Source organism: Nelumbo lutea, chromosome 5, assembly GCF_056320005.1.
Source record: "Nelumbo lutea isolate HS-2025 chromosome 5, American lotus-T2T, whole genome shotgun sequence".
Taxonomy (NCBI): Eukaryota; Viridiplantae; Streptophyta; class Magnoliopsida; order Proteales; family Nelumbonaceae; genus Nelumbo; species Nelumbo lutea.
Genome location: NC_142688.1, coordinates 59136717 through 59208805, shown reverse-complemented (window position 1 = coordinate 59208805; position 72089 = coordinate 59136717). Strand labels below are relative to the sequence as shown.

Here is a 72089-nt window from a genome sequence, read left to right as displayed (position 1 = left end):
CTAATCGATACAAAGCATCGGCCTCAGAGTTCTCGGACCTCAGAATCTGTCTGATGAAGTAAGAAAAAAAGCCGCGTAGAATCTCTCTAACTTTGGCCAAGTAAGCAGCCATAGTGGGGTCACGGGCTTCATATTCACCGGTGACTTGGTTGACTACAAGCTGTGAGTCGCTGCATACAATGATGTGCTTTGCCTTTATTTCCCTTGTTAGATTTAACGCGGTGACCAATGCTTCGTACTCTGCTTCATTGTTTGATGTCGTGAATCCGAACCAGAGTGTGTATTCTAGCTTCACCTCGCTTGGGCCATACAGAATCAGTGCTGCACCGCTTCCTTGCTGGTTGGATGAGCCGTCAACGTGGAGAATCTAGGGCTCCTCATCCCAGGTCGAACCTACTCTGACAGGGACCGGTGCCGCACTGGTTGAAACTTTTGTCATGTGTTCGAGCTCGGCAAACTCGGGTGTTGCGGTACTGAATGTGCATTCTGCCACAAAATCGACCAAGGCTTTTTGATTGTCGTTCGAGGTTCATACCAGATATCGTACTCGCTTAATTCGATAAACCACTTCGTCAGTTTGCTAGATACCTAGGGTTTGAGCATAATCTGTCTCAAAGGCTTGTTGGTGAGGACGATGGTAGTGTGGGCTAGGAAGTATGGGCGGAGCTTGCGAGATGCTTTGATTAGCGCATACGCTAATTTCTCAATCTCCGGGTACCTAGTTTCTGCGTCCTACAAAACTTTACTAACATAGTAGATGGGTCGTTGGACACGATGTACTTCTTTGATTAGTACCTAGCTGACCACCTCGTCACTCGCGGAGAGGTACAACTTTAATACATCCCCTTCCTCGGGTCGAATCAGAACTGGGGTGGTACGTAGGTATCTTTTCAGGTCGTCTAACATTCTACAGTCCATTCAAAGTCCTTACTCTTTTTCATGGCTTTGAAAAAGGGTAGGCAGCGATCTGCCGACTTGGACATAAAGTAGCTATTCGACCAGTCATCCTCTAAACCTCTTTTATTTTGTGGGGTGGTCTCATATCTACGTTGGCCTTTATTTTTTCTAGATTGGCTTCTATGCCACACCGGTTGACTATATATCCTAGGAATTTACCCGAGATAACTCCAAAGAAACACTTGTTTGGATTTAATCTCATATTGTATTTTTATAACATTTCAAAAACACTTTGTAATTATTCAACAAAAATGTGGAAAATTGGGTCTTCATGACCATGTCATCAACACAACATTCAATTTTACTGCCAATTAATGGCTCAATTTATGAGTTAGAATTTTGGAGTCTATTCCGGGCATTTCTGCCATAGACCAAGCAAAAAATCTATGTTTTTGAGTAAGAAACTTAGTAGCTGGGAGCGGAGCGGCTCGTTGATCGAAGCACCGATCTGGAGAGTCTTTGTTGGGTTATCGGTTGAGACCGAGATGTTGACTGTCTCCTCTGTTGGGGTAGCTCTTTCATCGGCATATTCCGCGGGTCACTCGAGCTCGACATCAGCCACTAGCTTTGCTTTCCCCTTGAGAGCAGCTACGTAGCACTTTCGTGATTCGAACTGGTCACCCTGCACAAATCCTACTCCATAGTCCATTGGGAACTTCATCGCTAGATAGTAGGTGGATACTATTGCATGTAAGACGTGCGTAATGGGTCGACCTACTATGGCCTTATAGGGAGAGGGAATCACCACCATCAGAAATGTGTGATCAAACCTCGCGATATTTGGCCACATGTCGGCCTCTATGAGTACCATGACTCGTCCGAGAGGTCTGACCTCCTCGCCGCTAAATCCTACCAGGGGAGTGTCTATGGTAGGGTCCCATGAAGCAGGTAATTTACGAGTGGGTTGATCCAGCTTGGTTCTGCTTGTGCTACGGGAGCGATCTCTTCTGCCCCCCGAGAATGCTAAGCTGAGGTAAGTTATCTATATACATGGTCTGCATGGTGTTACTGCTTGTGTTGGCTAATCGATACAAGGCATCCGCCTCAGAGTTCTCGGACCTCAAAATCTGACTGATGAAGTAAGAAACAAAGCCGGGTAGGATCTCTCTAAATTTGGCCAAGTAAGTAGCCATAATGGGGTCACGGGCTTCATATTCACCGGTGACTTGGTTGACTACAAGCTTTGAGTCGCTGCATACAATGATGTACTTTGCCATTATTTCCCTTGTTTGGTTGAACCCGGTGACCAATCCTTCATACTCTGCTTCATTGTTTGATGTCGTGAATCCGAACCAGAGTGTGTATTCTAGCTTAACCTCACTTGGGCCATACAGAATCAGTGCTGCACCGCTTCCTTGCTGGTTTGATGAGCCGTCAACGTGGAGAATCTAGGGCTCCTCATCCCAGGTCGAACCTACTCTGACAGGGACCGGTGCCGCACTGGTTGAAACTTTTGTCATGCGTTCGAGCTCGGCCAACTCGGGAGTTGCGGTACTGAATGTGCATTCTGCCACAAAATCGACCAAGGCTTTTTGATTGTCGTTCGAGGTTCATACCAGATATCGTACTCGCTTAATTCGATAAACCACTTCGTCAGTTTGCTAGATACCTAGGGTTTGAGCAAAATCTGTCTCAAAGGCTTGATGGTGAGGACGATGGTAGTATGGGATAGGAAGTATAGGCGGAGCTTGCGAGATGCTATGATTAGCGCATACGCTAATTTCTCAATCTCCGGGTACCTAGTTTCTGCGTCCTACAAAACTTTACTAACATAGTAGATGGGTCGTTGGACACGATCTACTTCTTTGATTAGTACCTAGCTGACCACCTCGTCACTCGAGGAGAGGTACAACTTTAATACATCCCCTTCCTCGGGTCGAATCAGAACTGGGGTGGTACCTAGGTATCTTTTCAGGTCGTCTAACATTCTACAGTCCATTCAAAGTCCTTACTCTTTTTCATGGCTTTGAAAAAGGGTAGGCAGCGATCTGCCGACTTGGACATAAAGTAGCTATTCGACCAGTCCTCCTCTAAACCTCTTTTATTTTGTGGGGTGGTCTCATATCTAGGATGGCCTTTATTTTTTCTAGATTGGCTTCTATGCCACACCGGTTGACTATATATCCTAGGAATTTACCCGAGATAACTCCAAAGAAACACTTGTTTGGATTTAATCTCATGTTGTATTTTCATAACATTTGAAAAACACTTTGTAATTATTCAACAAAAATTTGGAAAATTGGGTCTTCATGACCATGTCATCAACACAACATTCAATTTTATTGCCAATTAATGGCTCAATTTATGAGTTAGAATTTTGGAGTCTATTCCGGGCATTTCTGCCATAGACCAAGCAAAAAATCTAAGTTTTTGAGTAAGAAACTTAGTAGCTGGGAGCCAAGCGGCTCGTTGATCGAAGCACCGATCTGGAGAGTCTTTGTTGGGTTATCGGTTGAGACCGAGATGTGGACTGTCTCCTCTGTTGGGGTAGCTCGCTCGTCGGCATATTCCGCTGGACACTCGAGCTCGACATCAGCCACTAGCTTCGCTTTCCCCTTGAGAGCAGCTACATAGCACTTGCGTGATTCGAACTGGTCACCACGCCCAAATCCTACTCCATAGTCCATTGGGAACTTCATCGCTAGATAGTAGGTGGATACTATTGCATGTAAGACGTGCGTAATGGGTCGACCAACTATGGCCTTATAGGGGGAGGGAATCACAACCATCAGAAATGTGTGATCAAACCTCGCGATATTTGGCCACGTGTCGGCCTCTATGAGTACCATGACTCGTTCGAGAGGTCTGACCTCCTCGCCGCTAAATCCTACCAGGGGAGTGTCTATGGTAGGGTCCCATGAAGCAGGTAATTTACGAGTGGGTTGATCCAGCTTGGTTCTGCTTGTGTTACGGGAGCGATCTCTTCTGCCCCCCGAGAATGCTAGGCTGAGGTAAGTTATCTATATACATGGTCTGCATGGTGTTACTGCTTGTATTGGCTAATCGATACAAGGCATCGGCCTCAGAGTTCTCGGACCTCAGAATCTGTCTGATGAAGTAAGAAACAAAGCCGCGTAGGATCTCTCTTACTTTGGCCAAGTAAGCAGCCATAGTGGGGTCACGGGCTTCATATTCACCGGTGACTTGGTTGACTACAAGCTGTGAGTCGCTGCATACAATGATGTGCTTTGCCTTTATTTCCCTTTTTAGGTTTAACCCGGTGACCAATGCTTCGTACTCTGCTTCATTGTTTGATGTCGTGAATCCGAACCAGAGTGTGTATTCAAGCTTCACCTCGCTTGGGCCATACAGAATCAGTCCTGCACCGCTTCCTTGCTGGTTGGATGAGCCGTCAATGTGGAGAATCTAAGGCTCCTCATCCCAAGTCGAACCTACTCTGACAGGGACCGGTGCCGCACTGGTTGAAACTTTTGTCATGTGTTCGAGCTCGGCCAACTCGGGAGTTGCGGAACTGAATGTGCATTCTGCCACAAAATCGACCAAGGCTTTTTGATTGTCGTTCGAGGTTCATACCAGATATCGTACTCGCTTAATTCGATAAACCACTTCGTCAGTTTGCTAGATACCTAGGGTTTGAGCATAATCTGTCTCAAAGGCTTGTTGGTGAGGACGATGGTAGTGCGGGTTAGGAAGTATGGGCGAAGCTTCCGAGATGCTATGATTAGCGCATACGCTAATTTCTCAATCTCCGGGTACCTAGTTTCTGCGTCCTACTAAACTTTACTAACATAGTAGATGGGTCGTTGGACACGATCTACTTCTTTGATTAGTACCTAGCTGACCACCTCGTTACTCGCGAAGAGGTACAACTTTAATACATCCCCTTCCTCGGGTCGAATCAGAACTGGGGTGGTACCTAGGTATCTTTTCAGGTCGTCTAACATTCTACAGTCCATTCAAAGTCCTTACTCTTTTTCATGGCTTTGAAAAAGGGTAGGCAGCGATCTGCCGACTTGGACATAAAGTAGATATTCGACCAGTCATCCTCTGAACCTCTTTTATTTTATGGGGTGGTCTCATATCTAGGATGGCCTTTATTTTTTCTAGATTGGCTTCTATGCCACACCGGTTGACTATATATCCTAGGAATTTACCCGAGATAACTCCAAAGAAACACTTGTTTGGATTTAATCTCATGTTGTATTTTCATAACATTTCAAAAACACTTTGTAATTATTCAACAAAAATGTGGAAAATTGGGTCTTCATGACCATGTCATCAATACAACATTCAATTTTACTGCCAATTAATGGCTCAATTTATGAATTAGAATTTTGGAGTCTATTCCGGGCATTTCTGCCATAGACCAAGCAAAAAATCTAAGTTTTTGAGTAAGAAACTTAGTAGCTGGGAGCGGAGCGGCTCGTTGATCGAAGCACCGATCTGGAGAGTCTTTGTTGGGTTATCGGTTGAGACCGAGATGTGGACTGTCTCCTCTGTTGGGGTAGCTCGCTCGTCGGCATATTCCGTTGGTCACTCGAGCTCGACATCAGCCACTAGCTTTGCTTTCCCCTTGAGAGCAGCTACGTAGCACTTGCGTGATTCGAACTGGTCACCCCGCACAAATCCTACTCCATAGTCCATTGGGAACTTCATCGCTAGATAGTAGGTGGATACTATTGCATGTAAGACGTGCGTAATGGGTCGACCTACTATGGCCTTATTGGGAGAGGGAGTCACAACCATCAGAAATGTGTGATCAAACCTCGCGATATTTGGCCACGTGTTGGCCTCTATGAGTACCATGACTCGTCCGAGAGGTCTGACCTCCTCGCCGCTAAATCCTACCAGGGGAGTGTCTATGGTAGGGTCCCATGAAGCAGGTAATTTACGAGTGGGTTTATCCAGCTTGGTTCTGCTTGTGCTACGGGAGCGATCTCTTCTGCCCCCTGATAATGCTAGGCCGAGGTAAGTTATCTATATACATGGTCTGCATGGTGTTACTGCTTGTGTTGGCTAATCGATACAAGGCATCCGCCTCAGAGTTCTCGGACCTCAAAATCTGACTGATGAAGTAAGAAACAAAGCCGCGTAGGATCTCTCCAAATTTGGCTAAGTAAGTAGCCATAGTGGGGTCACGGGCTTCATATTCACCGGTGACTTGGTTGACTACAAGCTGTGAGTCGCTGCATACAATGATGTGCTTTGCCTTTATTTCCCTTGTTAGGTTCAACCCGGTGACCAATCCTTCATACTCTGCTTCATTGTTTAATGTCGTGAATCCGAACCAGAGTGTGTATTCTAGCTTCACCTCGCTTGGGCCATACAGGATCAGTGCTGCACCGCTTCCTTGCTGGTTGGATGAGCCGTCAACGTGGAGAATCTAGGGCTCCTCATCCCAGGTCGAACCTACTCTGACAGGGACCGGTGCCGCACTGGTTGAAACTTTTGTCATGTGTTCGACCTCGGCCAACTCGGGAGTTGCGGTACTGAATGTGCATTCTGCCACAAAATCGACCAAGGCTTTTTGATTGTCGTTCGAGGTTCATACCAGATATCGTACTCGCTTAATTCGATAAACCACTTCGTCAGTTTGCTAGATACCTAGGGTTTGAGCATAATCTGTCTCAAAGGCTTGTTGGTGAGGACGATGGTAGTGCGGGATAGGATGTATGGACGAAGCTTGCGAGATGCTATGATTAGCGCATATGCTAATTTCTCAATCTCCGGGTACCTAGTTTCTGCGTCCTACAAAACTTTACTAACATAGTAGATGGGTCGTTGGACACGATCCACTTCTTTGATTAGTACCTAGCTGACCACCTCGTCAATCGCGGAGGTACAACTTTAATACATCCCCTTCCTCGGGTCGAATCAGAACTGGGGCGGTACGTAGGTATCTTTTCAGGTCGTCTAACATTCTACAGTCCATTCAAAGTCCTTACTCATTTTCATGGCTTTGAAAAAGGGTAGGCAGCGATCTGCCGACTTGGACATAAAGTAGCTATTCGACCAGTCATCCTCTAAACCTCTTTTATTTTGTGGGGTGGTCTCATATCTAGGATGGCCTTTATTTTTTCTAGATTGGCTTCTATGCCACACCAGTTGACTAAATATCCTAGGAATTTACCCGAGATAACTCCAAACAAACACTTGTTTGTATTTAATCTCATGTTGTATTTTCATAACATTTGAAAAACACTTTGTAATTATTCAGCAAAAATTTAGAAAATTGGGTCTTCATGACCATGTCATCAACACAACATTCAATTTTATTGCCAATTAATGGCTCAATTTATGAGTTAGAATTTTGGAGTCTATTCCGGGCATTTCTGCCATAGACCAAGCAAAAAATCTAAGTTTTTGAGTAAGAAACTTAGTAGCTGGGAGCCGAGCGGCTCGTTGACCGAAGCACCGATCTGGAGAGTCTTTGTTGGGTTATCGGTTGAGACTGATATGTGGATTGTCTCCTCTGTTGGGGTAGCTCGCTCGTCGGCATATTCCGCTGGACACTCGAGCTCGACATCAGCCACTAGCTTTGCTTTCCCCTTGAGAGCAGCTACATAGCACTTGCGTGATTCGAACTGGTCACCCCGCACAAATCCTACTCCATAGTCCATTAGGAACTTCATCGCTAGATAGTAGGTGGATACTATTGCATGTAAGACGTGCGTAATGGGTCGACCTACTATGGCCTTATAGGGAGAGGGAATCACAACCATCAGAAATGTGTGATCAAACCTCGCGATATTTGGCCACGTGTCGGCCTCTATGAGTACCATGACTCGTCCGAGAGGTCTGACCTCCTCGCCGCTAAATCCTACCAGGGGAGTGTCTATGGTAGGGTCCCATGAAGCAGGTAATTTACGAGTGGGTTGATCCAGCTTGGTTCTGCTTGTGCTACGGGAGCGATCTCTTCTGCCCCCGAGAATGCTAGGCTGAGGTAAGTTATCTATATACATGGTCTGCATGGTGTTACTGCTTGTGTTGGCTAATCGATACAAGGCATCGGCCTCAGAGTTCTCGGACCTCAGAATCTGTCTGATGAAGTAAGAAACAAAGCCGCGTAGGATCTCTCTAACGTTGGCCAAGTAAGCAGCCATAGTGGGGTCACGGGCTTCATATTCACCGGTGACTTGGTTGACTACAAGCTGTGAGTCGCTGCATACAATGATGTGCTTTGCCTTTATTTCCCTTTTAAGGTTTAACCCGGTGACCAATGCTTCGTACTCTGCTTCATTGTTTGATGTCGTGAATCCGAACCAGAGTGTGTATTCTAGCTTCACCTCGCTTGGGCCATACAGAATCAGTCCTGCACCGCTTCCTTGCTGGTTGGATGAGCCGTCAACGTGGTGAATCTAAGGCTCCTCTTCCCAGGTCGAACCTAATCTGACAGGGACCGGTGCCGCACTGGTTGAAACTTTTGTCATGTGTTCGAGCTCGGCCAACTCGGGAGTTGCGGAACTGAATGTGCATTCTGCCACAAAATCGACCAAGGCTTTTTGATTGTCGTTCGAGGTTCATACCAGATATCGTACTCGCTTAATTCGATAAACCACTTCGTCAGTTTGCTAGATACCTAGGGTTTGAGCATAATCTGTCTCAAAGGCTTGTTGGTGAGGACGATGGTAGTGCGGGCTAGGAAGTATGGGCGAAGCTTCCGAGATGCTATGATTAGCGCATACGCTAATTTCTCAATCTCCGGGTACCTAGTTTCTGCGTCCTACAAAACTTTACTAACATAGTAGATGGGTCATTGGACACGATCTACTTCTTTCATTAGTACCTAGCTGACCACCTCGTCACTCGCGGAGAGGTTCAACTTTAATACATCCCCTTCCTCGGGTCGAATCAGAACTGGGGTGGTACCTAGGTATCTTTTCAGGTCGTCTAACATTCTACAGTCCATTCAAAGTCCTTACTCTTTTTCATGGCTTTGAAAAAGGGTAGGTAGCGATCTGCCGACTTGGACATAAAGTATCTATTCGACTAGTCATCCTCTGAACCTCTTTTATTTTGTGGGGTGGTCTCATATCTAGGATGGCGTTTATTTTTTCTAGATTGGCTTCTATGCCACACCGGTTGACTATATATCCTAGGAATTTACCCGAGATAACTCCAAAGCAACACTTGTTTGGATTTAATCTCATGTTGTATTTTCATAACATTTCAAAAACACTTTTTAATTATTCAACAAAAATTTGGAAAATTGGGTCTTCATGACCATGTCATCAACACAACATTCAATTTTATTGCAAATTAATGGCTCAATTTATGAGTTAGAATTTTGGAGTCTATTCCGGGCATTTCTGCCATAGACCATTCAAAAAATCTAAGTTTTTTAGTTAGAAACTTAGTAGCTGAGTGCGGAGCGGCTCGTTGATCGAAGCATCGATCTGGAGAGTCTTTGTTGGGTTATCGGTTGAGACCGAGATGTGGACTGTCTCCTCTGTTGGGGTAGCTCGCTCGTCGGCATTTTCCGATGGTCACTCGAGCTCGACATCAGCCACTAGCTTTGCTTTCCCCTTGAGAGCAGCTACGTAGCACTTGCGTGATTCGAACTGGTCACCCCGCACAAATCCTACTCCATAGTCTATTGGGAACTTCATCGCTAGATAGTAGGTGGATACTATTGCATGTAAGACGTGCGTAATGGGTCGACCTACTATGCCTTATTGGGAGAGGGAATCACCACCATCAGAAATGTGTGATTAAACCTCGCGATATTTGGCCACGTGTCGGCCTCTATGAGTACCATGACTCGTCCGAGAGGTCTGACCTCCTCGCCGCTAAATCCTACCAGGGGAGTGTCTATGGTAGGGTCCCATGAAGCAGGTAATTTACGAGTGGGTTGATCCAGCTTGGTTCTGCTTGTGCTACGGGAGCGATCTCTTCTGCCCCCCGAGAATGCTAGGCTGAGGTAAGTTATCTATATACATGGTCTGCATGGTGTTACTGCTTGTGTTGGCTAATCGATACAAGGCATCGGCCTCAGAGTTCTCAGACCTCAGAATCTGTCTGATGAAGTAAGAAACAAAGCCGCGTAGGATCTCTCTAACGTTGGCCAAGTAAGCAGCCATAGTGGGGTCACGGGCTTCATATTCACCGGTGACTTGGTTGACTACAAGCTGTGAGTCGCTGCATACAATGATGTGCTTTGCCTTTATTTCCGTTTTTAGGTTTAACCCGGTGACTAATGCTTCGTACTCTGCTTCATTGTTTGATGTCGTGAATCCGAACCAGAGTGTGTATTCTAGCTTCACCTCGCTTGGGCCATACAGAATCAGTGCTGCACCGCTTCCTTGCTGGTTGGATGAGCCGTCAACGTGGAGAATCTAGAGCTCCTCATCCCAGGTCGAACCTACTCTGACAGGGACCGGTGCCGCACTGGTTGAAACTTTTGTCATGTGTTCGAGCTCGGCCAACTCGGGAGTTGCGGTACTGAATGTGCATTCTGCCACAAAATCGACCAAGGCTTTTTGATTGTCGTTCGAGGTTCATACCAGATATCGTACTCGCTTAATTCGATAAACCACTTCGTCAGTTTGCTAGATACCTAGGGTTTGAGCATAATCTGTCTCAAAGGCTTGTTGGTGAGGACGATGGTAGTGTGGGCTTGGAAGTATGGGCGGATCTTGCGCAATGCTATGATTAGCGCATACGCTAATTTCTCAATCTCCGGGTACCTAGTTTCTGTGTCCTACAAAACTTTACTAACATAGTAGATGGGTCGTTGGACACGATCTACTTCTTTGATTAGTACCTAGCTGACCACCTCGTCACTCGCGGAGAGGTACAACTTTAATACATCCCCTTCCTCGGGTCGAATCAGAACTGGGGTGGTACCTAGGTATCTTTTGAGGTCGTCTAACATTCTACAGTCCATTCAAAGTCCTTACTCTTTTTCATGGCTTTGAAAAAGGGTAGGCAGCGATCTGCCGACTTGGACATAAAGAAGCTATTCAACCAGTCATCCTCTGAACCTCTTTTATTTTGTGGGTTGGTCTCAAATCTCGGATGGCCTTTATTTTTTCTAGATTGGCTTCTATGCCACACCGGTTGACTATATATCCTAGGAATTTACCCGAGATAACTCCAAAGAAACACTTGTTTGGATTTAATCTCATGTTGTATTTTCATAACATTTCAAAAACACTTTGTAATTATTCAACAAAAATGTGGAAAATTGGGTCTTCATCACCATGTCATCAACACAACATTCAATTTTATTGCCAATTAATGGCTCAATTTATGAGTTAGAATTTTGGAGTCTATTCCGGGCATTTCTACCATAGACCAAGCAAAAAATCTAAGTTTTTGAGTAAGAAACTTAGTAGCTGGGAGCGGAGCGGCTCGCTGATCGAAGCACCGATCTGGAGAGTCTTTGTTGGGTTATCGGTTGAGACCGAGATGTCGACTGTCTCCTCTGTTGGGGTAGCTCGCTCGTCGGCATATTCCGCTGGTCACTCGAGCTCGACATCAGCCACTAGCTTTGCTTTCCCCTTGAGAGCAGCTACGTAGCACTTGCGTGATTCGAACTGGTCACCCCGCACAAATCCTACTCCATAGTCCATTGGGAACTTCATCGCTAGATAGTAGGTGGATACTATTGCATGTAAGACGTGCGTAATGGGTCGACCTACTATGGCCTTATAGGGAGAGGGAGTCACAACCATCAGAAATGTGTGATCAAACCTCGCGATATTTGGCCACGTGTCGGCCTCTATGAGTACCATGACTCGTCCGAGAGGTCTGACCTCCTCGCCGCTAAATCCTACCAGGGAGTGTCTATGGTAGGGTCCCATGAAGCAGGTAATTTACGAGTGGGTTGATCCAGCTTGGTTATGCTTGTGCTACGGGAGCGATCTCTTCTGCCCCCCGAGAATGCTAGGCTGAGGTAAGTTATCTATATACATGGTCTGCATGGTGTTACTGCTTGTGTTGGCTAATCGATACAAGGCATCCGCCTCAGAGTTCTCGGACCTCAAAATCTGACTGATGAAGTAAGAAACAAAGCCGCGTAGGATCTCTCTAAATTTGGCCAACTAAGTAGCCATAGTGGGGTCACGGGCTTCATATTCACCGGTGACTTGGTTGACTACAAGCTGTGAGTCGCTGCATACAATGATGTGCTTTGCTATTATTTCCCTTGTTAGGTTTAACCCGGTGACCAATCATTCCTACTCTGCTTCATTGTTTGATGTCGTGAATCCGAACCAGAGTGTGTATTCTAGCTTCACCTCGCTTGGGCCATATAGAATCAGTGCTGCACCGCTTCCTTGCTGGTTGGATGAGCCGTCAACGTGGAGAATCTAGGGCTCCTCATCCCAGGTCAAACCTACTCTGACAGGGACCGTTGCCGCACTGGTTGAAACTTTTGTCATGTGTTCGAGCTCGGCCAACTTGGGAGTTGCGGTACTGGATGTGCATTCTGCCACAAAATCGACCAAGGCTTTTTGATTGTCGTTCGAGGTTCATACCAGATATCGTACGCGCTTAATTCGATAAACCAATTCGTCAGTTTGCTAGATACCTAGGGTTTGAGCATAATCTGTCTCAAAGGCTAGTTGGTGAGGACGATGGTAGTGTGGGCTAGGAAGTATGGGCGGAGCTTGCGAGATGCTATGATTAGCGCATACGCTAATATCTCAATCTCCGGGTACCTAGTTTCAGCGTCCTACAAAAATTTACTAACATTGTAGATGGGTCGTTGGACACGATCTACTTCTTTGATTAGTACCTAGCTGACCACCTCGTCACTCGCGGAGAGGTACAACTTTAATACATCCCCTTCCTCGGGTCGAATCAGAACTGGGGTGGTACCTAGGTATCTTTTCAGGTCGTCTAACATTCTACAGTCCATTCAAAGTCCTTACTCTTTTTCATGGCTTTTAAAAAGGGTAGGCAGCGATCTGCCGACTTGGACATAAAGTAGCTATTCGACCAGTCATCCTCTGAACCTCTTTTATTTTGTAGGGTGGTCTCATATCTAGGATGGCCTTTATTTTTTCTAGATTGGCTTCTATGCCACACCGGTTGACTATATATCCTAGGAATTTACCCGAGATAACTCCAAAGAAACACTTGTTTGGATTTAATCTCATGTTGTATTTTCATAACATTTCAAAAACACTTTGTAATTATTCAACAAAAATTTGGAAAATTGGGTATTCATCACCATGTCATCAACACAACATTCAATTTTATTGCCAATTAATGGCTCAATTTATGAGTTAGAATTTTGGAGTCTATTCCGGGCATTTCTGCCATAGACCAAGCAAAAAATCTAAGTTTTTGAGTAAGAAACTTAGTAGCTGGGAGCGGAGCGGCTCGTTGATCGAAGCACCGATCTGGAGAGTCTTTGTTGGGTTATCGGTTGAGACCGAGATGTGGACTGTCTCCTCTGTTGGGGTAGCTCGCTCGTCGGCATATTCCGCTGGTCACTCGAGCTCGACAACAGCCACTAGCTTTGCTTTCCCCTTGAGAGCAGCTACGTAGCACTTGCGTGATTCGAACTGGTCACCCCGCACAAATCCTACTCCATAGTCCATTCGGAACTTCATCGCTAGATAGTAGGTGGATACTATTGCATGTAAGACGTGCGTAATGGGTCGACCTACTATGGCCTTATAGGGAGAGGGAGTCACAACCATTAGAAATGTGTGATCAAACCTCGCGATATTTGGCCACGTGTCGGCCTCTATGAGTACCATGACTCGTCCGAGAGGTCTGACCTCCTCGCCGCTAAATCCTACCAGGGGAGTGTCTATGGTTGGGTCCCATGAAGCAGGTAATTTACGAGTGGGTTGATCCAGTTTGGTTCTGCTTGTGCTACGGGAGCGATCTCTTCTGCCCCCCGAGAATGCTAGGCTGAGGTAAGTTATCTATATACGTGGTCTGCATGGTGTTACTACTTGTGTTGGCTAATCGATACAAGGCATCGGCCTCAGAGTTCTCGGACCTCAGAATCTGTCTGATGAAGTAAGAAACAAAGCCGCGTAGGATCTCTCTAACTTTGGCCAAGTAAGCAGCCATAGTGGGGTCACGGGCTTCATATTCACCGGCGACTTGGTTGACTACAAGCTGTGAGTCGCTGCATACAATGATGTGCTTTGCCTTTATTTCCCTTGTTAGATTTAACCCGGTGACCAATGCTTCGTACTCTGCTTCATTGTTTGATGTCGTGAATCCGAACCAGAGTGTGTATTCTAGCTTCACCTCGCTTGGGCCATACAGAATAAACCCTGCTCCGCTTCCTTTCTGGTTGGAAGATCCGTCAACGTGGAAAATCTAGGGCTCCTCATCCCAGTTCGAACCTACTCTGACAGGGACCGGTGCCGCACTGGTTGAAACTTTTGTCATGTGTTCGAGCTCGGCCAACTCGGGAGTTGCGGTACTGAATGTGCATTCTGCCACAAAATCGACCAAGGCTTTTTGATTGTCGTTCGAGGTTCATACCAGATATCGTACTCGCTTAATTCGATAAGCCACTTCGTCAGTTTGCTAGATACCTAGGGTTTGAGCATAATCTGTCTCAAAGGCTTGTTGGTGAGGACGATGGTAATGCGGGCTAGGAAGTATGGGCGAAGCTTCCGAGATGCTATGATTAGCGCATGCGCTAATTTCTCAATCTCCGGGTACCTAGTTTCTGCGTCCTTCAAAACTTTACTAACATAGTAGATGGGTCGTTGGACACGATCTACTTCTTTGATTAGTACCTAGCTGACCACCTCGTCACTCGCGGAGAGGTACAACTTTAATACATCCCCTTCCTCGGGTCGAATCAGAACTGGGGTGGTACCTAGGTATCTTTTCAGGTCGTCTAACATTCTACAGTCCATTCAAAGTCCTTACTCTTTTTCATGGCTTGGAAAAAGGGTAGGCAGCGATCTGCCGACTTGGACATAAAGTAGCTATTCGACCAGTCATCCTCTGAACCTCTTTTATTTTGTGGGTTGGTCTCAAATCTAGGATGGCCTTTATTTTTTCTAGATTGGCTTCTATGCCACACCGGTTGACTATATATCCTAGGAATTTACCCGAGATAACTCCAAAGAAACACTTGTTTGGATTTAATCTCATGTTGTATTTTCATAACATTTCAAAAACACTTTGTAATTATTCAACAAAAATGTGGAAAATTGGGTCTTCACGACCATGTCATCAACACAACATTCAATTTTATTGCCAATTAATGGCTCAATTTATGAGTTAGAATTTTGGAGTCTATTCCGGGCATTTCTGCCATAGACCAAGCAAAAAATCTAAGTTTTTGAGTAAGAAACTTAGTAGCTGGGAGCGGAGCGGCTCGTTGATCGAAGCACCGATCTGGAGAGTCTTTGTTGGGTTATCGGTTGAGACTGAGATGTGGACTGTCTCCTCTGTTGGGGTAGCTCGCTCGTCGGCATATTCCGCTGGTCACTCGAGCTCGACATCAGCCACTAGCTTTGCTTTCCCCTTGAGAGAAGCTATGTAGCACTTCCGTGATTCGAACTGGTCACCCCGCACAAATCCTACTCCATAGTCCATTGGGAAATTCATCGCTAGATAGTAGGTGGATACTATTGCATGTAAGACGTGCGTAATGGGTCGACCTACTATGGCCTTATAGGGAGAGGGAGTCACAACCATCAGAAATGTGTGATCAAACCTCGCGATATTTGGCCACGTGTCGGCCTCTATGAGTACCATGACTCGTCCGAGAGGTCTGACCTCCTCGCCGCTAAATCCTACCAGGGGAGTGTCTATGGTTGGGTCCCATGAAGCAGGTAATTTACGAGTGGGTTGATCCAGTTTGGTTCTGCTTGTGCTACGGGAGCGATCTCTTCTGCCCCCCGAGAATGCTAGGCTGAGGTAAGTTATCTATATACATGGTCTGCATGGTGTTACTGCTTGTGTTGGCTAATCGATACAAGGCATCCGCCTCAGAGTTCTCGGACCTCAAAATCTGACTGATGAAGTAAGAAACAAAGCCGCGTAGGATCTCTCTAAATTTGGCCAAGTAAGTAGCCATAGTGGGGTCACGGGCTTCATATTCACCGGTGACTTGGTTGACTACAAGCTGTGAGTCGCTGCATACAATGATGTGCTTTGCCATTATTTCCCTTGTTAGGTTTAACCCGTTGACCAAGCCTTCATACTCTGCTTCATTGTTTGATGTCGTGAATCCAAACCAGAGTGTGTATTCTAGCTTCACCTCGCTTGGGCCATACAGAATCAGTGCTGCACCGCTTCCTTGCTGGTTGGATGAGCCGTCAATGTGGAGAATCTAGGGCTCCTCATCCCAGGTCGAACCTACTCTGACAGGGACCGGTGCCGCACTGGTTGAAACTTTTGTCATGTGTTCGAGCTCGGCCAAGTCGGGAGTTGCGGTACTGAATGTGCATTCTGCCACAAAATCGACCAAGGCTTTTTGATTGTCGTTCGAGGTTCATACCAGATATCGTACTCGCTTAATTCGATAAACCACTTCGTCAGTTTGCTAGATACCTAGGGTTTGAGCATAATCTGTCTCAAAGGCTTGTTGGTGAGGACGATGGTAGTGCGGGCTAGGAAGTATGGGCGGAGTTTGCGAGATGCTATGATTAGCCCATACGATAATTTCTCAATCTCCGGGTACCTAGTTTCAGCGTCCTACAAAACTTTACTAACATAGTAGATGGGTCGTTGGACACGAACTACTTCTTTGATTAGTACCTAGCTGACCACCTCGTCACTCGCGGAGAGGTACAACTTTAATACATCCCCTTCCTCGGGTCGAATCAGAACTGGGGTGGTACCTAGGTATCTTTTCAGGTTGTCTAACATTCTACAGTCCATTCAAAGTCCTTACTCTTTTTCATGGCTTGGAAAAAGGGTAGGCAGCGATCTGCCGACTTCGACATAAAGTAGCTATTCGACCAGTCATCCTCTGAACCTCTTTTATTTTGTGGGGTGGTCTCATATCTAGTATGGCCTTTATTTTTTCTAGATTGGCTTCTATGCCACACCGGTTGACTATATATCCTAGGAATTTACCCGAGATAACTCCAAAGAAACACTTGTTTGGATTTAATCTCTTGTTGTATTTTCATAACATTTGAAAAACACTTTGTAATTATTCAACAAAAATTTTGAAAATTGGGTCTTCATGACCATGTCATCAACACAACATTCAACTTTATTGCCAATTAATGGCTCAATTTATGAGTTAGAATTTTGGAGTCTATTCCGGGCATTTCTGCCATAGACCAAGCAAAAAATCTAAGTTTTTGAGTAAGAAACTTAGTAGCTGGGAGCCAAGCGGCTCGTTGATCGAAGCACCGATCTGGAGAGTCTTTGTTGGGTTATCGGTTGAGACCGAGATGTGGACTGTCTCCTCTGTTGGGGTAGCTCGCTCGTCGGCATATTCCGCTGGTCACTCGAGCTCGACAACAGCCACTAGCTTTGCTTTCCACTTGAGAGCAGCTACGTAGCACTTGCGTGATTCGAACTGGTCACCCCGCACAAATCCTACTCCATAGCCCATTCGGAACTTCATCGCTAGATAGTAGGTGGATACTATTGCATGTAAGACGTGCGTAATGGGTCGACCTACTATGGCCTTATTGGGAGAGGGAGTCACAACCATCAGAAATGTGTGATCAAACCTCGCGATATTTGGCCACGTGTCGGCCTCTATGAGTACCATGACTCGTCCGAGAGGTCTGACCTCCTCCTCACTAAATCCTACCAGGGGAGTGTCTATGGTAGGGTCCCATGAAGCATGTAATTTACGAGTGGGTTGATCCAGCTTGGTTCTGCTTGTGCTACGGGAGCGATCTCTTCTGCCCCCCGAGAATGCTAGGCTGAGGTAAGTTATCGATATACATGGTCTGCATGGTGTTACTGCTTGTGTTGGCTAATCGATACAAAGCATCGGCCTCAGAGTTCTCGGACCTCAGAATCTGTCTGATGAAGTAAGAAAAAAAGCCGCGTAGAATCTCTCTAACTTTGGCCAAGTAAGCAGCCATAGTGGGGTCACGGGCTTCATATTCACCGGTGACTTGGTTGACTACAAGCTGTGAGTCGCTGCATACAATGATGTGCTTTGCCTTTATTTCCCTTGTTAGATTTAACGCGGTGACCAATGCTTCGTACTCTGCTTCATTGTTTGATGTCGTGAATCCGAACCAGAGTGTGTATTCTAGCTTCACCTCGCTTGGGCCATACAGAATCAGTGCTGCACCGCTTCCTTGCTGGTTGGATGAGCCGTCAACGTGGAGAATCTAGGGCTCCTCATCCCAGGTCGAACCTACTCTGACAGGGACCGGTGCCGCACTGGTTGAAACTTTTGTCATGTGTTCGAGCTCGGCCAACTCGGGTGTTGCGGTACTGAATGTGCATTCTGCCACAAAATCGACCAAGGCTTTTTGATTGTCGTTCGAGGTTCATACCAGATATCGTACTCGCTTAATTCGATAAACCACTTCGTCAGTTTGCTAGATACCTAGGGTTTGAGCATAATCTGTCTCAAAGGCTTGTTGGTGAGGACGATGGTAGTGTGGGCTAGGAAGTATGGGCGGAGCTTGCGAGATGCTTTGATTAGCGCATACGCTAATTTCTCAATCTCCGGGTACCTAGTTTCTGCGTCCTACAAAACTTTACTAACATAGTAGATGGGTCGTTGGACACGATGTACTTCTTTGATTAGTACCTAGCTGACCACCTCGTCACTCGCGGAGAGGTACAACTTTAATACATCCCCTTCCTCGGGTCGAATCAGAACTGGGGTGGTACGTAGGTATCTTTTCAGGTCGTCTAACATTCTACGGTCCATTCAAAGTCCTTACTCTTTTTCATGGCTTTGAAAAAGGGTAGGCAGCGATCTGCCGACTTGGACATAAAGTAGCTATTCGACCAGTCATCCTCTAAACCTCTTTTATTTTGTGGGGTGGTCTCATATCTACGTTGGCCTTTATTTTTTCTAGATTGGCTTCTATGCCACACCGGTTGACTATATATCCTAGCAATTTACCCGAGATAACTCCAAAGAAACACTTGTTTGGATTTAATCTCATATTGTATTTTTATAACATTTCAAAAACACTTTGTAATTATTCAACAAAAATGTGGAAAATTGGGTCTTCATGACCATGTCATCTACACAACATTCAATTTTACTGCCAATTAATGGCTCAATTTATGAGTTAGAATTTTGGAGTCTATTCCGGGCATTTCTGCCATAGACCAAGCAAAAAATCTATGTTTTTGAGTAAGAAACTTAGTAGCTGGGAGCGGAGCGGCTCGTTGATCGAAGCACCGATCTGGAGAGTCTTTGTTGGGTTATCGGTTGAGACCGAGATGTTGACTGTCTCCTCTGTGGGGGTAGCTCGCTCATCGGCATATTCCGCGGGTCACTCGAGCTCGACATCAGCCACTAGCTTTGCTTTCCCCTTGAGAGCAGCTACGTAGCACTTTCGTGATTCGAACTGGTCACCCTGCACAAATCCTACTCCATAGTCCATTGGGAACTTCATCGCTAGATAGTAGGTGGATACTATTGCATGTAAGACGTGCGTAATGGGTCGACCTACTATGGCCTTATAGGGAGAGGGAATCACCACCATCAGAAATGTGTGATCAAACCTCGCGATATTTGGCCACATGTCGGCCTCTATGAGTACCATGACTCGTCCGAGAGGTCTGACCTCCTCGCCGCTAAATCCTACCAGGGGAGTGTCTATGGTAGGGTCCCATGAAGCAGGTAATTTACGAGTGGGTTGATCCAGCTTGGTTCTGCTTGTGCTACGGGAGCGATCTCTTCTGCCCCCCGAGAATGCTAAGCTGAGGTAAGTTATCTATATACATGGTCTGCATGGTGTTACTGCTTGTGTTGGCTAATCGATACAAGGCATCCGCCTCAGAGTTCTCGGACCTCAAAATCTGACTGATGAAGTAAGAAACAAAGCCGGGTAGGATCTCTCTAAATTTGGCCAAGTAAGTAGCCATAATGGGGTCACGGGCTTCATATTCACCGGTGACTTGGTTGACTACAAGCTTTGAGTCGCTGCATACAATGATGTACTTTGCCATTATTTCCCTTGTTTGGTTGAACCCGGTGACCAATCCTTCATACTCTGCTTCATTGTTTGATGTCGTGAATCCGAACCAGAGTGTGTATTCTAGCTTAACCTCACTTGGGCCATACAGAATCAGTGCTGCACCGCTTCCTTGCTGGTTGGATGAGCCGTCAACGTGGAGAATCTAGGGCTCCTCATCCCAGGTCGAACCTACTCTGACAGGGACCGGTGCCGCACTGGTTGAAACTTTTGTCATGCGTTCGAGCTCGGCCAACTCGGGAGTTGCGGTACTGAATGTGCATTCTGCCACAAAATCGACCAAGGCTTTTTGATTGTCGTTCGAGGTTCATACCAGATATCGTACTCGCTTAATTCGATAAACCACTTCGTCAGTTTGCTAGATACCTAGGGTTTGAGCATAATCTGTCTCAAAGGCTTGATGGTGAGGACGATGGTAGTATGGGATAGGAAGTATAGGCGGAGCTTGCGAGATGCTATGATTAGCGCATACGCTAATTTCTCAATCTCCGGGTACCTAGTTTCTGCGTCCTACAAAACTTTACTAACATAGTAGATGGGTCGTTGGACACGATCTACTTCTTTGATTAGTACCTAGCTGACCACCTCGTCACTCGAGGAGAGGTACAACTTTAATACATCCCCTTCCTCGGGTCGAATCAGAACTGGGGTGGTACCTAGGTATCTTTTCAGGTCGTCTAACATTCTACAGTCCATTCAAAGTCCTTACTCTTTTTCATGGCTTTGAAAAAGGGTAGGCAGCGATCTGCCGACTTGGACATAAAGTAGCTATTCGACCAGTCCTCCTCTAAACCTCTTTTATTTTGTGGGGTGGTCTCATATCTAGGATGGCCTTTATTTTTTCTAGATTGGCTTCTATGCCACACCGGTTGACTATATATCCTAGGAATTTACCCGAGATAACTCCAAAGAAACACTTGTTTGGATTTAATCTCATGTTGTATTTTCATAACATTTGAAAAACACTTTGTAATTATTCAACAAAAATTTGGAAAATTGGGTCTTCATGACCATGTCATCAACACAACATTCAATTTTATTGCCAATTAATGGCTCAATTTATGAGTTAGAATTTTGGAGTCTATTCCGGGCATTTCTGCCATAGACCAAGCAAAAAATCTAAGTTTTTGAGTAAGAAACTTAGTAGCTGGGAGCCAAGCGGCTCGTTGATCGAAGCACCGATCTGGAGAGTCTTTGTTGGGTTATCGGTTGAGACCGAGATGTGGACTGTCTCCTCTGTTGGGGTAGCTCGCTCGTCGGCATATTCCGCTGGACACTCGAGCTCGACATCAGCCACTAGCTTCGCTTTCCCCTTGAGAGCAGCTACATAGCACTTGCGTGATTCGAACTGGTCACCACGCCCAAATCCTACTCCATAGTCCATTGGGAACTTCATCGCTAGATAGTAGGTGGATACTATTGCATGTAAGACGTGCGTAATGGGTCGACCAACTATGGCCTTATAGGGGGAGGGAATCACCACCATCAGAAATGTGTGATCAAACCTCGCGATATTTGGCCACGTGTCGGCCTCTATGAGTACCATGACTCGTTCGAGAGGTCTGACCTCCTCGCCGCTAAATCCTACCAGGGGAGTGTCTATGGTAGGGTCCCATGAAGCAGGTAATTTACGAGTGGGTTGATCCAGCTTGGTTCTGCTTGTGTTACGGGAGCGATCTCTTCTGCCCCCCGAGAATGCTAGGCTGAGGTAAGTTATCTATATACATGGTCTGCATGGTGTTACTGCTTGTATTGGCTAATCGATACAAGGCATCGGCCTCAGAGTTCTCGGACCTCAGAATCTGTCTGATGAAGTAAGAAACAAAGCCGCGTAGGATCTCTCTTACTTTGGCCAAGTAAGCAGCCATAGTGGGGTCACGGGCTTCATATTCACCGGTGACTTGGTTGACTACAAGCTGTGAGTCGCTGCATACAATGATGTGCTTTCCCTTTATTTCCCTTTTTAGGTTTAACACGGTGACCAATGCTTCGTACTCTGCTTCATTGTTTGATGTCGTGAATCCGAACCAGAGTGTGTATTCAAGCTTCACCTCGCTTGGGCCATACAGAATCAGTCCTGCACCGCTTCCTTGCTGGTTGGATGAGCCGTCAATGTGGAGAATCTAAGGCTCCTCATCCCAAGTCGAACCTACTCTGACAGGGACCGGTGCCGCACTGGTTGAAACTTTTGTCATGTGTTCGAGCTCGGCCAACTCGGGAGTTGCGGAACTGAATGTGCATTCTGCCACAAAATCGACCAAGGCTTTTTGATTGTCGTTCGAGGTTCATACCAGATATCGTACTCGCTTAATTCGATAAACCACTTCGTCAGTTTGCTAGATACCTAGGGTTTGAGCATAATCTGTCTCAAAGGCTTGTTGGTGAGGACGATGGTAGTGCGGGTTAGGAAGTATGGGCGAAGCTTCCGAGATGCTATGATTAGCGCATACGCTAATTTCTCAATCTCCGGGTACCTAGTTTCTGCGTCCTACTAAACTTTACTAACATAGTAGATGGGTCGTTGGACACGATCTACTTCTTTGATTAGTACCTAGCTGACCACCTCGTTACTCGCGGAGAGGTACAACTTTAATACATCCCCTTCCTCGGGTCGAATCAGAACTGGGGTGGTACCTAGGTATCTTTTCAGGTCGTCTAACATTCTACAGTCCATTCAAAGTCCTTACTCTTTTTCATGGCTTTGAAAAAGGGTAGGCAGCGATCTGCCGACTTGGACATAAAGTAGATATTCGACCAGTCATCCTCTGAACCTCTTTTATTTTATGGGGTGGTCTCATATCTAGGATGGCCTTTATTTTTTCTAGATTGGCTTCTATGCCACACCGGTTGACTATATATCCTAGGAATTTACCGGAGATAACTCCAAAGAAACACTTGTTTGGATTTAATCTCATGTTGTATTTTCATAACATTTCAAAAACACTTTGTAATTATTCAACAAAAATGTGGAAAATTGGGTCTTCATGACCATGTCATCAATACAACATTCAATTTTACTGCCAATTAATGGCTCAATTTATGAATTAGAATTTTGGAGTCTATTCCGGGCATTTCTGCCATAGACCAAGCAAAAAATCTAAGTTTTTGAGTAAGAAACTTAGTAGCTGGGAGCGGAGCGGCTCGTTGATCGAAGCACCGATCTGGAGAGTCTTTGTTGGGTTATCGGTTGAGACCGAGATGTGGACTGTCTCCTCTGTTGGGGTAGCTCGCTCGTCGGCATATTCCGCTGGTCACTCGAGCTCGACATCAGCCACTAGCTTTGCTTTCCCCTTGAGAGCAGCTACGTAGCACTTGCGTGATTCGAACTGGTCACCCCGCACAAATCCTACTCCATAGTCCATTGGGAACTTCATCGCTAGATAGTAGGTGGATACTATTGCATGTAAGACGTGCGTAATGGGTCGACCTACTATGGCCTTATTGGGAGAGGGAGTCACAACCATCAGAAATGTGTGATCAAACCTCGCGATATTTGGCCACGTGTTGGCCTCTATGAGTACCATGACTCGTCCGAGAGGTCTGACCTCCTCGCCGCTAAATCCTACCAGGGGAGTGTCTATGGTAGGGTCCCATGAAGCAGGTAATTTACGAGTGGGTTGATCCAGCTTGGTTCTGCTTGTGCTACGGGAGCGATCTCTTCTGCCCCCTGATAATGCTAGGCCGAGGTAAGTTATCTATATACATGGTCTGCATGGTGTTACTGCTTGTGTTGGCTAATCGATACAAGGCATCCGCCTCAGAGTTCTCGGACCTCAAAATCTGACTGATGAAGTAAGAAACAAAGCCGCGTAGGATCTCTCCAAATTTGGCTAAGTAAGTAGCCATAGTGGGGTCACGGGCTTCATATTCACCGGTGACTTGGTTGACTACAAGCTGTGAGTCGCTGCATACAATGATGAGCTTTGCCTTTATTTCCCTTGTTAGGTTCAACCCGGTGACCAATCCTTCATACTCTGCTTCATTGTTTAATGTCGTGAATCCGAACCAGAGTGTGTATTCTAGCTTCACCTCGCTTGGGCCATACAGGATCAGTGCTGCACCGCTTCCTTGCTGGTTGGATGAGCCGTCAACGTGGAGAATCTAGGGCTCCTCATCCCAGGTCGAACCTACTCTGACAGGGACCGGTGCCGCACTGGTTGAAACTTTTGTCATGTGTTCGACCTCGGCCAACTCGGGAGTTGCGGTACTGAATGTGCATTCTGCCACAAAATCGACCAAGGCTTTTTGATTGTCGTTCGAGGTTCATACCAGATATCGTACTCGCTTAATTCGATAAACCACTTCGTCAGTTTGCTAGATACCTAGGGTTTGAGCATAATCTGTCTCAAAGGCTTGTTGGTGAGGACGATGGTAGTGCGGGATAGGATGTATGGACGAAGCTTGCGAGATGCTATGATTAGCGCATATGCTAATTTCTCAATCTCCGGGTACCTAGTTTCTGCGTCCTACAAAACTTTACTAACATAGTAGATGGGTCGTTGGACACGATCTACTTCTTTGATTAGTACCTAGCTGACCACCTCGTCAATCGCGGAGAGGTACAACTTTAATACATCCCCTTCCTCGGGTCGAATCAGAACTGGGGCGGTACGTAGGTATCTTTTCAGGTCGTCTAACATTCTACAGTCCATTCAAAGTCCTTACTCATTTTCATGGCTTTGAAAAAGGGTAGGCAGCGATCTGCCGACTTGGACATAAAGTAGCTATTCGACCAGTCATCCTCTAAACCTCTTTTATTTTGTGGGGTGGTCTCATATCTAGGATGGCCTTTATTTTTTCTAGATTGGCTTCTATGCCACACCAGTTGACTAAATATCCTAGGAATTTACCCGAGATAACTCCAAACAAACACTTGTTTGTATTTAATCTCATGTTGTATTTTCATAACATTTGAAAAACACTTTGTAATTATTCAGCAAAAATTTAGAAAATTGGGTCTTCATGACCATGTCATCAACACAACATTCAATTTTATTGCCAATTAATGGCTCAATTTATGAGTTAGAATTTTGGAGTCTATTCCGGGCATTTCTGCCATAGACCAAGCAAAAAATCTAAGTTTTTGAGTAAGAAACTTAGTAGCTGGGAGCCGAGCGGCTCGTTGACCGAAGCACCGATCTGGAGAGTCTTTGTTGGGTTATCGGTTGAGACCGAGATGTGGATTGTCTCCTCTGTTGGGGTAGCTCGCTCGTCGGCATATTCCGCTGGACACTCGAGCTCGACATCAGCCACTAGCTTTGCTTTCCCCTTGAGAGCAGCTACATAGCACTTGCGTGATTCGAACTGGTCACCCCGCACAAATCCTACTCCATAGTCCATTAGGAACTTCATCGCTAGATAGTAGGTGGATACTATTGCATGTAAGACGTGCGTAATGGGTCGACCTACTATGGCCTTATAGGGAGAGGGAATCACAACCATCAGAAATGTGTGATCAAACCTCGCGATATTTGGCCACGTGTCGGCCTCTATGAGTACCATGACTCGTCCGAGAGGTCTGACCTCCTCGCCGCTAAATCCTACCAGGGGAGTGTCTATGGTAGGGTCCCATGAAGCAGGTAATTTACGAGTGGGTTGATCCAGCTTGGTTCTGCTTGTGCTACGGGAGCGATCTCTTCTGCCCCCGGAGAATGCTAGGCTGAGGTAAGTTATCTATATACATGGTCTGCATGGTGTTACTGCTTGTGTTGGCTAATCGATACAAGGCATCGGCCTCAGAGTTCTCAGACCTCAGAATCTGTCTGATGAAGTAAGAAACAAAGCCGCGTAGGATCTCTCTAACGTTGGCCAAGTAAGCAGCCATAGTGGGGTCACGGGCTTCATATTCACCGGTGACTTGGTTGACTACAAGCTGTGAGTCGCTGCATACAATGATGTGCTTTGCCTTTATTTCCGTTTTTAGGTTTAACCCGGTGACTAATGCTTCGTACTCTGCTTCATTGTTTGATGTCGTGAATCCGAACCAGAGTGTGTATTCTAGCTTCACCTCGCTTGGGCCATACAGAATCAGTGCTGCACCGCTTCCTTGCTGGTTGGATGAGCCGTCAACGTGGAGAATCTAGAGCTCCTCATCCCAGGTCGAACCTACTCTGACAGGGACCGGTGCCGCACTGGTTGAAACTTTTGTCATGTGTTCGAGCTCGGCCAACTCGGGAGTTGCGGTACTGAATGTGCATTCTGCCACAAAATCGACCAAGGCTTTTTGATTGTCGTTCGAGGTTCATACCAGATATCGTACTCGCTTAATTCGATAAACCACTTCGTCAGTTTGCTAGATACCTAGGGTTTGAGCATAATCTGTCTCAAAGGCTTGTTGGTGAGGACGATGGTAGTGTGGGCTTGGAAGTATGGGCGGATCTTGCGCAATGCTATGATTAGCGCATACGCTAATTTCTCAATCTCCGGGTACCTAGTTTCTGTGTCCTACAAAACTTTACTAACATAGTAGATGGGTCGTTGGACACGATCTACTTCTTTGATTAGTACCTAGCTGACCACCTCGTCACTCGCGGAGAGGTACAACTTTAATACATCCCCTTCCTCGGGTCGAATCAGAACTGGGGTGGTACCTAGGTATCTTTTGAGGTCGTCTAACATTCTACAGTCCATTCAAAGTCCTTACTCTTTTTCATGGCTTTGAAAAAGGGTAGGCAGCGATCTGCCGACTTGGACATAAAGTAGCTATTCGACCAGTCATCCTCTGAACCTCTTTTATTTTGTGGGGTGGTCTCATATCTAGGATGGCCTTTATTTTTTCTAGATTGGCTTCTATGCCACACCGGTTGACTATATATCCTAGGAATTTACCCGAGATAACTCCAAAGAAACACTTGTTTCGATTTAATCTCATGTTGTATTTTCTTAACATTTGAAAAACACTTTGCAATTATTCAACAAAAATTTGGAAAATTAGGTCTTCATGACCATGTCATCAACACAACATTCATTTTTATTGCCAAATAATGGCTCAATTTATGAGTTAGAATTTCGGAGTCTATTCCGGGCATTTCTGCCATAGACCAAGCAAAAAATCTAAGTTTTTGAGTAAGAAACTTAGTAGCTGGGAGCGGAGCGTCTCGTTGTTCGAAGCACCGATCTGGAGAGTCTTTGTTGGGTTATCGGTTGAGACCGAGATGTGGACTGTCTCCTCTGTTGGGGTAGCTCGCTCGTTGGCATATTCTGCTGGTCACTCGAGCTCGACATCAGCCACTATCTTTGCTTTCCCCTTGAGAGCAGCTACGTAGCACTTGCGTGATTCGAACAGGTCATCCCACACAAATCCTACTGCATAGTCCATTCGGAACTTCATCGCTAGATAGTAGGTGGATACTATTGCATGTAAGACGTGCGTAATGGGTCGACCTACTATGGCCTTATAGGGAGAGGGAGTCACAACCATCAGAAATGTGTGATCAAACCTCGCGATATTTGGCCACGTGTCGGCGTCTATGAGTACCATGATTCGTCCGAGAGGTCTGACCTCCTCGTCGCTAAATCCTACCAGGGGAGTGTCTATGGTAGGGTCCCATGAAGTAGGTAATTTACGAGTGGGTTGATCCAGCTTGGTTCTGCTTGTGCTACGGGAGCGATCTCTTCTGCCCCCCGAGAACGCTAGGCTGAGGTAAGTTATCTATATACATGGTCTGCATGGTGTTACTACTTGTGTTGGCTAATCGATACAAGGCATCGGCCTCAGAGTTCTCGGACCTCAGAATCTGTCTGATCAAGTAAGAAACAAAGCCGCGTAGGATCTCTCTTACTTTGGCCAAATAAGCAGCCATAGTGGGGTCACGGGATTCATATTCACCGGTGACTTGGTTGACTACAAGCTATGAGTCGCTGCATACAATGATGTGCTTTGCCTTTCTTTGCCTTGTTAGCTTTAACCCGGTGACCAATGCTTCGTACTCTGCTTCATTGTTTGATGTCGTGAATCCGAACCAGAGTGTGCATTCTAGCTTCACCTCGCTTGGGCCATACAGAATCAGTGCTGCACCGCTTCCTTGCTGGTTGGATGAGCCGTCAACGTGGAGAATCTAGGGCTCCTCATCCCAGGTCGAACCTACTCTGACAAGGACCGGTGCCGCACTGGTTGAAAATTTTGTCATGTGTTCGAGCTCGGCCAACTCGGGAGTTGCGGTACTGAATGTGCATTCTGCCACAAAATCGACCAAGGCTTTTTGATTGTCGTTCGAGGTTCATACCAGATATCGTACTCGCTTAATTCGATAAGCCACTTCGTCAGTTTGCTAGATACCTAGGGTTTGAGCATAATCTGTCTCAAAGGCTTGTTGGTGAGGACGATGGTAGTGCGAGCTAGGAAGTATGGGCGAAGCTTCCGAGATGCTATGATTAGCGCATACGCTAATTTCTCAATCTCCGGGTACCTAGTTTCTGCGTCCTACAAAACTTTACTAACATAGTAGATGGGTCGTTGGACACGATCTACTTCTTTGATTAGTACCTAGCTGACCACCTCGTCACTCGCGGAGAGGTACAACTTTAATACATCCCCTTCCTCGGGTCGAATCAGAACTGGGGTGGTACCTAGGTATCTTTTCAGGTCGTCTAACATTCTACAGTCCATTCAAAGTCCTTACTCTTTTTCATGGCTTTGAAAAAGGGTAGGCAGCGATCTGCCGACTTGGACATAAAGTAGCTATTCGACCAGTCATCCTCTGAACCTCTTTTATTTTGTGGGGTGGTCTCAAATCTAGGATGGCCTTTATATTTTCTAGATTGGTTTCTATGCCACACCGGTTGACTATATATCCTAGGAATTTACCTGAGATAACTCCAAAGAAACACTTGTTTGGATTTAATCTCATGTTGTATTTTCATAATATTTCAAAAACACTTTGTAATTATTCAACAAAAATGTGGAAAATTGGGTCTTCATTACCATGTCATCAACACAACATTCTACTTTATTGACAATTAATGGCTCAATTTATGAGTTAGAATTTTGGAGTCTATTCCGGGCATTTCTGCCATAGACCAAGCAAAAAATATAAGTTTTTGAGTAAGAAACTTAGTAGCTGGGAGCGGAGCGGCTCATTGATCGAAGCACCGATCTGGAGAGTCTTTGTTGGGTTATCGGTTGAGACCGAGATGTGGACTGTCTCCTCTGTTGGGGTAGCTCGCTCGTCGGAATATTCCGCGGGTCACTCGAGCTCGACATCAGCCACTAGCTTTGCTTTCCCCTTGAGAGCAGCTACGTAGCACTTGCATGATTCGAACTGGTCACCCCGCACAAATCCTACTCCATAGTCCATTGGGAACTTCATCGCTAGATAGTAGGTGGATACTATTGCATGTAAGACGTGCGTAATGGGTCGACCTACTATGGCCTTATAGGGAGAGGGAGTCACAACCATCAGAAATGTGTGATCAAACCTCGCAATATTTGGCCACGTGTCGGCCTCTATGAGTACCATGACTCGTCCGAGAGGTCTGACCTCCTCTCCGCTAAATCCTACCAGGGGAGTGTCTATGGTATGGTCCCATGAAACAGGTAATTTACGAGTGGGTTGATCCAGTTTGGTTCTGCTTGTGCTACGGGAGCGATCTCTTCTGCCCCCCGAGAATGCTAGGCTGAGGTAAGTTATCTATATACATGGTCTGCATGGTGTTACTGCTTGTGTTGGCTAATCGATACAAGGCATCCGCCTCAGAGTTCTCGGACCTCAAAATCTGTCTAATGAAGTAAGAAACAAAGCCGCGTAGGATCTCTCTAAATTTGGCCAAGTAAGCAGCCATAGTGGGGTCACGGGCTTCATATTCACCGGTGACTTGGTTGACTACAAGCTATGAGTCGCTGCATACAATGATGTGCTTTGCCTTTATTTCCCTTGTTAGGTTTAACCCGGTGACCAATGCTTCGTACTCTGCTTCATTGTTTGATGTCGTGAATCCGAACCAGAGTGTGTATTCTAGCTTCACCTCGCTTGGGCCATACAGAATCAGTCCTGCACCGCTTCCTTGCTGGTTGGATGAGCTGTCAATGTGGAGAATCTAGGGCTCCTCATCCCAGGTCGAACCTACTCTGACAGGGACCAGTGCCGCACTGGTTGAAACTTTTGTCATGTGTTCGAGCTCGGCCAACTCGGGAGTTGCGGTACTGAATGTGCATTCTGCCACAAAATGGACCAAGGCTTTTTGATTTTCGTTCGAGGTTCATACCAGATATCGTACTCACTTAATTCGATAAACCACTTCGTCAGTTTGCTAGATACCTAGGGTTTGAGCATAATCTGTCTCAAAGGCTTGTTGGTCAAGATGATGGTAGTGTGGGCTAGGAAGTATGGGCGAAGCTTGCGAGATGCTATGATTAGCGCATACGCTAATTTCTCAATCTCCGGGTACCTAGTTTCTGCGTCCTACAAAACCTTACTAACATAGTAGATGGGTCGTTGGACACGATCTACTTCTTTGATTAGTACCTAGACGACCACCTCGTCACTCGCGGAGAGGTACAACTTTAATACATCCCCTTCCTCGGGTCGAATCAGAACTGGTGTGGTACCTAGGTATCTTTTCAGGTCGTCTAACATTCTACAGTCCATTCAAAGTCCTTACTCTTTTTCATGGCTTTGAAAAAGGGTAGGCAGCGATCTGCCGACTTGGACATAATGTAGCAATTCGACCAGTCATCCTCTGAACCTCTTTTATTTTGTGGGGTGGTCTCAAATCTAGGATGGCCTTTATTTTTTCTAGATTGGCTTCTATGCCACACCGGTTGACTATATATCCTAGGAATTCACCCGAGATAACTCCAAAGAAACACTTGTTTGGATTTAATCTCATGTTGTATTTTCATAACATTTCAAAAACACTTTGTAATTATTCAACAAAAATGTTGAAAATTGGGTCTTCATGACCATGTCATCAACACAACATTCAATTTTATTGCCAATTAATGGCTCAATTTATGAGTTAGAATTTTGGAGTCTATTCCGGGCATTTCTGCCATAGACCAAGCAAAAAATCTATGTTTTTGAGTAAGAAACTTAGTAGTTGGGAGCGGAGCGGCTCGTTGATCGAAGCACCGATCTGGAGAGTCTTTGTTGGGTTATCGGTGGAGACCGAGATGTGGACTGTCTCCTCTGTTGGGGTTGTTCGCTCGTCGGCATATTCCGCTGGTCACTCGAGCTCGACATCAGCCACTAGCTTTGCTTTCCCCTTGAGAGCAGCTACGTAGCACTTGCGTGATTCGAACTGGTCACCCCGCACAAATCCTACTCCATAGTCCATTGGGAACTTCATCGCTACATAGTAGGTGGATACTATTGCATGTAAGATGTGCGTAATGGGTCGACCTACTATGGCCTTATAGGGAGAGGGAGTCACAACCATCAGAAATGTGTGATCAAACCTCGCGATATTTGGCCACGTGTCGGCCTCTATGAGTACCATGACTCGTCCGAGAGGTCTGACCTCCTCTACGCTAAATCCTACCAGGGGAGTGTCTATGGTAGGGTCCCATGAAGCAGGTAATGTACGAGTGGGTTGATCCAGCTTGGTTCTGCTTGTGCTACGGGAGCGATCTCTTCTGCCCCCCGAGAATGCTAGGCTGAGGTAAGTTATCTATATACATGGTTTGCATGGTGTTACTGCTTGTGTTGGCTAATCGATGCAAGGCATCCGCCTCAGAGTTCTCGGACCTCAAAATCTGTCTGATGATGTAAGAAACAAAGCCGCGTAGGATCTCTCTAAATTTGGCCAAGTAAGCAGCCATAGTGGGGTCACGGGCTTCATATTCACCGGTGACTTGGTTGACTACAAGCTGTGAGTCGCTGCATACAATGACTCGTCCGAGAGGTCTGACCTCCTCGCCGCTAAATCCTACCAGGGGAGTGTCTATGGTAGGGTCCCATGAAGCAGGTAATTTACGAGTGGGTTGATCCAGCTTGGTTCTGCTTGTGCTACGGGAGCGATCTCTTATGCCCCCCGAGAATGCTAGGCTGAGGTAAGTTATCTATATACATGGTTTGCATGGTTTTACTGCTTGTGTTGGCTAATCGATACAAGGCATCCGCCTCAGAGCTCTCGGACCTCAAAATCTGTCTGATGATGTAAGAAACAAAGCCGCGTAGGATCTCTCTAAATTTGGCCAAGTAAGCAGCCATAGTGGGGTCACGGGCTTCATATTCACCGGTGACTTGGTTGACTACAAGCTGTGAGTCGCTGCATACAATGATGTGCTTTTGCCATTATTTCCCTTGTTAGGTTTAACCCGGTGACCAATGCTTCGTACTCTGCTTCATTGTTTGATGTCGTGAATCCGAACCAGAGTGTGTATTCTAGCTTCACCTAGCTTGGGCCATACAAAATCAGTGCTGCACTGCTTCCTTGCTGGTTGGATGAGCCGTCAATGTGGAGAATCTAGGGCTCCTCATCCCAGGTCGAACCTACTCTGACAGGGACCGGTGCCGCACTGGTTGAAACTTTTGTCATGTGTTCGACCTCGGCCAACTCGGGAGTTGCGGTACTGAATGTGCATTCTGCCACAAAATCGACCAAGGCTTTTTGATTGTCGTTCGAGGTTCATACCAGATATCGTACTCGCTTAATTCGATAAACCACTTCGTCAGTTTGCTAGATACCTAGGGTTTGAGCATAATCTGTCTCAAAGGCTTGTTGGTGAGGACGATGGTAGTGCGGTCTAGGAAGTATGGGTGAAGCTTCCGAGATGCTATGATTAGCGCATACGCTAATTTCTGAATCTCCGGGTACCTAGTTTCTGCGTCCTACAAAACTTTACTAACAAAGTAGATGGGTCGTTGGACACGATCTACTTCTTTCATTAGTACCTAGCTGACCACCTCGTCACTCGCGGAGAGGTACAACTTTAATACATCCCCTTCCTCGGGTCGAATCAGAACTGGGGTGGTACCTAGGTATCTTTTCAGGTCGTCTAACATTCTACAGTCCATTCAAAGTCCTTACTCTTTATCATGGCTTTGAAAAAGGGTAGGCAGCGATCTGCCGACTTGGACATAAAGTATCTATTCGACTAGTCATCCTCTGAACCTCTTTTATTTTGTGGGGTGGTCTCATATCTAGGATGGCCTTTATTTTTTCTAGATTGGCTTCTATGCCACACCGGTTGACTATATATCCTAGGAATTTACCCGAGATAACTCCAAAGAAACACTTGTTTGGATTTAATCTCATGTTGTATTTTCATAACATTTCAAAAACACTTTGTAATTATTCAACAAAAATTTGGAAAATTGGGTCTTCATGACCATGTCATCAACACAACATTCAATTTTATTGCAAATTAATGGCTCAATTTATGAGTTAGAATTTTGGAGTCTATTCCGGGCATTTCTGCCATAGACCAATCAAAAAATCTAAGTTTTTTAGTAAGAAACTTAGTAGCTGGGAGCAGAGCGGCTCGTTGATCGAAGCATCGATCTGGAGAGTCTTTGTTGGGTTATCGGTTGAGACTGAGATGTGGACTGTCTCCTCTGTTGGGGTAGCTCGATCGTCGGCATATTCCGCTGGTCACTCGAGCTCGACATCAGCCACTAGCTTTGCTTTCCCCTTGAGAGCAGCTACGTAGCACTTGCGTGATTCGAACTGGTCACCCCGCACAAATCCTACTCCATAGTCCATTGGGAACTTCATCGCTAGATAGTAGGTGGATACTATTTGATGAACTTACAATTTATCTATAATTTTTGAGGACTTTAGCATGGATTTTTATGCCGGTTTTATTAATTTTTGCCTTAATTTAGCTTAATGCTAAGAATAGGTTCAGGGATAATCAATCCAAGAGAAGGAAGGAAAAAGGCAAGAAAAGAAGGTTCAAAAAGACCAATTTCAGTCCAGCCCGGTCGTGGAAGCAAGAGAGAGCACTTCGGCCCAAAAAGAGCAAGTGAATTCCTTGAGAAAACCCCAGAAAATAAAGCCTAGCTATGAGGAGAATTCGGCCCAGCAAGGAAGGCCCATTTTTAGCCCAAATAACAGCCTAGAGTGTAGCCCACATGAGCTCAAAAGCAAGCTAAGTTGTAGCCCAAATAGCAGCCCAAAGGGAGCTAGGGGCGGCAACTTCTAGGAGTTTCTTGAAGAGAAGGAGGGAGCACTCTAGAAGGTTCATGAGGGGTGTAATACACCCCATTCTAGAGGCTTCAAGAAGGGGCAAGAGCCCCCTTGAAAAACTATATAAGGAGGCCTCTAGGAGGGGAGAAAGTGGTTCAATTGCTTGAGAGAAAGGCTCTCCCACTCTTAGAGGTTCGGCCACCTTGAGAGAAGAGAAGAGAAGAAGGCTAGGCGCAAGGAAGAAGAAGAAGAAGGGCTGAAGGAAGTTCAAGACAAGCAAGCTAGAAGAAGAAGGTGAGTTCGAATTGAGGGATTGTGATTCAAAGATTTTTTGTAATAAATCATTTGTAGTTTCATTCTCTTTTGATTTGAATTCAGTTTCTTAGTTATATGTTCTTTCTTCTTTCTCCTTGTTTCCATTCTTCCTTGATGTATTTCAGCTTGTAAAATTTCAGTTCAGCAATCTAATTCTTTTTTATTCATTCAAATGGTCATGCATTGTACTTGATGTTTCTTGAATAAGGGTGTGATTGCAGATCAATTCGGCCAACTAACCTTCAAAACTCAGATCTGAATTCTCAGATCTGAGATTGCAAGATCTGAATTGCTTGAAAGAGAATTCAGATCTGCAAATTTCAGATTGGGCGAATTAATCTACAGCTTGGAATTCCTAGAGTGCTTGAGAGAGAATCTAAGAATTCAGATCTACTATTCAAGAACTGAATTGAGTGCAAGGTTAGAGATAACTTGCACAATTCAGTTGGTGATCAATTCAGATTTGAATTGATGCCTTAGAAGTGTTTGAAGAAATGCATGCATGGGGATTAGATTCTTGCTAGAGATAGAAGAACCGTCACTCATGCATAGGATGAACATGCGCTTGAGAGAGGCTGTTCATGACCTTGGGGTTTCACCAAACCAAGGCTCAATCATGATTCATTCGAATGATCCAAATTGATAGATTGCTGAATTCTGAGATTGACATTTACTGCTTACTCTTCTAACCTGAATTGAAGGCAATTGGACCAATGATTTAGATAGATTTTAATTTAGGATTTCTTAGCTTTCATTAGAGTTTTGATTTATTTGTTGATCAGATAAGAAATGTTCAATTTAGTATTGGTAATTGTTTCCTAAATCCTCGTGGGAACGATACTTCACTCACTACTTTATTACTTCAACGGCTAGTGCACTTGCTAGTGTCACAATGAGCCACACATCAAGTTTTTGGCACCGTTGCCGGGGATTTAGAGAAACAATATTAGGAAACATTGAGCATTCTTAATCTGATCTCATTCAGCATTGCATTCATAGTTGGGTTAATTTGCTAACTTTTTCATTTCAGCTTGGACTGCAACTGCTGTACTACTGTAGTTATGTTTCTTCTTTCTTAAGTAGATTACTTTCTTTTTTTTGGTTTCAATTTCATTTTAATAAAGGCATATTTGATTTCTATTCAATCTTGATGTTGTTCCCTTTAAAAAAAAAAAAAAAAAAAATTTCACATAAACATGAGTGTTGCAGATCTGAGTTGCATTCGGCACTCAGATCAGTAGATTTCAGATCTGCAGCACTCAGCCGAAAAGAATTATTTGTGTTTCAGAATTTTATTTCCTTTTCCGTTACAAAAAAAAAATATATATATATATATATATATATATATATATATATATATAAAATGAAAAAAAAAAGGAGATCTTTTGAACAACCAGAGGAGCAAATGAGAATTCGGATCAGAATTCAGATCTGAGTTCAGATCTGAATTCTGCTACAGCAGATTTGCAACAGTTCAGATCTGAGTTCCTCTGAACTCAGACCTGAACTGATGCAATTTTGTGGGGAATTGGGTGTCATAACCACCCCAATTTACCCTAGGACACTTCTGCTACTCCTCAAAGGCAATTTGGTAGAAATAACTGAAGGTAAGGCAATTGAGATTTCAGATCCGAACTCAGACTTGAGTTCAGACCTGAACTCTGCTATAGCAGAACTGCAATACTCAGAAAAAAAAAATATCTGTTCTCAGCCCTTTATTATTCTTTTCTTTCATTGCAAAAAGAAAAAAAAATATATTTAGATAGTGAAAAAAAAAAAAGAAAGAGAAAGAACCATGGAAACCAAGGATTCGGATCAGAACTCAGATTTGAGTTCAGATCTGAGTTCTGCTGTAGCAGATCTGCAACAGTTCAGATCTGAGTTCTCTTGAACTCAGACCTGAACTGATGTAAATTCAAAGGGTAATTGGGGGTTATCTTCACCCCAATACACCCTACAAAAAATCTGCTATCTCCCAAAAATAATTGGATAGTCATGGTTAAAAAAAAAAAAAAAAAAAAAAAAAAAATTCGAATCTGCAATCACCTAGATCTGAACTGGGGTTGTGAATAGAGCAGGATACAGGGCATACTTTGCTGTATTAAATAACTTGTACTTCGATCTATCTGAGCTGATTTGGTTGAAGAAAAGTATATTTAATCTGAGAATTTTTTATGCCTCAAGAGATTTCATAAAAAGTGGCACTTCCACACCATTTTTTCTATTAGAGTTCAGACTTATAGCAGGGCTACTATAGCAGACCTGCTACAGCAAGACTGAACCAGGGCAGGTTTTGAACAGGTTTGTATTACAATTAACATTACTAAATTGGCATTGTGAATTGTCCTGGGCTGATGTTTGAAATTTTTTTTTTCAAGATAGATAGCTCTGATTTCAGCTGTGCATGAATAGAAAGTCTAGCAGATCTGAATGGGTGTGTGCAGCCATGTGTACTACATTCCAATAAGTGTATACTCCATCAAGGGCTACATTGATGGAGCCATGTTTCTTCTCTTGATACTTGATTGTTCCATCCTTAGTTTCAGTTTTAATGTAGCTTATGCAAATCAAATTTCTCTTCTTCTTTTGGTTCTAAAAAAATATATATATATATAAATAAATAAATAAATAAATCTCAAAATGAGTTCAGATCTGAATTGCATTCATCAATCAGACCTGCACTCATCCAAAAAGATTTTGGTTGCATTGCTGTATTTTGTTTTAGTTTTCTTCCTTTAAAAAAAAAAAAAAGAAAAGAAAAGAAAAATAGAAAAAGAAAAGAAAAAGAAAATAAGATCCCAGCAGCCACACCATGGTGAATACAGGTCTGATTTCAGATTTTTTTTTTTACTAACTGATTGATTTTGGTTTTGTGCAGATCTGTATACAGCATGTTTCATTGCTGATATCAGTAGGTTATCCTGCTGAATTGCTCAGTTTTAGTATGGCTACTCCATCTGGTGTTTGGTGATGCATAGCTCATCAAAACAGTGGGCTCAGATCTGATATTTAGTAGCCTTCCAATATGGAAATCAGACCTGAGCACAACTGTACTGTTATCAGCAGCTGCTATTATATTTATTGTTGTTCTCAGTGGCTACTGAGATTTCAGCTCTCAGCAGTTTAGATCTGTGTAATTAAATCCCGTCCCTGATTTCAGCAATATAAAGAAGAGGAATTTGTAAACTGTTGTTCTACTCAGAGATTACTGAATTCAGACCTGTTTGTAAATTGCTACTGAATTTTGTATATTGAATAAGATGTTGATATGCTTTTAGTTAGCTGCATTTATTTATTTTAGGATGTAGGTTTGTATATTCCAATACTTCACTTTACATTTTCAGTTGTAATAGGATTAGTTATTTATTTTCTTTTGTGAATATTGGCATTTTTATTGCTTTGACTTTAACAGTTTATGACAAGCAGACCTGAACTGGAAGAGATCCTTTACGACCCAGAGATTGAACGGACTCTCCGTGTCCGTTTGAGAGCTGCTAAGCAAGTCAGACAAGAAGCACAAGAAATGGCTGAACAAAGAACTATGATGGATTATGCCAAGCCTACCCTCACCGGGACTGTCTCCAGCATTATCAGGCCAACTATTGCTGCCAATAACTTCGAAATTAAACCGGCCATAATCCAAATGATACAAAATACGGTTCAGTTTTGTGGTATGGCCCATGAGGATCCGAATGCCCATATTGCTAACTTCTTGGAAATCTGTGACACCTTCAAACACAATGGGGTAAGTGATGATGCCATCCGGCTGAGGTTATTCCCATTTTCTTTGAAGGATAAAGCCAAAGCTTGGTTGAACTCATTACCGGCAGGATCTATAGCCACATGGGATGAAATGGCCAGTCGTTTTCTCTCTAAATATTTTCCCCCTTCTAAAACTGCTAAAATGAGGAATGACATCACTACATTTTTCCAGCAAGAAGGGGAATCTCTCTATGAGTCCTGGGAACGTTACAAAGAGCTACTAAGGAGGGTTCCTCACCATGGCCTTCCGATTTGGCTGCAGGTGCAAACATTTTATAATGGTCTGACCGATTCAAACAAGACCATCTTAGATGCAGCAGCTGGGGGCTCCATAAACAATAAGACTCCCGAGGTTGCCCATGCACTCATCGAGGAGATGGCAGCCAATAACTACCAATGGCATTCAGAAAGGACACCAGTTAGAAAGCAGCATGGCCTTCATAATGTGGATACATACACAGCTCTCTCTGCACAAATAGGAGCACTTAGCAAAAAATTTGATGAGATGCAGATGGCAGCTATGCATGTACAGTATGATAAGTGTGGGGGAGGCCATGATAGCACTGAATTCCAAGTTGGCAGTCAGACTTTTCAGTCCACAGAACAAGTAGACTTTGTTGGCAACTTTACAAGACAGCCAGGAAATCAGTACCATCATGCCCATAACCCCGGATGGAGAGGCCACCTGAATCAACATGCACCTAAGCCTTTCCACCAAAACTTCTATCAGCCGGAACCGAAATCTAACTTGGAGGAGCTGATGACCAAGTTCATAGCTAGTGCGGAAAATAGATTTCAGAAAAACGAAACATCGATAAGGAACTTGGAAACTCAGGTTGGGCAGCTGGCACAGATGATTTCAGAAAGGGCTCCGGGTACCTTACCTAGTAACACCATGGTAAACCCAAGGGAACAAGAGGCTGTTGGGAGAATTCCCAATTCAGATACTTAGTCATAAACTGTCTTACTTGCTTTTTGTTTTTATTTTTCATAGCATTTAAGTTTAGTTAGTTTTTCTTAGAATTTAATTGAATAAAGATACTGATCTCCTCTTCTAGTTTGCAAGTGATTTCTAGCAGAAGAAGTTTTCCACCGACAACATATTGCAGAATTTAAGAATGATCTTCAGGGAAGTCCTCTAAATACCTCCTATTACTTGTTGATGCTCTTGCTAGTTTTATTGTTACTGCCTAACACTACGAACATTGAGGACAATGTTCATCTTAAGTGTGGGGGAGTGAGCCCGAGGCTAGGGTATGGGGGCTGAAACCATGCACCCCAACACACATATGCAGGCAATGACATAACCAAAAAAAGACTGGAACCCCTCAAATTCATTACTATTTATTTGATGATTTTTTTTTAAGAAGGAATTCAATGAGTTGAGGGAGACTGATGTACTTGTTAAGTTTTTATTCTTGTGAATGACCCAATTTGATATATGCATGAGAAAAGGGGAGTTGAATATGCCTTTCAGCATGACTAGCCCTAACTTCCTTCATGTGTATGGAAGCCCTTGATTTCATTGTTAATGGTCAAGAGATCTAGTGCATATCTGAAGTGCTAATTCTTGAGGTTCAATAATTGCAAAGAAGGACAAAAGCCCAAATTGACTCCGCTATTTTGAGTTGAATAGTAAAACTAACAGCTCAGAACATGAGTCCTACCTCAAGTAAGTGACCAGTGTGAGATGGAGCATAAGATGCACTCACACCAAAAAAAAAAAAAAAAAAAAAAAAAAAAAGAAGAAAAGAAAAGAGAGAGAAAAGTGTGAGATGGAGCATAAAATGCACTCACACCGAAAAAAAAAAAAAAAAAAAAAAAAAAAAGAAAAGGGTGAGAAGGAGCATAAGATGCACTCACCCTTAGAAATAAGTAATTGTGGTGACAACCGAGGTTCAAAGGGGCACTCTAAAGTTGAACTCTCATTGAGATTTAGTTACAGATGTGAAACTTAGTGAAAGTTGATTATTAACCTTGACAATTAAGGAGCTGATTTATATATGAATTAGGAGTGAAGGCTAGACTATGATGAAATTCATATTCTCCTTTCCTCGGATCTGATACATATCTTAAATGGTCATTTACAAGAATAAGAGTTGAGCACTTACAAAAGTTCCCCGACTACTCAATGCATTTCTATCTTAAAAAGTTCACCAGGTAAATGGTGAGAATAGAAGGGGGGAATGTTAAGTTTATGGCTGATGTCTTTGCTTGAGGACAAGCAAAAGCTTAAGTGTGGGGGTATTGTGGATACTATTGCATGTAAGACGTGCGTAATGGGTCGACCTACTATGCCTTATAGGGAGAGGGAATCACCACCATCAGAAATGTGTGATCAAACCTCGCGATATTTGGCCACGTGTCGGCCTCTATGAGTACCATGACTCGTCCGAGAGGTCTGACCTCCTCGCCGCTAAATCCTACCAGGGGAGTGTCTATGGTAGGGTCCCATGAAGCAGGTAATTTACGAGTGGGTTGATCCAGCTTGGTTTTGCTTGTGCTACGGGAGCGATCTCTTCTGCCCCCCGAGAATGCTAGGCTGAGGTAAGTTATCTATATACATGGTCTGCATGGTGTTACTGCTTGTGTTGGCTAATCGATACAAGGAATCGGCCTCAGAGTTCTCAGACCTCAGTATCTGTCTGATGAAGTAAGAAACAAAGCCGCGTAGGATCTCTCTAACGTTGGCCAAGTAAGCAGCCATAGTGGGGTCACGGGCTTCATATTCACCGGTGACTTGGTTGACTACAAGCTGTGAGTCGCTGCATATAATGATGTGCTTTGCCTTTATTTCCGTTTTTAGGTTTAACCCAGTGACCAATGCTTCGTACTCTGCTTCATTGTTTGATGTCGTGAATCCGAACCAGAGTGTGTATTCTAGCTTCACCTCGCTTGGGCCATACAGAATCAGTGCTGCACCGCTTCCTTGCTGGTTGGATGAGCCGTCAACGTGGAGAATCTAGGGCTCCTCATCCCAGGTCGAACCTACTCTGACAGGGACCGGTGCCGCACTGGTTGAAACTATTGTCATGTGTTCGAGCTCGGCCAACTCGGGAGTTGCGGTACTGAATGTGCATTCTGCCACAAAATCGACCAAGGCTTTTTGATTGTCGTTCGAGGTTCATACCAGATATCGTACTCGCTTAATTCGATAAACCACTTCGTCAGTTTGCTAGATACCTAGGGTTTGAGCATAATCTGTCTCAAAGGCTTGTTGGTGAGGACGATGGTAGTGTGGGCTTGGAAGTATGGGCGGATCTTGCGCAATGCTATGATTAGCGCATACGCTAATTTCTCAATCTCCGGGTACCTAGTTTCTGCGTCCTACAAAACTTTACTAACATAGTAGATGGGTCGTTGGACACGATCTACTTCTTTGATTAGTACCTAGCTGACCACCTCGTCACTCGCGGAGAGGTACAACTTTAATACATCCCCTTCCTCGGGTCGAATCAGAACAGGGGTGGTACCTAGGTATCTTTTCAGGTCGTCTAACATTCTACAGTCCATTCAAAGTCCTTACTCTTTTTCATGGCTTTGAAAAAGGGTAGGCAGCGATCTGCCGACTTGGACATAAAGTAGCTATTCGACCAGTCATCCTCTGAACCTCTTTTATTTTGTGGGGTGGTCTCATATCTAGGATGGCCTTTATTTTTTCTAGATTGGCTTCTATGCCACACCGGTTGACTATATATCCTAGGAATTTACCCGAGATAACTCCAAAGAAACACTTGTTTCGATTTAATCTCATGTTGTATTTTCTTAACATTTGAAAAACACTTTGCAATTATTCAACAAAAATTTGGAAAATTAGGTCTTCATGACCATGTCATCAACACAACATTCAATTTTATTGCCAATTAATGGCTCAATTTATGAGTTAGATTTTCGGAGTCTATTCCGGGCATTTCTGCCATAGACCAAGCAAAAAATCTAAGTTTTTGAGTAAGAAACTTAGTAGCTGGGAGCGGAGCGTCTCGTTGTTCGAAGCACCGATCTGGAGAGTCTTTGTTGGGTTATCGGTTGAGACCGAGATGTGGACTGTCTCCTCTGTTGGGGTAGCTCGCTCGTTGGCATATTCTGCTGGTCACTCGAGCTCGACATCAGCCACTAGCTTTGCTTTCCCCTTGAGAGCAGCTACGTAGCACTTGCGTGATTCGAACTGGTCACCCCACACAAATCCTACTGCATAGTCCATTCGGAACATCATCGCTAGATAGTAGGTGGATACTATTGCATGTAAGACGTGCGTAATGGGTCGACCTACTATGGCCTTATAGGGAGAGGGAGTCACAACCATCAGAAATGTGTGATCAAACCTCGCGATATTTGGCCACGTGTCGGCGTCTATGAGTACCATGATTCGTCCGAGAGGTCTGACCTCCTCGTCGCTAAATCCTACCAGGGGAGTGTCTATGGTAGGGTCCCATGAAGTAGGTAATTTACGAGTGGGTTGATCCAGCTTGGTTCTGCTTGTGCTACGGGAGCGATCTCTTCTGCCCCCCGAGAACGCTAGGCTGAGGTAAGTTATCTATATACATGGTCTGCATGGTGTTACTGCTTGTGTTGGCTAATCGATACAAGGCATCGGCCTCAGAGTTCTCGGACCTCAGAATCTGTCTGATGAAGTAAGAAACAAAGCCGCGTAGGATCTCTCTAACTTTGGCCAAGTAAGCAGCCATAGTGGGGTCACGGGATTCATATTCACCGGTGACTTGGTTGACTACAAGCTATGAGTCGCTGCATACAATGATGTGCTTTGCCTTTATTTGCCTTGTTAGGTTTAACCCGGTGACCAATGCTTCGTACTCTGCTTCATTGTTTGATGTCGTGAATCCGAACCAGAGTGTGCATTCTAGCTTCACCTCGCTTGGGCCATACAGAATCAGTGCTGCACCGCTTCCTTGCTGGTTGGATGAGCCATCAACGTGGAGAATCTAGGGCTCCTCATCCCAGGTCGAACCTACTCTGACAGGGACCGGTGCCGCACTGGTTGAAAATTTTGTCATGTGTTCGAGCTCGGCCAACTCGGGAGTTGCGGTACTGAATGTGCATTCTGCCACAAAATCGACCAAGGCTTTTTGATTGTCGTTCGAGGTTCATACCAGATATCGTACTCGCTTAATTCGATAAGCCACTTCGTCAGTTTGCTAGATACCTAGGGTTTGAGCATAATCTGTCTCAAAGGCTTGTTGGTGAGGACGATGGTAGTGCGAGCTAGGAAGTATGGGCGAAGCTTCCGAGATGCTATGATTAGCGCATACGCTAATTTCTCAATCTCCGGGTACCTAGTTTCTGCGTCCTACAAAACTTTACTAACATAGTAGATGGGTCGTTGGACACGATCTACTTCTTTGATTAGTACCTAGCTGACCACCTCGTCACTCGCGGAGAGTTACAACTTTAATACATCCCCTTCCTCGGGTCGAATCAGAACTGGGGTGGTACGTAGGTATCTTTTCAGGTCGTCTAACATTCTACAGTCCATTCAAAGTCCTTACTCTTTTTCATGGCTTTGAAAAAGGGTAGGCAGCGATCTGCCGACTTGGACATAAAGTAGCTATTCGACCAGTCATCCTCTGAACCTCTTTTATTTTGTGGGGTGGTCTCAAATCTAGGATGGCCTTTATATTTTCTAGATTGGTTTCTATGCCACACCGGTTGACTATATATCCTAGGAATTTACCCGAGATAACTCCAAAGAAACACTTGTTTGGATTTAATCTCATGTTGTATTTTCATAACATTTCAAAAACACTTTGTAATTATTCAACAAAAATGTGGAAAATTGGGTCTTCATGACCATGTCATCAACACAACATTCTATTTTATTGCCAATTAATGGCTCAATTTATGAGTTAGAATTTTGGAGTCTATTCCGGGCATTTCTGCCATAGACCAAGCAAAAAATATAAGTTTTTGAGTAAGAAACTTAGTAGCTGGGAGCGGAGCGGCTCATTGATCGAAGCACCGATCTGGAGAGTCTTTGTTGGGTTTTCGGTTGAGACCGAGATGTGGACTGTCTCCTCTGTTGGGGTAGCTTGCTCGTCGGAATATTCCGCGGGTCACTCGAGCTCGACATCAGCCACTAGCTTTGCTTTCCCCTTGAGAGCAGCTACGTAGCACTTGCATGATTCGAACTGGTCACCCCGCACAAATCCTACTCCATAGTCCATTGGGAACTTCATCGCTAGATAGTAGGTGGATACTATTGCATGTAAAACGTGCGTAATGGGTCGACCTACTATGGCCTTATAGGGAGAGGGAGTCACAACCATCAGAAATGTGTGATCAAACCTCGCGATATTTGGCCACGTGTCGGCCTCTATGAGTACCATGACTCGTCCGAGAGGTCTGACCTCCTCTCCGCTAAATCCTACCAGGGGAGTGTCTATGGTAGGGTCCCATGAAACAGGTAATTTACGAGTGGGTTGATCCAGTTTGGTTCTGCTTGTGCTACGGGAGCGATCTCTTCTGCCCCCCGAGAATGCTAGGCTAAGGTAAGTTATCTATATACATGGTCTGCATGGTGTTACTGCTTGTGTTGGCTAATCGATACAAGGCATCCGCCTCAGAGTTCTCGGACCTCAAAATCTGTCTAATGAAGTAAGAAACAAAGCCGCGTAGGATCTCTCTAAATTTGGCCAAGTAAGCAGCCATAGTGGGGTCACGGGCATCATATTCACCGGTGACTTGGTTGACTACAAGCTATGAGTCGCTGCATACAATGATGTGCTTTGCCTTTATTTCCCTTGTTAGGTTTAACCCGGTGACCAATGCTTCGTACTCTGCTTCATTGTTTGATGTCGTGAATCCGAACCAGAGTGTGTATTCTAGCTTCACCTCGCTTGGGCCATACAGAATCAGTCCTGCACCGCTTCCTTGCTGGTTGGATGAGCCGTCAATGTGGAGAATCTAGGGCTCCTCATCCCAGGTCGAACCTACTCTGACAGGGACCGGTGCCGCACTGGTTGAAACTTTTGTCATGTGTTCGAGCTCGGCCAACTCGGGAGTTGCGGTACTGAATGTGCATTCTGCCACAAAATTGACCAAGGCTTTTTGATTGTCGTTCGAGGTTCATACCAGATATCGTACTCACTTAATTCGATAAACCACTTCGTCAGTTTGCTAGATACCTAGGGTTTGAGCATAATCTGTCTCAAAGGCTTGTTGGTCAAGATGATGGTAGTGTGGGCTAGGAAGTATGGGCGAAGCTTGCGAGATGCTATGATTAGCGCATACGCTAATTTCTCAATCTCCGGGTACCTAGTTTCTGCGTCCGACAAAACCTTACTAACATAGTAGATGGGTCGTTGGACACGATCTACTTCTTTGATTAGTACCTAGACGACCACCTCGTCACTCGCGGAGAGGTACAACTTTATTACATCCCCTTGCTCGGGTCGAATCAGAACTGGGGTGGTACCTAGGTATCTTTTCAGGTCGTCTAACATTCTACAGTCCATTCAAAGTCTTTACTCTTTTTCATGGCTTTGAAAAAGGGTAGGCAGCGATCTGCCGACTTGGACATAAAGTAGCTATTCGACCAGTCATCCTCTAAACCTCTTTTATTTTGTGGGTTGGTCTCAAATCTAGGATGGCCTTTATTTTTTCTAGATTGGCTTCTATGCCACACCGGTTGACTATATATCTTAGGAATTTACCCGAGATAACTCCAAAGAAACACTTGTTTGGATTTAATCTCATGTTGTATTTTCATAACATTTCAAAAACACTTTGTAATTATTCAACAAAAATGTGGAAAATTGGGTCTTCATGACCATGTCATCAACACAACATTCAATTTTACTGCCAATTAATGGCTCAATTTATGAGTTAGAATTTTGGAGTCTATTCCGGGCATTTCTGCCATAGACCAAGCAAAAAATCTAGGTTTTTGAGTAAGAAACTTAGAGCTGGGAGCGGAGCGGCTCATTGATTGAAGCACCGATCTGGAGTGTCTTTGTTGGGTTATCAGTTGAGACCGAGATGTGGACTGTCTCCTCTGTTGGGGTAGCTCGCTCGTCGGCATATTCCGGTGGTCACTTGAGCTCGACATCAGCCACTAGCTTTGCTTTCCCCTTGAGAGCAGCTACGTAGCACTTGCGTGATTCGAACTGGTCACCCCGCACAAATCCTACTCCATAGTCCATTGGGAACTTCACCGCTCGATTGTAGGTGGATACTATTGCATGTAAGACGTGCGTAATGGGTCGACCTACTATGGCCTTATAGGGAGAGGGAGTCACAACCATCAGAAATGTGTGATCAAACCTCGCGATATTTGGCCACGTGTCGGCCTCTATGAGTACCATGACTCGTCCGAGAGGTCTGACCTCCTCGCCGCTAAATCCTACCAGGGGAGTGTCTATGGCAGGGTCCCATGAAGCAGGTAATTTACGAGTGGGTTGATCCAGCTTGGTTCTGCTTGTGCTACGGGAGCGATCTCTTCTGCCCCCTGAGAATGCTAGGCTGAGGTAAGTTATCTATATACATGGTCTGCAAGGTGTTACTGCTTGTGTTGGCTAATCGATACAAGGCATCCGCCTCAGAGTTCTCGGACCTCAAAATCTGTCTGATGAAGTAAGAAACAAAGCCGCGTAGGATCTCTCTAAATTTGGCCAAGTAAGTAGCCATAGTGGGGTCACGGGCTTCATATTCACCGGTGACTTGGTTGACTACAAGCTGTGAGTCGCTGCATACAATGACTCGTCCGAGAGGTCTGACCTCCTCGCCGCTAAATCCTACCAGGGGAGTGTCTATGGTAGGGTCCCATGAAGCAGGTAATTTACGAGTGGGTTGATCCAGCTTGGTTCTGCTTGTGCTACGGGAGCGATCTCTTCTGCCCCCCGAGAATGCTAGGCTGAGGTAAGTTATCTATATACATGGTTTGCATGGTTTTACTGCTTGTGTTGGCTAATCGATACAAGGCATCCGCCTCAGAGCTCTCGGACCTCAAAATCTGTCTGATGATGTAAGAAACAAAGCCGCGTAGGATCTCTCTAAATTTGGCCAAGTAAGCAGCCATAGTGGGGTCACGGGCTTCATATTCACCGGTGACTTGGTTGACTACAAGCTGTGAGTCGCTGCATACAATGATGTGCTTTGCCATTATTTCCCTTGTTAGGTTTAACCCGGTGACCAATGCTTCGTACTCTGCTTCATTGTTTGATGTCGTGAATCCGAACCAGAGTGTGTATTCTAGCTTCACCTCGCTTGGGCCATACAAAATCAGTGCTGCACTGCTTCCTTACTGGTTGGATGAGCCGTCAACGTGGAGAATCTAGGGCTCCTCATCCCAGGTCGAACCTACTCTGACAGGGACCGGTGCCGCACTGGTTGAAACTTTTGTCATGTGTTCGAGCTCGGCCAACTCGGGAGTTGCGGTACTGAATGTGCATTCTGCCACAAAATCGACCAAGGCTTTTTGATTGTCGTTCGAGGTTCATACCAGATATCGTACTCGCTTAATTTGATAAACCACTTCGTCAGTTTGCTAGATACCTAGGGTTTGAGCATAATCTGTCTCAAAGGCTTGTTGGTGAGGACGATGGTAGTGTGGGCTAGGAAGTATGGGCGAAGCTTGCGAGATGCTATGATTAGCGCATACGCTAATTTCTCAATCTCCGGGTACCTAGTTTCTGCGTCCTACAAAACTTACTAACATAGTAGATGGGTCGTTGGACACGATCTACTTCTTTGATTAGTACCTAGCTGACCACCTCGTCACTCGCGGAGAGGTACAACTTTATTACATCCCCTTCCTCGGGTCGAATCAGAACTGGGGTGGTACCTAGGTATCTTTTCAGGTCGTCTAACATTCTACAGTCCATTCAAAGTCTTTACTCTTTTTCATGGCTTTGAAAAAGGGTCGGCAGCGATCTGCCGACTTGGACATAAGGTAGCTATTCGACCAGTCATCCTCTGAACCTCTTTTATTTTGTGGGTTGGTCTCAAATCTAGGATGGCCTTTATTTTTTCTAGATTGGCTTCTATGCCACACCGGTTGACTATATATCTTAGGAATTTACCCGAGATAACTCCAAAGAAACACTTGTTTGGATTTAATCTCATGTTGTATTTTCATAACATTTCAAAAACACTTTGTAATTATTCAACAAAAATGTGGAAAATTGGGTCTTCATGACCATGTCATCAACACAACATTCAATTTTACTGCCAATTAATGGCTCAATTTATGAGTTAGAATTTTGGAGTCTATTCCGGGCATTTCTGCCATAGACCAAGCAAAAAATCTAGGTTTTTGAGTAAGAAACTTAGAGCTGGGAGCGGAGCGGCTCGTTGATCGAAGCACCGATCTGGAGTGTCTTTGTTGGGTTATCAGTTGAGACCGAGATGTGGACTGTCTCCTCTGTTGGGGTAGCTCGCTCGTCGGCATATTCCGGTGGTCACTTGAGCTCGACATCAGCCACTAGCTTTGCTTTCCCCTTGAGAGCAGCTACGTAGCACTTGCGTGATTCGAACTGGTCACCCCGCACAAATCCTACTCCATAGTCCATTGGGAACTTCACCGCTCGATTGTAGGTGGATACTATTGCATGTAAGACGTGCGTAATGGGTCGACCTACTATGGCCTTATAGGGAGAGGGAGTCACAACCATCAGAAATGTGTGATCAAACCTCGCGATATTTGGCCACGTGTCGGCCTCTATGAGTACCATGACTCGTCCGAGAGGTCTGACCTCCTCGCCGCTAAATCCAAACAGGGGAGTGTCTATGGTAGGGTCCCATGAAGTAGGTAATTTACGAGTGGGTTGATCCAGCTTGGTTCTGCTTGTGCTACGAGAGCGATCTCTTCTGCCCCCCGAGAATGCTAGGATGAGGTAAGTTATCTATATACATGGTCTGCATGGTGTTACTGCTTGTGTTGGCTAATCGATACAAGGCATCCGCCTCAGAGTTCTCGGACCTCAAAATCTGTCTGATGAAGTAAGAAACAAAGCCGCGTAGGATCTCTCTAAATTTGGCCAAGTAAGTAGCCATAGTGGGGTCACGGGCTTCATATTCACCGGTGACTTGGTTGACTACAAGCTGTGAGTCGCTGCATACAATGACTCGTCCGAGAGGTCTGACCTCCTCGCCGCTAAATCCTACCAGGGGAGTGTCTATGGTAGGGTCCCATGAAGCAGGTAATTTACGAGTGGGTTGATCCAGCTTGGTTCTGCTTGTGCTACGGGAGCGATCTCTTCTGCCCCCCGAGAATGCTAGGCTGAGGTAAGTTATCTATATACATGGTTTGCATGGTTTTACTGCTTGTGTTGGCTAATCGATACAAGGCATCCGCCTCAGAGCTCTCGGACCTCAAAATCTGTCTGATGATGTAAGAAACAAAGCCGCGTAGGATCTCTCTAAATTTGGCCAAGTAAGCAGCCATAGTGGGGTCACGGGCTTCATATTCACCGGTGACTTGGTTGACTACAAGCTGTGAGTCGCTGCATACAATGATGTGCTTTGCCATTATTTCCCTTGTTAGGTTTAACCCGGTGACCAATGCTTCGTACTCTGCTTCATTGTTTGATGTCGTGAATCCGAACCAGAGTGTGTATTCTAGCTTCACCTCGCTTGGGCCATACAAAATCAGTGCTGCACTGCTTCCTTACTGGTTGGATGAGCCGTCAACGTGGAGAATCTAGGGCTCCTCATCCCAGGTCGAACCTACTCTGACAGGGACCGGTGCCGCACTGGTTGAAACTTTTGTCATGTGTTCGAGCTCGGCCAACTCGGGAGTTGCGGTACTGAATGTGCATTCTGCCACAAAATCGACCAAGGCTTTTTGATTGTCGTTCGAGGTTCATACCAGATATCGTACTCGCTTAATTCGATAAACCACTTCGTCAGTTTGCTAGATACCTAGGGTTTGAGCATAATCTGTCTCAAAGGCTTGTTGGTGAGGACGATGGTAGTGTGGGCTAGGAAGTATGGGCGAAGCTTGCGAGATGCTATGATTAGCGCATACGCTAATTTCTCAATCTCCGGGTACCTAGTTTCTGCGTCCTACAAAACTTACTAACATAGTAGATGGGTCGTTGGACACGATCTACTTCTTTGATTAGTACCTAGCTGACCACCTCGTCACTCGCGGAGAGGTACAACTTTATTACATCCCCTTCCTCGGGTCGAATCAGAACTGGGGTGGTACCTAGGTATCTTTTCAGGTCGTCTAACATTCTACAGTCCATTCAAAGTCTTTACTCTTTTTCATGGCTTTGAAAAAGGGTAGGCAGCGATCTGCCGACTTGGACATAAGGTAGCTATTCGACCAGTCATCCTCTGAACCTCTTTTATTTTGTGGGTTGGTCTCAAATCTAGGATGGCCTTTATTTTTTCTAGATTGGCTTCTATGCCACACCGGTTGACTATATATCTTAGGAATTTACCCGAGATAACTCCAAAGAAACACTTGTTTGGATTTAATCTCATGTTGTATTTTCATAACATTTCAAAAACACTTTGTAATTATTCAACAAAAATGTGGAAAATTGGGTCTTCATGACCATGTCATCAACACAACATTCAATTTTACTGCCAATTAATGGCTCAATTTATGAGTTAGAATTTTGGAGTCTATTCCGGGCATTTCTGCCATAGACCAAGCAAAAAATCTAGGTTTTTGAGTAAGAAACTTAGAGCTGGGAGCGGAGCGGCTCGTTGATCGAAGCACCGATCTGGAGTGTCTTTGTTGGGTTATCCGTTGAGACCGAGATGTGGACTGTCTCCTCTGTTGGGGTAGCTCACTCGTCGGCATATTCCGGTGGTCACTTGAGCTCGACATCAGCCACTAGCTTTGCTTTCCCCTTGAGAGCAGCTACGTAGCACATGCGTGATTCGAACTGGTCACCCCGCACAAATCCTACTCCATAGTCCATTGGGAACTTCACCGCTCGATTGTAGGTGGATACTATTGCATGTAAGACGTGCGTAATGGGTCGACCTACTATGGCCTTATTGGGAGAGGGAGTCACAACCATCAGAAATGTGTGATCAAACCTCGCGATATTTGGCCACGTGTCGGCCTCTATGAGTACCATGACTCGTCCGAGAGGTCTGACCTCCTCGCCGCTAAATCCTACCAGGGGAGTGTCTATGGTAGGGTCCCATGAAGCAGGTAATTTACGAGTGGGTTGATCCAGCTTGGTTCTGCTTGTGCTACGGGAGCGATCTCTTCTGCCCCCCGAGAATGCTAGGCTGAGGTAAGTTATCTATATACATGGTCTGCATGGTGTTACTGCTTGTGTTGGCTAATCGATACAAGGCATCCGCCTCAGAGTTCTCGGACCTCAAAATCTGTCTGATGAAGTAAGAAACAAAGCCGCGTAGGATCTCTCTAAATTTGGCCAAGTAAGTATCCATAGTGGGGTCACGGGCTTCATATTCACCAGTGACTTGGTTGACTACAAGCTGTGAGTCGCTGCATACTATGATGTGCTTTGCCATTATTTCCCTTGTTAGGTTTAACCCGGTGACCAATGCTTCGTACTCTGCTTCATTGTTTGATGTCGTGAATCCGAACCAGAGTGTGTATTCTAGCTTCACCTCGCTTGGGCCATACAGAATCAGTGCTGCACCGCTTCCTTGCTGGTTGGATGAGCCGTCAACGTGGAGAATCTAGGGCTCCTCATCCCAGGTCGAACCTACTCTGACAGGGACCGGTGCCGCACTGGTTGAAACTTTTGTCATGTGTTCGAGCTCGGCCTACTCGGGAGTTGCGGTACTGAATGTGCATTCTGCCACAAAATCGACCAAGGCTTTTTGATTGTCGTTCGAGGTTCATACCAGATATCGTACTCGCTTAATTCGATAAACCACATCATCAGTTTGCTAGATACCTAGGGTTTGAGCATAATCTGTCTCAAAGGCTTGTTGGTGAGGACGATGGTAGTGTGGGCTAGGAAGTATGGGCGAAGCTTGCGAGATGCTAAGATTAGCGCATACGCTAATTTCTCAATCTCCGGGTACCTAGTTTCTGCGTCCTACAAAACCTTACTAACATAGTAGATGGGTCGTTGGGCACGATCTACTTCTTTGATTAGTACCTAGCTGACCACCTCGTCACTCGCGGAGAGGTACAACTTTAAAACATCCCCTTCCACGGGTCGAATAAGAACTGGGGTGGTACCTTGGTATCTTTTCAGGTCGTCTAACATTCTACAGTCCATTCAGAATCCTTACTCTTTTTCATGGCTTTAAAAAAGGGTAGGCAGCGATCTGCCGACTTGGACATAAAGTAGCTATTCGACCAGTCATCCTCTGAACCTCTTTTATTTTATGGGGTGGTCTCATATCTAGGATGGCCTTTATTTTTTTCTAGATTGGCTTCTATGCCACACCGGTTGACTATATATCCTAAGAATTTACCCGAGATAACTCCAAAGAAACACTTGTTTGAATTTAATCTCATGTTGTATTTTCATAACATTTGAAAAACACTTTGTAATTATTCAACAAAAATTTGGAAAATTGGGTCTTCATGACCATGTCATCAACACAACATTCAATTTTATTGCCAATTAATGCCTCAATTTATGATTTAGAATTTTGGAGTCTATTCCGGGCATTTCAGCCATAGTCCAAGCAAAAAATCTAAGTTTTTGAGTAAGAAACTTAGTAGCTGGGAGCGAAGCGGCTCATTGATCGAAGCACCGATCTGGAGAGTCTTTGTTGGGTTATCGGTTGAGATCGAGATGTGGACTGTCTCCTCTGTTGGGGTAGCTCGCTCGTCGGCATATTCCGCTGGTCACTCGAGCTCGACATCAGCCACTAGCTTTGCTTTCCCCTTGAGAGTAGCTACGTAGCACTTGCGTGATTCGAACTGGTCACCCCGCACAAATCCCACTCCATAGTCCATTGGGAACTTCATCGCTAGATAGTAGGTGGATACTATTGCATGTAAGACGTGCGTAATGGGTCAACCTACTATGGCCTTATAGGGAGAGCGAGTCACAACCATCAGAAATGTGTGATCAAACCTCGCGATATTTGGCCACGTGTCGGCCTCTATGAGTACCATGACTCGTCCGAGAGGTCTGACCTCCTCGTCGCTAAATCCTACCAGGGGAGTGTCTATCACCTTTAGATCGCTTTTCTGTAGCTGTAGCTTGTCAAAAGTTTCCTTGAATAGTATATCCACCAAGCTACCTGAGTCCACCAGGATGCGCTTGACTTCAAAGTCGTTGAGCCTCAGTTTTATCACTAGAGCATCGTCATGAGGATACTGGATCCTACGTGCATCGTCCTCTGTGAAGTATACATGCACCCTGCGGATCGGTCTTTCCTCGGGCAATTGTCGTGGAGGATGCTCGTCCTGCTTACTGGTCTCGGGGGCATTCCTTCTCTGGTTTCCCTGTCGGTCTGCTTGTCGATCTTCTTGGCCTCTCTCTTCTTGCTGTATAAAATTTTTCAAGTATCTGTGGCAGATGAGTTCCTCGATCTCGTCGTAGAGGTTCCTACAATTTTTCATGTTGTGCCCATGGTCTCTATGGAAATGACAGTAGATATTCCGGTTCCTTGTTGTAGGATCTCCCCTCAACCTGGGAGGCCATTTGATAGAGGAGTCCTTAATGGCCATTAGGATTTCTCCTCGCTTAGTGTTTAATGGTGTGTAGTTCGTGTTTTCAACAGGTAGGGTCTTGGAGCACCAACTTGAATTGTGAGTTCGCGAGGGAGATTGGCTTCTAGATTTGTTTTTTCCTCTGCTCGGGGACTTGCTCTTTCTTCTTTTGTGTCTGCCATTACCTGTGTCTTCATTGTCTCTTTTCCCTTTTTTCTGTTGGGTTGTCAGCCTTCTGATTAATTTCCTCTTCGGTACTGATGAACTGATCGACTAGCTTGAGAAATTCAGTAATGTCCTTTGGTTTATTGGCCACCACATGCCATTTAAACTCCCTGTGGGTTATTCCTTTCTTAGCTGTCATGAGTCTTACTACCAAATCTAGGTCTGGTATCTGTAGGCAGGTGTCATTGAAGCGCTTGATGTAGCTTCTGATCGACTCTCCTTCTCTCTGAACTACGTTGAGAAGGCTTTCCTATGACCTTAGGCACTTCTTGCTGGTGATGAAATGCGAGGTAAATAAATTTGTGTACTGTGACCAGCTTTTGATTGATCCCAGCACGAGGTTCCGATACCAGGTCTGAACTACCCCTTTAAAGGTAGTGGAGAAGGCCACACACATACAAGACTCATCAGCCCCAAGTAGGTGCATCTGGGACTGGAAAGAGTCCACGTGGTCATTAGGATCGAAGGACCTGTCGTACTTGTCTAAGGGAAGCATCTTGAAGTCTTTAGGCATCAGGGGTCGCCAAGAGCTCGGGAGACAAGGGAGACAACCTAGAAAGTAGGGGAGGAGCGGCCTTTGTAGCTACCGAGCTTGCTTCTTCCTTACCTTTGGCTTTCCCTTCTTGCTGGTTGGATGGTACGGCATGCCTTGCGATGTCTCTGTTGTTGCTTCTTTACGGGCTCAGCATTGGTGCCACTGATTTCGGTGTGCTCCGGTACCGCTCTGTCGCGAGGTAACTCCTGATTCCTTATGGGATTCTGGGGCTGGCTATCACGGATGGAGAGACCCTATCTCGAGTTTGCACCTCGAACCCCGAATTGGTTACCTACTAGCGAACCGTCATTTTCCTACTGTGAATGCCGAGGAAGATTGGTCCTGTGAGGCTGAGTATCCCCGGACCTGTTTTCGAGGTTCCCTTGTGAGGCAGGTGGAGTAAGTTGGTTGTCTCTTCTCCCACGGGATGAGACCAAACTCCTGGGAGGAATCGAGACTTGGGAGGTCTCTTCGCCTCAGTGGAGAGATTGTCTAATATTCTGGTTAAGCCGAGGTCGGTTTTGATTCTGATGGGCCCCTGGGTGCCGAGCTGGAATCGGCTACTGGTTCTGCGGTAGTGGAGGGAACTGATGCTGGTACTGCTGGTAGAAGAAATGTTGTTGGTACTATTGAAATTGCTGGACCTGCTGCATCTAGATCTGGATAGCCCAAACGCACTGCACCAGGTCGTTGAACTGGGACTGCCCGACTCCGGGGGAAACCACAGAAAGCTCAGAAAAAGTTGTGCCTACCACTGAGGGAAGTGGGGAGCTAACCTGTGTGGTGTTTGGCGGTGCAGTCAGCGTTGGAACTCCAGATGCAGTAAGCGGGATGGTGAATTAGCCGATGCACACCATAGGGAGTTGGGGTTGTCCCCCGGAGATGTTCATCTCGTTGCTTTGCCCGGCGTGACTTGAAGATGCCATTGATGTAGAAGTAAGGTTGATAACTGTAAAGAATGGAGATGACTTTTCGGTCATTTCCCACAAATGGCGCCAATTGATGTAGCGCGATCTGACTACTCCCAGCTGGAGGGTGATCTGGCTTCCAATCGAGCAGCAAGCTGGATCAATCTGCAAGATGATGGATTAGAGAACCCGGGGTGGCTAACCCGGTGAGGTTGATCTGATGCTTAAGTTAGTATCTGCAAGCTGAATGCTTTGAGAATTTGAGAGCTTGAGAGTTATAGAGTAGAGTGATCACGCGTACCTGGGCCCTGGAGGGGTTGTTGCTCTTATATAGCTGAGCTCCTGCAGGTTTCACGGAATGGTTCTGGGATCTTCGGCTTGAGGGGATGGGATCCATTTCCGCTTTAGTCGAGGAGTAATGTATGAATCAATAAAGTCTATCATTTCCGCCTAATCCGGGTGGGGAGAAGATAAGGCCTACCATTACGCGGCATGATCCCATGAGGTTCGAAGTCTACTAGAGAAACTTCCGAAGTTGTTATGCGGTGGTTCGGGTTGTTAGCCCCGAGCCGATACTTCGGTTTTTTAGTTCTGAACTAGATTGAATGCCGAAGTGCCCCGACCCCGGGGTAACTCTCTGTCGAGGTGACCAAACACCCGAGCTCAAACGTTACGAACTAGGCTTGCTAGGCTGAGTTGTCATCCCTTAGTCAGGTCGTGTCCACGTGTCCCCTTCTCGCTAGGTCGCGCCAAATCACCCTTCATCAAAACATTATTGTGTTTGTTTAAACAGATCTTGATCGGTCCAATTTGGTCATTCAAATCTGTTATATAAAGTTTTAGAAAATATGTAATCAAAATAAAGATTAAAAACACTATATATTATATTCATTATTAATTAAATTCTCAATAAAATATTTTTTCTTATATTTTGAGAAATTTTTTATTAAAAATTCACTAAAATTATTTCTATATATTATGTGAAAATTTCATTATTAATTTTCTTTTTTTTTGTGAACATGAATTTGTTTCCTTTGTCCTATTACAACAAACTTAAGTTTTAGAAACATCAAGTTGGTAGCTCAAATGGATCAAGTTGTTTCCTTAGCTTTGCTAGTTTCCCAAGAGAAGAAGAAAGTAGAAGAAGAAATGAATTGAGGGACCAAAAATTACTACATATCAAGAAGACGAAGTTCATGGGTTAGGTTATTTGAATACACAAAAATTATCTCACCTACTAACTTCAAATCCCAATTCATACTAAATTGGACCAATATGGTTTGATAGATTTAACCTGATTATGCAATTTTGAAAATAAAAAGAGAAAATAAGGGATTGTTTCATTAAAATTTTGTTAATTACAAAATAATGACAAATCAAAGAAGGGAAAATAATGGAAAAAATTATTAACAATTTTGTTAATTAATAGAAAAAGCTAATAAAATAAAGGAAATTTTCTAAAAAGTCAAAAAAAATATAAACTTAATTTTGTTATTTGACTAAAGAAATAAGAGAAAGTTTCATAAAAAAAAGTAAAAAAAAAATTAACATATTAAAGGTAAGTTTTTATTAACAAATATTAAAATTCAAAAAATAAGATAAAAATAAAAATAAGAGATTAAAAATCAACAACCTACTTTACACGATTAACTTATTAAGTAACTTATTGATTGAATAAATTAAATAACTTGGTTTTATTAACTTATTATAAAATTAGTAAATTTATCTTTATTAATTTTATAAAAATTAAAATTGAAATAATTAAAAAAACATAGACACAATAAAATAACAAAAATTGTTAATAGACTTAGCAAAAATTATTTAATTAGTTAAAATTGATACAAATTAATAAAAAATAATTTAATTAAAATCAATAAAAAAATAAAAATTTAATATAACTTAATAAAAAGTTAACTCTTCTTCTCCCTAATCCCTTCTAGATTTTTTCTCTTTTTAATTTAATAAACAATATATAACCAAGAGTAATTGCTATGATGGATAGGGTTCAACTTGGCCTAACTATAAATGTTCTAAGATTCTTATCTTAATGTTACTTAACAAAGCCTATATATCACATTTAAGATAATTGTGAGCTCCAAGAAGTTCGTGGCTGGTTAAAAAAGATGGAGTCGCCACCCAATTTTTAGAGGAAATGGGCCTTCATTTTTAGGTTTGAAAATTCAATTTTATTGTCTTGATAGTGACTTCGTTCTCCATGGGAAAGGCACTGAACCGAGAAATTCAAAATCTAAATTGATTGGAAGACGAAATGTGTTAGACAGCCCTCTCTCCAAACTACTATAGCAGCCTAATACGGAAGTTATTTAGGCTCAATTTGTAGCAAAGAATCGACAAAAGTGATTGCTAGAATTTCTAAAATCTAGATAAAAATGCCCCCAATTTCTCCTCAGACCGATTTTGAGGTGATATTATCTACCCTTTAGTACTAGTTTCTCTAAGACCCTTGTCTCTCTGCCGCTTTTCTCTATCTAGAAGAAGTTGAGAACAATGATTTTTTAATGTCTCTGAACTTCAAGCAACCCATAAATTAAAACCTAATCTAAAAGATAATGTAAGAGGCCTACTCTTGTATGTAGTCTTGCTAACTAAATGGAGAGAGAGGGCTTGGATGAGCTCAAAAGATGTTTAAAATAGTTGGAAGCTTAGAGATGAAACTTTGATAAACCTTTTGGGGTTTGGTCAAATTTGATTAACTTTGTCGATTTTGGTAATTAGATTGAAAGAGTATTCATAGATCTTGATAAATTTTAATGGATGTTGATTTTTTGGAATTTTGATGCAAATGACTATACATGATTTGATATTATTACTATCTTGTAAATTAAGAATTGATAATGAAACTTTATTCGACAATCCAGTAGAGCTTGATAGTTTGATAAACTCGTTATATATTGATGATTTTATTTGGTTCTATTTAATGAGCTTTTTCTTTATTGTGTTTTTGTTGACTTGATAGGTTTCAATATTGGACCATTTTCGAAATAGATTTTTATTATTGGCTCGGTGTTAGGATTTAATGCTATTTGGTGCATTTATTCTCTCCCTTTTTTTTCTTATTATTAATTTTAGGACCTAAGCAGTTAATAATGCAGTTAGGATCAAATTCTGATTTAGAAAAAACTTTTGGGTTTAAGAAAAGTTTAAGACCAGAAGGGAAGGTCTTTTAATATTGGTAGAGGGTGATTAATCTTAGCAGCATATCTATTTACTAAACAACCTTAGATAGGTGAAACTACAACCTTTTGTTGTTGCTTCCCAAGAGTAAATTCATTAGATTAAGCATCTACTCTGTATTGGAGAAGAGCAAGAAAGATAGTTTGAACGCTTATGAAGGAATATGAGAATGAATGTCTATTTGATACTAGCTAAGAGAGTATCAATCCCTACACCATATATGTATCTATTGGACATCTCAGAATTTTGAAGGTATTAAAGTCTAAGTGGCCTTTTGATTCTACTTCTCAAGAGTAACTCATAAAGTCAAACATCTACTTAACCTAAGTTCAACTGAGGGAATGAAGTATCATTTAATACTGGTCAAGGGAGTATTAGACCACATACCATATATATCTACTAGATACTCCTAGAGTTCAAAAACTTAGAGTGGGTCAAGGTGGCCTTTTTTATCCTACCTCTTAGGAGATAAACTCATAAAATCATGCATCTACTACTACAAGAAAATGGGTCTATAGCTACTATAATGTAGCTATGGACATAAAAAACCGTAGCTAAAGCATAGGCTATTGCCACGGATATAGAATATCCATAGCTAAAACTTGACATTTTGCTACAGACAGAATTACTATAGCTAAATGTCACCTTGTCCGTAGCTAAAACATATTTATAACCACGAATTGTAATATTTGTGGCTATATGTTGTCGAGGATTGAAGTTGACCTATAGCTATGGACATATTGTCCATGGCTATAGATTAACATGTTCATGGCTAAAGGCTATTTATAGCTATAACCACGGATAACAAAAAATCCGTAGCTATAGGTTATAGAAGAATGAGGTTGCATTTCAGCTACAATCATCTTAGGTGAGGATAAATACCACATTTTCTGTGGCTAAAAGCTACAGTATTAAAAATTGTGATTTTCTACCTTTTTATAGCATTCAAATGTTAATAGATGAAAACTTAATAAATAATTATTAATCTATAGTTTAAAATTTATTCATCATTGTTAATAATTAAGTAATTATTAGTCACCAAAAAATATTAGTAATTAATAATTATTAACAAAATAATAATAATTGATGATTATTCATTAATAAGAAATTAATTAAAAAATAAATTATTAATAAATTCATAATTAAATTATTAAAAATTAAACATTTTATAAAATGTAATTATAAATAACTAAATATTAATTATTAATTTATTAATTAAAATAGTAATTAACTAAAAATTAATAATTTAGTTGTGTTTATGTATATATTATATAGTTAATTAATTATATATGCATAATTAACCTATTTGGCCAGGGCAGATGAACTAGTGACTTGCAACCTAGAATGAAAAGTGGTTTAGTCTCATGGTTAGTTATTACATACCTATTTGGCCCGCAGGCAGCCCATCCAAAGTGCGAGTTGTGTCGTGTTGTGCTAGCCCACGGGTTGTTATGGGTTGTGCCGCCCTCCCTAGTGAAAATTTTGGGAGTTAGCACGGCCCATGGCCCAAGCCCATGCGAGCTCGTGCCATGCTATGCCGTGCCATAGGCCGGGCTGGTTCGTGGGCCAAGCCTTGGGCCAAGTTGGGTTGTGCATCGGGCCAAAGCTATTTATTTAAAAAATTGACAAAAACTTAAAATTTTAATTTTATAAGAATGTTGTGTATATAATTGCTTATATATACAATAATTAAATAAATTAGTATAATAAAATTAAAAATATTTATTTTATTAATATATTATATACAATATATTATTATATAATCATAATTTGTACAATATTATATAAATATATATAAATATATAAAATATATATGGGCCGTGCCACGGGCTGTTGGTGGCATGACCCACTCAGTCGTGTCGTACTAGCACGTGGTCCTAAAACCCCAAGCCCAGTACAGCCCGCATGGTCGTGCCGGGTTGTGGGTGGCACAGCCTGCATGATTGTGCTAAGTTGTAAGTGGCACGACCCAATTTACATCTCTATGCATACATACATACATACATACATACATACATACATACATACATACATACATGCATGCATACATATTCTTGTAGTAGGTCTGATTCCTGGCCAGAAATATAATGAAATTACCTTTCTATTCTTTCCCTGGACCCCGCTACTAAGAAAGATGTTCACTTCTTAAAATATCCTATATACATTGGCGGGAACAGGGGAAGGGGTCAAATTTATCCTGATGGGAGCAAGAGTAACAATACAATCTATAATGCTACAGCAACGGGTATAGTAAGCAAAACCGTACGTAAAGAAAAAGGGGGATACGAAATAACCATAGTGGATGCATTGGATGGACACCAAGTGGTTGATATTATACCTCCATGATGATCCAATAAATGAGATTTTCTTTTCTTTTCTTAAAACAGAAAAAGACGTCCCCTTATTCCTGAGCATTACCGATAAATATTCATTTATTTATATGTTGAATTTCATATGTATATAATTCTTTTATTATATGTTATATGAAACCAAAAAGAAGAAATGGCAAGAGAAATTATATATCAATGAACGAAATAATGATGTGGAAAACAAGACAAGGATTCTCTACAATGACATTGTAGACCAATTGAAAGGGATGTAGGGCAGCTTGGTAGCGCGTTTGTTTTGGGTACAAAATGTCACGGATTCAAATATATATGTATGCATGCATGTATGTAGGTATGTACGTATGTATGTATGCATGTATATATGTTTATGTTATCTCACGGTCTAACTTATGTGGCCCAAAATGTCAAATTGCAACCCATGGCCTAGAGTTAAAAACAGTTCAACATCTAGGTTGATTTTTAATTAAAACAGTTTAACCAAGGATTAAAATATTGATACGGTACGCTCAATACGGGGCATATCGTATCGGTATCAGATCTGACCGGCACATGATACGTCACGACTGGATACATACTTTGCTAGTCGTGCGTACTGGTCTGATACGCTATTGTATCAACACATATCGTATAGTATCGAGCGATACAATCCGATACGCACTGACACAACAGCATATCGTGTGATTCGAACATAGAACTAACCTTACAAAACGAACCAGGAGCATGTTTATTCAACCACCAAGCCACTCACAACTTTTTGATAAAAACAGAAAAACATTAATATTTATTACACGTCTAGTAGTCTACATACTACCCAAATAAATAATATATATCAACAATTCCAACTATAAATTAAAAAGAATAATTTTTAAAATTAGTATTTTATGAACAATGGAATAAATAATTTATCAAATCTACATATATACCAAAATTTGATTTTTAATTTCAAGAAATTTATAGTAATAAAATTATTATTAGTAGAATAATTATTTTAGTACTTAAATTTTATAAATTTGCACACTATATATATTCAATTTTTTATAAATTACTAATTAATATTTTAATTTGAATTAAATAATAATGTCTTTACTATTTAAAAAAAATAAAAATATTATTTACAAAATATTTGAGAATATAACATAAATTGAATTGCTCAATTCCACTAATCTACATTTATATAAAAATAAAATAATTTTGTATTTTAGAAATTTTATAAAATAAAATATTAATAATGGAATAATTATTTTAGTAATTAAAATTTATGAATTTTAATATGATATATATCTTTAAAATTTTAATAGATTTGGTATATTTTAAGTTAAATTATATATTTTTATAAATTATTAATTAATACTTTACTTTACATTTTATAATAACATATTTATTTTTTATAATAACATTTATTTGAGAATTATTTTTTTGTTGATTTTTGTTAATATTAAAAAATAAAATTAGTAAAATAGAAATATTGATATAGTAATTCAATTAGAGTAGTTGCATATGTTTTGTGCATTGGACTTTAATAGAAAATAAAATAATAATGACTTTGTGCATGTATTAATTTCTAAGCATATATATAATATGTCTTAGATTCTTGATTGATGCACTATCAATAAAATTACATAATATCTATGTATCTCTCTATATTAGTTGTAATATATTTCTTCATATATATCATTAAAATATAAAGCTCCTATGTATTTATATATTATTTATAATTTGACATTAAACTTAATATTATTAATATATTTATGGAATTTATGTGCATTTCCCTAGCGTATTCAAACGTTTCTATATTTTTTGTCCGTACCGATGCGTTTCCTAAGTGTATCCATATCCATATCTAAATTGTCCGATATGATATCCGATACCGATACTTTGATCATTGAGTTCAACATCTAGGTTGGTTTTTAATTAAGACACAAACAGGGGTAGGTAGCCCTCCTTAGTCCTAGACCCATTCTTGGGTAGGGTTAGGCTTTGCCCCTTTATAAATAGAAAATTACTAGGCTCGATCATGAGCCTAGCCCTATATAAAGCCCAAAGCCTGATTTAGACAAATATTTTATAATATATTAATTATATATCCAAACCTAGTATGTTTTCAACCCATTGTTAACTAGAACAAATATTTTATAAACTCATGATCATCCCTAGTAGGATTGCTTGGCCTGAAAACCCCTAATAGGGGTAAATTTGCCCCAATAGTAATATTTATTTATTAATTAAGTATTAAATATTTTATTAATTAATTTTCTAATTAATTAACTAATTGATTAATATTAATAATTACTAATTAATATTTTAATTTTTATTAATAATGTTTTATTTGATTAATACTTACTATTAATTAATTAATTAAGAGTTTTTTAATATGATCAAGCTCGAATGCCCGACCTGCCTTAGGTTGGGCCTAGGTAGGTGTTTGGCCTGAAAACCCAACCCAACCAAGCCCACAAATCCTCATCATGCGAACAAGTTTTATTCGATTTAGGCCTAATCTAGCAAAAAGGTAGGACCGTTTTCCAAGCCTGGTTCTCTAAACATTAAAATTTTCAAAAATTTGGTGCACACCTTCTCAAAATTTTGGCCTGTGCATACCGAACCCGGATTTCCTGCACTTGGTATGGTTTGGGACGTGGTACACTTCCAATGAGATTCAACCACATCCCACTTGGCGTGTTGTTGTAGGCACCCAAAAATAAAACATATACTCCTAAAAATAAATGCAGTAGTGCGAGTAAGGATCGTTCCCTCAGAGAGTATCTACCCTAGTTTGTGTGTTGTGTGAACAAGGATGGAGGAGGGGTTTGTATGTAATAGAAAAAAGAGTTAGTATATATGTATTAACTAAAGCAATTAATAAATCAAGGATAAATAGAAAAAAGAAAGAAAATTTGCCCCTTGGGGTGTGTGCACCTCATTCTATTAAGGTTGTGTTTGGTTTAAAGGAAAAGGTAGGGAAAGGAAGGGAAAGATAGAGAAACCAGTACAAATCTTGTATAAGTTTCCCTATCTTTCTATTCCTTTCCCTACCTTTTCCTTCAAACCAAACATAACCCCTAAGTCCCTAATTAAGTAGCATCAATAGAGACAAATAAAACCAAGTTCATTAAGGGCCCAAAATAAATGTCGTAATACTAGTTTAATCCTAAATCCTGAAATAGGAAACATCAGTGGAGACAAATAAACTCAACCCCATTAAGGGCCAATTATAAATGTTGTTATACCAGTTTAATGGTATATGGGGTTGCCTAACATGAATCTTCTTTACTAGTTCAATGGAATATGGGGATGCTAACATGAATCTTGTTAATCTAGATCAATGGCATATGGAATTGCCTAACATGAATTCTGTTATACCAATTCAATGGCATATAGAGATGCTAACATCCTGTTAAACCAGTTCAATGGCATATAAGGATGCTAAAATGAATCCTATTAAACTAGATCAATGGCATATGGGGTTGTCTAACATTACTTGTGTTATACTAGATCAATGGTAGTAGTATAATGTTGTATACAAAGAGGGACCAGAAGTTTTGATTTGTATTTGATTCTAGAATCTAGGTTTGGACTTCAATGGAGCTTGTTTTGTTATGTTCCCATTCACCCAACACTGTTAATGATACTATAATCTTCATGTAGTAACCAAAAGAAGTTGGAAAACACATACATAAGAAATAGGAACACAAATTCATAAAAAAAAAGGGAGGATCTTCTTGTTTTGTCCTCTACATAAAATAACAAATGGGTAATTGGTTGTAGCCTTGTAGGTCTCACTTTACATGGGTAGTACAATTACTTTTTGTCCCCTTGCTTTGTCACAAACAAAGGAATTTCTGCTACACAAGGTAGGAGACATGGTAGGGGACCATAGCGAATAATGAGAATTAATAAAGAAACAAACCTAACAGTGCCAATACAATGACATCCCATTAAAAATCAGTTATCAATTCATTCAAACACATATATAGCAGCAGAACACAAAACCCTAAACACTACATATATCATTCAATTATCCCAATAAACTTAATTGAAATACAATCATAAACCCTAATTAAATGTAGGAAAAAAATGCATCAAAATCAACAAAACATATAAAAAGGGTTCCATGGCATATATAGAGTAGAAGTAACATCAAACAATCAAACTCCTCAATAAACTCTTTCAAACAGAAAGGAACACCATACAATTAACAAAGAACATGGAATTGAACATTGTATAATCACATAATAAAATGAGAAAAGAATTATAGAAAACAAAATTTTTTCTACCTTGATTATCTTTTATAGTGCCAACAACAATTAGTTGTCTTCTCTGGAAACGATAACGGTAAAACCACATTCTTTTTTATTGCAAAACTAAAATAAATGAGCAGACTTTGACCACGACATTCTCCGAACAATTGTCTAACCATTGGGAAGAACAAGCTCTTTAGTAGTTTCTTAGGACATAAAGTGATGAACATTGTTGCCTAATAGTTTCTCTCACCTATTGAAAAGACAAGGGCATTTACACCCTTTTACATACTATCTAACACCGATTAACAATTTTGTACTAAACTAAGACATTTTAGGAGTTCAAGTACAGGATTGGCACGTTTTAAAATTCGGTTACCAAAGCATGACTAGAAGCTAATACATTTGAATAGGAGACATTAGTTCAATTTAAAAGGGGGAGAGGTTTAATTCTTTTACCCTAATGAAAAATGCTTGAAGCTCTGATAATCATGAAAAGGAAAAATCTATACTACTAAAAGGACATAATCACAAAGAGTTTTAGGTTGAGTTTGGTGCCATTTCTACTTCTACTTTGAGTTATAAATACAATATTTAGTACTATTGATGTTTCTTTTTTGGGAAATTGTCTAAAACTCACCATGACTTTTCACGAATTCTCTTAGATTCACCATAAGTTTTCAAAACATACAGGGAGCCCCATGTCAGTGGATTTTTGTTTTCCAAAACTCGCCATCCATTAGAGCATCGTTAGAGGTCATTAACACAAGTAGTTCACATCATCACAAATGCATTTTTAATGACCAAACTGCCCTTGAATGGTGAATCAGCCTTAATAAACAAATATTTTTTGTTCAAATGCTCTTAAAGTGCCCTATTTCTATATATGTAAGGTTTCCAGTCATTAAGAGTATGTTTACTCTCAATGAATCTTTTTTATCTCAACATCCAGCGAACCAAATCCCCAACCAGGTATTAAGCTTTGTTCCTTCTCCATCTACTTCATTTATTTTAATTCATATTAAGCTTAGTTATCCCCCCTGGTATCCTTGTTTTTGCTTCCCTGAATTTGATTTATGGATGATAGATTCTAAGTGATATTCAATTGCAATTATAGTTTTTTGTTGCTAGATTCTAAATGACACCATTGCTCTAACTAGCAATTCTACATTAGTAGAGGATTCTTGTTTGGTTTTGTTAGACAACAACAATTATTTCTCCCTATTCGGGTCTGATTTTGTTTGAACAATTTTGCCTCCTTATTTGGTTTTGTTAGATAGCACTAGTTACTGCTCCCTATCCGAGTCTAGTTTTGTTTAAATAATTTTGCCTCTTATTTGTAATCTAAGTTAGGATAGGAGGGGTGTAGCTATAAAGGGTAGAGTTTTTTGTTATGGTAAAGGGAAGAATTTATAAAGGGTAGCCTACTACTTTTTAACAAACTCTTAATCATCTCTAATCATCTAATACAATTTAGTCTTCTTGACCCATATCTTTAATATTGAAATCTGAATCTCCTTGTTTTTCAGTTTATTAGATGGACATGAAGGGTTGTTTTGGAATATTCAAATATAAAAACATTAAGTTTGAACCAAAACAATCTTTGAGAGTCACTTTAAACCTATCCTGCTTATATGAACACTGCCCGTATCTTCCATTTCCTTTGGTCTTTAACATCCTAGTAAATTTTCATGTGTCAAACCTATTTTCTTTTAAGCACCAGGTTTTGATTGTTTTTCTATTTGGATTGCAGTAGATTATTGTGCCAACCACTAGGGCTACCCTATCACAAATTATGAAATATCTACATTGGAGTCGAGCCTAGTTCAATCTAAATGAATTTGGAGAATCCTTTAAAAAACTTTACTTTTGTGTTTACCTTCATCATGTCGTGAATTGAATATCATTGAATAAGGGCATGGAGATAAAGATCTAATGTTATTGTTATTTTAAGGAAGATGGCTTCTCATGCTTCAAGAAAAAGGTCGGTTACTATACCACCGCTGAAATGTGATGTACATAAAAGAAATTGTGTTGTACTAAAGTTTAATACTCCAAGGAATCTAGACAGATTCTTTTACAGATGTGCAAGTCTTTCTCTTTAACCACTTTAAATTTAAATCCATAACTGATTATTATTTTCCATATTAGTTGACAGTTGTAGCGTTATTGTTATTTTTAGGAAGACACTAACTGTTCATTCTTCAAGTGGTGTGACCAAGACATGAAAATGAGATTTCACATGTAATGCAAGATGAATTCAACAACATATTTAGTCTGAAGGGATATACTAACTGACATGAGAATTGAAAAATGAGATACAATTGAATGTAGTCAAGATTAAAAATAAGCTAACCTTACTTCCAGTGGCAATGGTTATTTTATTCGTTTTGAGTATTATGTTACTCCTACATTTGTAGAATAATAGGTAGAAATATGATGCCAATGAAACTTGTATTGTGGTTGGATTACAAGAACATCGTATAGTACTTTTTTTACTATGTTTTGGCCCAATTCAATGTAGCAAGGAAGTTTCCTGAATTGATGATTATCAGTATTAATTGAATGATACAAAACTGGAATGCAGCCAAAGTGAATGGTTCTGAGTTATAAGGTTTCAACCCATGGGTTGTGTTGGGTTATAAGGTTTCAACAAAAGTGATTGCTGGATTATTTGTGTCAGCTAATCACTTGGTAAAGTGGTGTAATCAACAAACACAATGAGTATCCTTTGTTTTCTTGTTTTTAACAAAACTTGGTAAGGCATTTTAAATGGTGTAATAAATTTCCACAATATGGTCCAACATCTTCCTTCTCAAAAATATTTAGTAAACCACTCCAACACCTCCTGATGAGCCTCATCAGCAAACTTCACAATTGCATTGTCTTCAACATTGTGCCTAACTGTCCATCCAATTGAGAACAAGAAGGTAAGTAAAAACTCAAATTCATAAATCATAACCCCATAGTTTATATGTGATTCTATGTTCCTCTATCTGTGGTTATTAAAGTGGTGACCCAGGTTTCTATTTGAATTCTTATATTGTGATTATGGCTAGGTTCCTACAAACTTAGATTAGCTTGGATGGTGTACTTGGGATGCTTTCTACACTGCATTCCAATTTGTTTTATTCTATAGTTCATCATTATTTAATCAAAGTGTAGCTACGTTGTGAGGAATAAGGTCCTCTATGTTTACATTTTTTTATGTTGTAAAAGTTCAGTATTTAGTCCTCAAAAATGCAAAAATTATGAGAATTTCTTTCTTTATTTCAAAACAACCATGCCACAGTTGAGTTCCATGGTAGCAAGAGCATTAGGTGGAAGAAACCCAACAGCTTAGGGTGGAATAGGTATTTCTATATCAAAGTACAAGTAGTAGTGGGGGAGTGGCAGTTTTACTTGGATTGGCTACCAGCCTAATCCAAGGCCTTGCACTGTTATGTTTGTACAAATTCAATGCATAAATACTAAGTGCTTGAAATTTTCAATTGTAAAATTCCTGACCAATATGTTCAAGTGGCCTTTTGGTCACTTGTTTTTGCATGAATTATCTCTTGGGTATCAAACAATACCAACTCCACTCCATATAAGAATGCCAAATGACAATACTACCTAACTACACCATTTGGATCTAGTAACAACAAACCTATGTATATGGAAGCTCTTCCAAGATGTAATGTACAAAGAAGTCATCAATGTAAGAATACATTGAAGTACCATTGATACAATTATAATTTTTTATACACAATAGGTACTATTTTTGTACATTATTGACATGGAAGGTGGGGTAAAATGGTTACTTAACCAAGTTCTACTTGCAAATGGCTACTTTACCAATCAAGATGCATATTTACAATCAAATTAGTAGAGTTCACTACTCAAAACTTTGTAGTTTGAGACACAAACCTATATCAGCATTTATGGTTGAGAAAACCTCAATTTTTTGCTGCATTGTTCTTCTTACAAATGGAAACCACTCCGAGCTTGAAGGTATTGCTATGACTGTGGACATGGTTGGGACTGTGGTTGTTGTTGTGTTAGAATAAAACCTCCATATCAATGCACTGTTTGGGATTGGGAACTAGATTGACCACCTTGACCACACAATGATAGGCATATGATTTCTTAGTAATTATAATACTTATAAATCAAAAATTGGAATAAATAATCATTAACTAACCTTTCAAACTAAGTGTGATTATGGTGGAAGAAAACCTCCATACCACCCTCATACCAATGCACAATTTGAGGTTGTTGGTCAAGTTGTGCACTTTCAGTTTGCAACCAATAGTTACATGAGATTTATGAAAATCAAAGCTTTTTTCATATGATAAATAACACAAAATTTAATAATTACCTAAAAATTTGAATTCTATATAGGTTGTACTATGACATTAGATTGAGTTGTTGTAGCCAAGTGTTTGCTTGCTCAATAACCAAATTACTTGAAGGCCTAGGACCTCCTCTTGATGAGTGACTTCCCCCTCTTAACGAGGCAGGACCTCCTCTTGATGAGTGACTTCCCCCTCTTAACGGGGTAGGACCTCCTCTTGATGAAGATACCCCCTTCTTGGCAGGGCAGCATCACCCCTCGATGAACGTCTACCTGAGAGATTAGATGTTGTAGCCAAGGTTTAAAAATTTGATACAATACACCCGATATGGGGCATATCGTATTGTATCTTTGAATGGCCAATATGGTGAACAAGAGGAAATCGGGTTTCACGTATCTTTTCCCACATATCGGTACCATATCAATACGAAATGGTAGTGTATCGACCATTTTGGTGTTGTATCGGTCTATATGCTACTAAACGGGTGAAAGAACACTTCTTTCTACTGAGAAAAGCCTTCTCTCCCTCCCAAACCACTCCAAATCTCTCATATAGTTGCCCAAATTTCTAGGTCTACAAATATAAAAATAACAAAATGCATCAAATGTGAAGATTTGGGAAGATTTTTTATGTTTTGAAAAATACTGCAAAAAATAAATGAGTTTTTCAATTTTTTTTTCATTTAATCTCTTTGATTTGTTGTTCCTTTCTTGTTTGAATGCTTGAAAGTGTTCTAAACTTAGAGGATCTACATTTCTTATGTCAAAAATCATAACTTTTTTTATTATATGTGTATATCTATGGATTTTTATGAATAAATCTAGAAAATAAAAAATAAAGAAAAATATTTTAAAAATCTTTGTTTTTATTATTTGAATTCAAGGACTTAATATGTTATAAACCTATGGATAATATACCATATCCATGTAAGATTTAAAATTTTTTATGTAATATTTACTTTTTTTTGTAATTTTTGGAATTAAAATATAAATATTAATTATTTATTTTGTATTATGATTTGTCCATAATGGCTAAATGTATTGTAGATCTATGACTGATCTATCGTATCCATAGATCATTTGGCATTTGGCATTTATTCTTTAACTATATGGTTTTCTTTTTTTATTTGTTGTAACTTTTAGAATTAAAAATAAATATTAATTATTTATTTTTTATTATGATTTGTCCATAAACACTGTATATATTCTTAATATATGGTTGATCTATCATATCCATAGATCATTTGGCATTTATTATTTAAATATTATTTTTTATTTTTTTGTAATTTTCAGAATTAATAATAAATAATAATTAATATAGCTCTAAGGACTGAATATATTCTTAATATATGGCTAATATATCATATCCATAAATCATTTGAATTTATTATTAAAATATGATTTTTTTATTTTTTGTAAATTTTATAATTAATAATAAATAATATTTAATTACATTTTGCTATGATATAGCCCTAAGGACTAAATATATTCTTAATATATGGCTGATCTATCATATCCATAGATCATTTGACATTTATTATTCAAATATGACTTTTTTCAATTTGTTTTTTTATTTTTAGAATTAATAATAAATAATATTTAATTACATTTTGTTATGATATAACCCTAAGGACATTGATGATGATGATGATGATGCAGAGCAAAGAGCATTCAATATAGGTAGACATTTATCACGAGTTTCCCAATGCGAACAAGAACAATTGCAAAGATTCTATAGCACTAGACTCCAATTTAGAGAATCACAACATCAAGAGGGAGTTCATCACAACCACAATTATCTAAAAGCAAGAGTGGTATCAATGGAGCAAAGAGTTGGAAGAAGCATTTAACATATTTAAGCCCTCTAAGTCCAAATAATCTTCAAAAAGTCACTCTTAGGTGGCGTTTGATTGAAGTTTTCAAATGTCTGAATCTGAAAACGTTGCTTTTTAGATGTCACTTGTGTTTGGTATGCTCTCTTCTTACAAATCTAAAATTGGATTTCAAATCTTAATTTCTAAGAGGTGGAGAGGCTACTTAATGTGGTTAGACATAATTCAAAGGTGTATAAAAAACATAACTGATCTAAACAAAAATTAATATTACATGTTGTCCTTTGTATAACTTGAATCGAACCCTCACTGCGACTTAACGAAGCTCCACCACCATGACCACCGTTGCACTCTCTATCTCTCTCTCTCTCTCTCCTGTATTCCACCATCGTGGTCGTTTCTTTTCTATCTCTCGCTCTCTCCCCTATCTTCTCGCCACTGCCGTTGCAACTTGTAGTGATGGCTCTCTCTCTCTCTCCTTGTCTTCCCGCTTCCCACCACTAGTGAGAAGATTCTTGTGCGAGTCTCGGCACCTTAATTGAGAAGAGGATGCCCCATGTTGGATGTCAGCCTTCCAATGGGATTCTGGTTTAAAACGGAGAAACGAGTGCCGATGAACGATCATTGTTGTTCGGGTCTACCTAGTTGGCAGAGAAGACAGAGAACAGGGGGTCTGCAACCTACTTTAGGGCATTGCGATTGCAACAGAAAACTGGGAGAAGAGAGAGGTGGAAGGGAGAGAGAGATTTGATGGGCA

The 72089-nt window shown here is 42.0% G+C and overlaps 2 protein-coding genes and 1 non-coding gene across 3 annotated transcripts; 1 reads left to right on the top strand and 2 right to left on the bottom strand.

Annotated features, from left to right (window-relative positions):
* Window positions 1-34244: 34244 nt before the first annotated feature.
* On the top strand, window positions 34245-40964 carry LOC148852629 (uncharacterized). Its single transcript, XM_088945838.1, has 3 exons — window positions 34245-34361; window positions 37261-38824; window positions 40951-40964. The coding sequence occupies exons 2-3, from the start codon at window positions 37798-37800 to the stop codon at window positions 40962-40964; spliced, it is 1041 nt and encodes a 346-aa protein (XP_088801964.1). The 5' UTR covers window positions 34245-34361; window positions 37261-37797.
* Window positions 38284-38390, bottom strand: LOC148852630 (small nucleolar RNA R71). The gene has a single exon (XR_016100110.1). It is a non-coding gene; the product is annotated as a small nucleolar RNA R71 (small nucleolar RNA).
* A 12109-nt stretch (window positions 40965-53073) lies between the features above and the next one.
* LOC148852628 (uncharacterized) lies at window positions 53074-53733 on the bottom strand. Its single transcript, XM_088945837.1, has one exon. The coding sequence runs from the start codon at window positions 53731-53733 to the stop codon at window positions 53074-53076; it is 660 nt and encodes a 219-aa protein (XP_088801963.1).
* Window positions 53734-72089: the final 18356 nt, after the last annotated feature.

Coding starts and splice junctions, on each gene's coding strand:
- LOC148852628 (XM_088945837.1), bottom strand. CDS start 53,733: ATGGCCATTAAGGACTCCTCTATCAAATGGCCTCCCAGGTTGAGGGGA.
- LOC148852629 (XM_088945838.1), top strand. CDS start 37,798: ATGACAAGCAGACCTGAACTGGAAGAGATCCTTTACGACCCAGAGATT.